The following is a 72,089-nucleotide window of genomic DNA, read 5'->3' as shown; positions in this document are numbered from 1 at the left end:
CACAATTGCACTCTGCAATTCACCAAACTTAAAGGAAAAAGAATGAAGACATTAATAAAGGAAGACAAGGCCTTGTCCCTATTGCACCTACTTGAGAAATAGGGAGGTTGGTAGAAGGTCATGAGGGAAAACATTTGAAATTTTGGGACACACATGCCAAAAAGAGTGTCCACTTTTCTCCTCTGTTACCAAGTAAAACAAAATCTTAGCAAAAAAAAAAAACATTCACTTTTTGAAAATTTCCACCTTGGGATACCTCTACAGCATTGGCAGGATTCGAACCCTGGCCTGTGAGGGCTGTCTGCACCAAAGGTACAAGACTTACCTTTGAGCTATAGCTCCTTAGTGGTCTAGAGGATTGCAGTAGTAACTATAAGCAACATACAGGCCTTGGTGTCCTTCCCGGCGGCTTCCATTGCACATGAAAAGGATGACCATGACATAAGGACAATTTGATAGGCTACATACATGGAAACCAGTGTGGTCCAGTGGGTAAGTGCCTGCCTTCCATGCAGGCAACCAGGGTTCAAATCCCGGGTTCGGCACCAGGTGACTGATGGTGGCAGAGCAGAGGTAAGTTGGTGGTGGGCCTAAATGGCCAATTGGTAAGTAAAATGTGTCTGTGTGTTGTGTACGAGTGGAATCATGCCTAGTGAATGAGGGATTGCAGATTGGTTGGTAAGTAAAATAGGTGTGGCCTAATAGAGAAAGGTAACAGGTGTTGTGTGCAGGAGGAGGAGCCTAGTCAGAGTGGGTGGGGTCAGAGAGGAGGAGCCAGGTCAGAGAGAAGGGGTATAGGTGGAGCCGAGTCAGAGTGGGTGGGGTTAGAGAGGAGGAGTATAGGAGGAGCTAGGTCAGAGAGGAGGGGTCAGAGAGGAGGGGTATAGGCGGAGCCTGGGCAGAATGGGAGGGTTCAGAGAGCAGAAGAAGGGGAGGAGGGTCCTGACTTATTGTGGGGTACTGCAAATACTTTTTTACTGCACCCCCCTATACTCTCTGATTTCTGTTGGGAGGGGGCAGTCAAAATTTGGGGGAGCAGTATTAAAAGGTGCTTAGGCGCAATGTGAAGGCGATGGGGTGCACACAATGGCTTGGCTTCCAGGTACTCTTTGGGGGGCTACCATTAGTTTTAATTGCTCTGATCCTCCCTCATGGGGTGTACCCCAAATGGTTAGGGGCCACGGGGGGCAAGAAGCTGTTTGACAGTTTCTATTAACAACAGGGTTCACCATACGATTCTGCTGCAGTTATGGTATTCAAAGGTAAAACAAGGAGCATTTGGCTGTATTTTTGCAGGTGGGGTGCCCCAAAATGTTACTGCCAGCAGCAGCAGCAGCCCCCTTCCTCGCCACCCTGCAGATTGGTATAGGTACCTTTAGGACATTTCTGTTGAAAACAGAGGCTATAGCGAATCGCGCTACAAAATCCGAGAGCACTAACACTTGCTAAATAAAGGTGGCATCGGAGCATACGAATGAGGCAGGGAGAGGCTACTGTTGCAATTGGTTTGGTGGGTCATAGTGAATAACCTCGGAATGCAAATAGGCAGAAGTGTGAGGATTGGCAGTGTCTGTAGAGAATTTTGGCATGCTCTTCAGTTGATGTTTTCCTCCTTGAACTACAGAGGAAAGGCCTGGCCTTACTGTTGGGCAAAACATGTATTTATGATTTTAAGAAGTGTAGTCTGGATGTACTGAGAGGGCCTGTACAGTACGGTAAATGCCTGTATACCCCTGCAATGTGCATCCAACTGTCACTTGAGATTGAACAGCAAACGAAGCAGCTGGGTTACTGACTGAATGTAAATGGAAGGCACATAGGAAGGGTGTTTGTGGTCACTCAAATGATTGAAACCTGGTTGATGCACTACCAAAGCTGGGGTACCAGGGGGGAACATTTGAGGGGTATTGAGATGGTGGTGTCCAGAGGTCAAAATATGTTTCAGAGACACAGAGGTACTGCGGTCCTGGTCCCACATTGGGGGTAGACAAAAGTCCCTGCTAAAGATTTCTGTCCAACTGTTACCACATTTTGTGCAGCCTGGCTCCCTCTGTAACGATTCCCCAGTGTCTTTCGATCCTACAGATGACTGTAGCAAACTTCCCAAATTTTTTCTTGGCCTCATACTCCCAAAGGAGTGCCTGACATTTGCCAGCCTAACGATACTCACATTCTGGGAAAAACCTCACTAACTATGCATATTTATCTACCACACATGGCAAATCCTTACAATTGCAGAACATCATATCGCACTTGTCATCTTTGAGGTACTGTAAGTATTTGGATTTGAGGGAAATATTCTTCCCTGCTTGCTCTCTCCCATCTGAAGTCTATGGTGCTTCTGTTCCTTTCTCACATGTCCCTTCAAAGAGACAAGTGACACACAGACTCAATCACTCAGCAAACATATATGCTTTGACGTTTTCATCTTGCTGTTTACCTTCCAAATATTCCCCCTGAACCACAAATAAAGGCCTGCCATTCCTCATCCCCTCAGTCAAAGCAGTCCTTCGCTCCCTAGGCCCTGCAAGACCACCATGAACAAGAATCATGTCAGCAAGCAGAAGAAAAGCCTCAGTGTGCTCTTTTGTTCATACTGCTGCCCTCTAGTAACACTTCATGGCAACTGCAGCATAAGAATGGGACTGAGAAGAGGGCTGTCCTATGCAAATAATATCCTCCCATGCATACTTTCTTCTGAGACGGTCGGCGGCTTGTGCCGTGATACCGCCTCCAACAAATGGTCTTCAACCAAATTTTAAAAAAGCCCACCTGCCTTAGACGAAGGATTTTGCCACTCGAAGGAAGCACATGGGGACATCACCCTCATTTAGTAGGGTCCTAAATTGCCTGCTGTCAGCCTGTATACAGAACAAGGGCGTTCGTGGGCGTTCGTGAGCGTTCCTCAAAGGAAGGAGGTGGGTGATTAATTCACAGTGCCAGTGCAGGCCCAGCCCAGCCCAGCCCAGCCCAGCGCAGCCCAGCCCGGCACAGCGCACTGCTGTGGAGGTCCATTCCTTCACATCCTGCAGCAGGCATGATGCAGACCTACTAGAGCAAAGGCTTGACTCTGCCCTTGTCTGTCTCTTAAAGAAAACAATCTTTCTAGCTTCTTATTGCACCTGATAAATGGACTCTAGCTTGCCTCAAACTTGACCCATCATTTCATTAGCCAGAGCTCATGCTTGACCTTTATTTCTATCCAAGCTCACTGGCACCAAACCCCTGATTTGAGCGAGTTACTCACACCAAAATGAAAAATCACCATCATCCAACCTATTTTACAATAAGTGTAGCACCTTCCTCGCATTCTTGTGCTCAGTTATAACCCCCAATACCACAATTGCACTCTGCAATTCACCAAACTTAAAGGAAAAAGAATGAAGACATTGATAAAGGAAGACAAGGCCTTGTCCCTATTGCACCTACTTGAGAAATAGGGAGGTTGGTAGAAGGTCATGAGGGAAAACATTTGAAATTTTGGGACACACATGCCAAAAAGAGTGTCCACTTTTCTCCTCTGTTACCAAGTAAAAAAAAATCTTAGCAAAAAAAAAAACATTCACTTTTTGAAAATTTCCCCCTTGGGATACCTCTACAGCATTGGCAGGATTCGAACCCTGGCCTGTGAGGGTTGTCTGCACCAAAGGTACAAGACTTACCTTTGAGCTATAGCTCCTTAGTGGTCTAGAGGATTGCAGTAGTAACTATAAGCAACATACAGGCCTTGGTGTCCTTCCCGGCGGCTTCCATTGCACATGAAAAGGATGACCATGACATAAGGACAATTTGATAGGCTACATACATGGAAACCAGTGTGGTCCAGTGGGTAAGTCCCTGCCTTCCATGCAGGCAACCAGGGTTCAAATCCCGGGTTCGGCACCAGGTGACTGATGGTGGCAGAGCAGAGGTAAGTTGGAGGTGGGCCTAAATGGCCAATTGGTAAGTAAAATGTGTCTGTGTGTTGTGTACGAGTGGAATCATGCCTAGTGAATGAGGGATTGCAGATTGGTTGGTAAATAAAATAGGTGTGGCCTGAACAGAGAAAGGTAACAGGTGTTGTGAGGAGGAGGAGCCTAATCAGAGTGGGTGGGGTCAGAGAGGAGGAGCCAGGTCAGAGAGGAGGGGTATAGGTGGATCCTAGTCAGAGTGGGTGGGGTTAGAGAGGAGGAGTATAGGAGGAGCCTAGTCAGAGTGGGTGGGGTTAGAGAGGAGGGGTATAGGCAGAGCCTGGGCAGAATGGGTGGGTTCAGAGGAAGGGGAGGAGTATCCTGACTTATTGTGGGGTACTGCAAATACTTTTTTACTGCACCCCCCTATACTCTCTGATTTCTGTTGGGGGGGCAGTCAAAATTTGGGGGAGCAGTATTAAAAGGTGCTTAGGCGCAACGTGAAGGCGATGGGGTGCACACAATGGCTTGGCTTCCAGGTACTTTTTGGGGGGCTACCATTAGTTTTAATTGCTCTGATCCTCCCTCATGGGGTGTACCCCAAATGGTTAGGGGCCACGGGGGGCAAGAAGCTGTTTGACAGTTTCTATTAACAACAGGGGTCACCATACGATTCTGCTGCAGTTATGGTATTCAAAGGTAAAACAAGGAGCATTTGGCTGTATTTTTGCAGGTGGGGTGCCCCAAAATGTTACTGCCAGCAGCAGCAGCCCCCTTCCTCGCCACCCTGCAGATTGGTATAGGTACCTTTAGGACATTTCTGTTGAAAACAGAGGCTATAGCGAATCGCGCTACAAAATCCGAGAGCACTAACACTTGCTAAATAAAGGTGGCATCGGAGCATACGAATGAGGCAGGGAGAGGCTACTGTTGCAATTGGTTTGGTGGGTCATAGTGAATAACCTGGGAATGCAAATAGGCAGAAGTGTGAGGATTGGCAGTGTCTGTAGAGAATTTTGGCATGCTCTTCAGTTGATGTTTTCCTCCTTGAACTACAGAGGAAAGGCCTGGCCTTACTGTTGGGCAAAACATGTATTTATGATTTTAAGAAGTGTAGTCTGGATGTACTGAGAGGGCCTGTACAGTACGGTAAATGCCTGTATACCCCTGCAATGTGCATCCAACTGTCACTTGAGATTGAACAGCAAACGAAGCAGCTGGGTTACTGACTGAATGTAAATGGAAGGCACATAGGAAGGGTGTTTGTGGTCACTCAAATGATTGAAACCTGGTTGATGCACTACCAAAGCTGGGGTACCAGGGGGGAACATTTGAGGGGTATTGAGATGGTGGTGTCCAGAGGTCAAAATATGTTTCAGAGACACAGAGGTACTGCGGTCCTGGTCCCACATTGGGGGTAGACAAAAGTCCCTGCTAAAGATTTCTGTCCAACTGTTACCACATTTTGTGCAGCCTGCCTCCCTCTGTAACGATTCCCCAGTGTCTTTTGATCCTACAGATGACTGTAGCAAACTTCCCAAATTTTTTCTTGGCCTCATACTCCCAAAGGAGTGCCTGACATTTGCCAGCCTAACGATACTCACATTCTGGGAAAAACCTCACTAACTATGCATATTTATCTACCACACATGGCAAATCCTTACAATTGCAGAACATCATATCGCACTTGTCATCTTTGAGGTACTGTAAGTATTTGGATTTGAGGGAAATATTCATCCTTGCTTGCTCTCTCCCATCTGAAGTCTATGGTGCTGCTGTTCCTTTCTCACATGTCCCTTCAAAGAGACAAGTGACACACAGACTCAATCACTCAGCAAACATATATGCTTTGACGTTTTCATCTTGCTGTTTACCTTCCAAATATTCCCCCTGAACCGCAAATAAAGGCCTGCCATTCCTCATCCCCTCAGTCAAAGCAGTCCTTCGCTCCTTAGGCCCTGCAAGACCACCATGAACAAGAATCATGTCAGCAAGCAGAAGAAAAGCCTCAGTGTGCTCTTTTGTTCATACTGCTGCCCTCTAGTAACACTTCATGGCAACTGCAGCATAAGAATGGGACTGAGAAGAGGGCTGTCCTATGCAAATAATATCCTCCCATGCATACTTTCTTCTGAGACGGTCGGCGGCTTATGCCGTGATACCGCCTCCAACAAATGGTCTTCAACCAAATTTTAAAAAAGCCCACCTGCCTTAGACGAAGGATTTTGCCACTCGAAGGAAGCACATGGGGACATCACCCTCATTTAGCAGGGTCCTAAATTGCCTGCTGTCAGCCTGTATACAGAACAAGGGCGTTCGTGGGCGTTCGTGAGCGTTCCTCAAAGGAAGGAGGTGGGTGATTAATTCACAGTGCCAGGGCAGGCCCAGCCCAGCCCAGCCCAGCCCAGCCCAGCCCGGCACAGCGCACTGCTGTGGAGGTCCATTCCTTCACATCCTGCAGCAGGCATGATGCAGACCTACTAGAGCAAAGGCTTGACTCTGCCCTTGTCTGTCTCTTAAAGAAAACAATCTTTCTAGCTTCTTATTGCACCTGATAAATGGACTCTAGCTTGCCTCAAACTTGACCCATCATTTCATTAGCCAGAGCTCATACTTGACCTTTATTTCTATCCAAGCTCACTGGCACCAAACCCCTGATTTGAGCGAGTTACTCACACCAAAATGAAAAATCACCATCATCCAACCTATTTTACAATAAGTGTAGCACCTTCCTCGCATTCTTGTGCTCAGTTATAACCCCCAATACCACAATTGCACTCTGCAATTCACCAAACTTAAAGGAAAAAGAATGAAGACATTAATAAAGGAAGACAAGGCCTTGTCCCTATTGCACCTACTTGAGAAATAGGGAGGTTGGTAGAAGGTCATGAGGGAAAACATTTGAAATTTTGGGACACACATGCCAAAAAGAGTGTCCACTTTTCTCCTCTGTTACCAAGTAAAACAAAATCTTAGCAAAAAAAAAAAACATTCACTTTTTGAAAATTTCCACCTTGGGATACCTCTACAGCATTGGCAGGATTCGAACCCTGGCCTGTGAGGGCTGTCTGCACCAAAGGTACAAGACTTAGCTATAGCTCCTTAGTGGTCTAGAGGATTGCAGTAGTAACTATAAGCAACATACAGGCCTTGGTGTCCTTCCCGGCGGCTTCCATTGCACATGAAAAGGATGACCATGACATAAGGACAATTATATAGGCTACATACATGGAAGCCAGTGTGGTCCAGTGGGTAAGTGCCTGCCTTCCATGCAGGCAACCAGGGTTCAGATCCCGGGTTCGGCACCAGGTGACTGATGGTGGCAGAGCAGAGGTAAGTTGGAGGTGGGCCTAAATGGCAAATTGGTAAGTAAAATGTGTCTGTGTGTTGTGTACGAGTGGAATCATGCCTAGTGAATGAGGGATTGCAGATTGGTTGGTAAGTAAAATAGGTGTGGCCTGAACAGAGAAAGGTAACAGGTGTTGTGTGCAGGAGGAGGAGGAGCCTATTCAGAGTGGGTGGGGTCAGAGAGGAGGAGCCAGGTCAGAGAGGAGGGGTATAGGTGGAGCCTAGTCAGAGTGGGTGGGGTTAGAGAGGAGGAGTATAGGAGGAGCTGGGTCAGAGAGGAGGGGTCAGAGAGGAGGGGTATAGGCGGAGCCTGGGCAGAATGGGAGGGTTCAGAGAGCAGAAGAAGGGGAGGAGGATCCTGACTTATTGTGGGGTACTGCAAATACTTTTTTACTGCACCCCCCTATACTCTCTGATTTCTGTTGGGAGGGGGCAGTCAAAATTTGGGGGAGCAGTATTAAAAGGTGCTTAAGCGCAACGTGAAGGCGATGGGGTGCACACAATGGCTTGGCTTCCAGGTACTTTTTGGGGGGCTACCATTAGTTTTAATTGCTCTGATCCTCCCTCATGGGGTGTACCCCAAATGGTTAGGGGCCACGGGGGGGGCAAGAAGCTGTTTGACAGTTTCTATTAACAACAGGGTTCACCATACGATTCTGCTGCAGTTATGGTATTCAAAGGTAAAACAAGGAGCATTTGGCTGTATTTTTGCAGGTGGGGTGCCCCAAAATGTTACTGCCAGCAGCAGCAGCAGCCCCCTTCCTCGCCACCCTGCAGATTGGTATAGGTACCTTTAGGACATTTCTGTTGAAAACAGAGGCTATAGCGAATCGCGCTACAAAATCCGAGAGCACTAACACTTGCTAAATAAAGGTGGCATCGGAGCATACGAATGAGGCAGGGAGAGGCTACTGTTGCAATTGGTTTGGTGGGTCATAGTGAATAACCTCGGAATGCAAATAGGCAGAAGTGTGAGGATTGGCAGTGTCTGTAGAGAATTTTGGCATGCTCTTCAGTTGATGTTTTCCTCCTTGAACTACAGAGGAAAGGCCTGGCCTTACTGTTGGGCAAAACATGTATTTATGATTTTAAGAAGTGTAGTCTGGATGTACTGAGAGGGCCTGTACAGTACGGTAAATGCCTGTATACCCCTGCAATGTGCATCCAACTGTCACTTGAGATTGAACAGCAAACGAAGCAGCTGGGTTACTGACTGAATGTAAATGGAAGGCACATAGGAAGGGTGTTTGTGGTCACTCAAATGATTGAAACCTGGTTGATGCACTACCAAAGCTGGGGTACCAGGGGGGAACATTTGAGGGATATTGAGATGGTGGTGTCCAGAGGTCAAAATATGTTTCAGAGACACAGAGGTACTGCGGTCCTGGTCCCACATTGGGGGTAGACAAAAGTCCCTGCTAAAGATTTCTGTCCAACTGTTACCACATTTTGTGCAGCCTGGCTCCCTCTGTAACGATTCCCCAGTGTCTTTCGATCCTACAGATGACTGTAGCAAACTTCCCAAATTTTTTCTTGGCCTCATACTCCCAAAGGAGTGCCTGACATTTGCCAGCCTAACGATACTCACATTCTGGGAAAAACCTCACTAACTATGCATATTTATCTACCACACATGGCAAATCCTTACAATTGCAGAACATCATATCGCACTTGTCATCTTTGAGGTACTGTAAGTATTTGGATTTGAGGGAAATATTCATCCTTGCTTGCTCTCTCCCATCTGAAGTCTATGGTGCTGCTGTTCCTTTCTCACATGTCCCTTCAAAGAGACAAGTGACACACAGACTCAATCACTCAGCAAACATATATGCTTTGACGTTTTCATCTTGCTGTTTACCTTCCAAATATTCCCCCTGAACCACAAATAAAGGCCTGCCATTCCTCATCCCCTCAGTCAAAGCAGTCCTTCGCTCCTTAGGCCCTGCAAGACCACCATGAACAAGAATCATGTCAGCAAGCAGAAGAAAAGCCTCAGTGTGCTCTTTTGTTCATACTGCTGCCCTCTAGTAACACTTCATGGCAACTGCAGCATAAGAATGGGACTGAGAAGAGGGCTGTCCTATGCAAATAATATCCTCCCATGCATACTTTCTTCTGAGACGGTCGGCGGCTTGTGCCGTGATACCGCCTCCAACAAATGGTCTTCAACCAAATTTTAAAAAAGCCCACCTGCCTTAGACGAAGGATTTTGCCACTCGAAGGAAGCACATGGGGACATCACCCTCATTTAGCAGGGTCCTAAATTGCCTGCTGTCAGCCTGTATACAGAACAAGGGCGTTCGTGGGCGTTCGTGAGCGTTCCTCAAAGGAAGGAGGTGGGTGATTAATTCACAGTGCCAGGGCAGGCCCAGCCCAGCCCAGCCCAGCCCAGCGCAGCCCAGCCCGGCACAGCGCACTGCTGTGGAGGTCCATTCCTTCACATCCTGCAGCAGGCATGATGCAGACCTACTAGAGCAAAGGCTTGACTCTGCCCTTGTCTGTCTCTTAAAGAAAACAATCTTTCTAGCTTCTTATTGCACCTGATAAATGGACTCTAGCTTGCCTCAAACTTGACCCATCATTTCATTAGCCAGAGCTCATACTTGACCTTTATTTCTATCCAAGCTCACTGGCACCAAACCCCTGATTTGAGCGAGTTACTCACACCAAAATGAAAAATCACCATCATCTAACCTATTTTACAATAAGTGTAGCACCTTCCTCGCATTCTTGTGCTCAGTTATAACCCCCAATACCACAATTGCACTCTGCAATTCACCAAACTTAAAGGAAAAAGAATGAAGACATTGATAAAGGAAGACAAGGCCTTGTCCCTATTGCACCTACTTGAGAAATAGGGAGGTTGGTAGAAGGTCATGAGGGAAAACATTTGAAATTTTGGGACACACATGCCAAAAAGAGTGTCCACTTTTCTCCTCTGTTACCAAGTAAAAAAAAATCTTAGCAAAAAAAAAAAACATTCACTTTTTGAAAATTTCCACCTTGGGATACCTCTACAGCATTGGCAGGATTTGAACCCTGGCCTGTGAGGGCTGTCTGCACCAAAGGTACAAGACTTACCTTTGAGCTATAGCTCCTTAGTGGTCTAGAGGATTGCAGTAGTAACTATAAGCAACATACAGGCCTTGGTGTCCTTCCCGGCGGCTTCCATTGCACATGAAAAGGATGACCATGACATAAGGACAATTTGATAGGCTACATACATGGAAACCAGTGTGGTCCAGTGGGTAAGTGCCCGCCTTCCATGCAGGCAACCAGGGTTCAAATCCCGGGTTCGGCACCAGGTGACTGATGGTGGCAGAGCAGAGGTAAGTTGGAGGTGGGCTTAAATGGCCAATTGGTAAGTAAAATGTGTCTGTGTGTTGTGTACGAGTGGAATCATGCCTAGTGAATGAGGGATTGCAGATTGGTTGGTAAGTAAAATAGGTGTGGCCTGAACAGAGAAAGGTAACAGGTGTTGTGTGCAGGAGGAGGAGGAGCCTAGTCAGAGTGGGTGGGGTCAGAGAGGAGGAGCCAGGTCAGAGATGAGTGGTATATGTGGAGCCTAGTCAGAGTGGGTGGGGTTAGAGAGGAGGAGTATAGGAGGAGCTGGGTCAGAGAGGAGGGGTATAGGCGGAGCCTGGGCAGAATGGGAGGGTTCAGAGAGCAGAAGAAGGGGAGGAGGATCCTGACTTATTGTGGGGTACTGCAAATACTTTTTTACTGCACCCCCCTATACTCTCTGATTTCTGTTGGGAGGGGGCAGTCAAAATTTGGGGGAGCAGTATTAAAAGGTGCTTAAGCGCAACGTGAAGGCGATGGGGTGCACACAATGGCTTGGCTTCCAGGTACTTTTTGGGGGGCTACCATTAGTTTTAATTGCTCTGATCCTCCCTCATGGGGTGTACCCCAAATGGTTAGGGGCCACGGGGGGGCAAGAAGCTGTTTGACAGTTTCTATTAACAACAGGGTTCACCATACGATTCTGCTGCAGTTATGGTATTCAAAGGTAAAACAAGGAGCATTTGGCTGTATTTTTGCAGGTGGGGTGCCCCAAAATGTTACTGCCAGCAGCAGCAGCAGCCCCCTTCCTCGCCACCCTGCAGATTGGTATAGGTACCTTTAGGACATTTCTGTTGAAAACAGAGGCTATAGCGAATCGCGCTACAAAATCCGAGAGCACTAACACTTGCTAAATAAAGGTGGCATCGGAGCATACGAATGAGGCAGGGAGAGGCTACTGTTGCAATTGGTTTGGTGGGTCATAGTGAATAACCTCGGAATGCAAATAGGCAGAAGTGTGAGGATTGGCAGTGTCTGTAGAGAATTTTGGCATGCTCTTCAGTTGATGTTTTCCTCCTTGAACTACAGAGGAAAGGCCTGGCCTTACTGTTGGGCAAAACATGTATTTATGATTTTAAGAAGTGTAGTCTGGATGTACTGAGAGGGCCTGTACAGTACGGTAAATGCCTGTATACCCCTGCAATGTGCATCCAACTGTCACTTGAGATTGAACAGCAAACGAAGCAGCTGGGTTACTGACTGAATGTAAATGGAAGGCACACAGGAAGGGTGTTTGTGGTCACTCAAATGATTGAAACCTGGTTGATGCACTACCAAAGCTGGGGTACCAGGGGGGAACATTTGAGGGGTATTGAGATGGTGGTGTCCAGAGGTCAAAATATGTTTCAGAGACACAGAGGTACTGCGGTCCTGGTCCCACATTGGGGGTAGACAAAAGTCCCTGCTAAAGATTTCTGTCCAACTGTTACCACATTTTGTGCAGCCTGGCTCCCTCTGTAACGATTCCCCAGTGTCTTTCAATCCTACAGATGACTGTAGCAAACTTCCCAAATTTTTTCTTGGCCTCATACTCCCAAAGGAGTGCCTGACATTTGCCAGCCTAACGATACTCACATTCTGGGAAAAACCTCACTAACTATGCATATTTATCTACCACACATGGCAAATCCTTACAATTGCAGAACATCATATCGCACTTGTCATCTTTGAGGTACTGTAAGTATTTGGATTTGAGGGAAATATTCATCCTTGCTTGCTCTCTCCCATCTGAAGTCTATGGTGCTGCTGTTCCTTTCTCACATGTCCCTTCAAAGAGACAAGTGACACACAGACTCAATCACTCAGCAAACATATATGCTTTGACGTTTTCATCTTGCTGTTTACCTTCCAAATATTCCCCCTGAACCACAAATAAAGGCCTGCCATTCCTCATCCCCTCAGTCAAAGCAGTCCTTCGCTCCTTAGGCCCTGCAAGACCACCATGAACAAGAATCATGTCAGCAAGCAGAAGAAAAGCCTCAGTGTGCTCTTTTGTTCATACTGCTGCCCTTTAGTAACACTTCATGGCAACTGCAGCATAAGAATGGGACTGAGAAGAGGGCTGTCCTATGCAAATAATATCCTCCCATGCATACTTTCTTCTGAGACGGTCGGCGGCTTGTGCCGTGATACCGCCTCCAACAAATGGTCTTCAACCAAATTTTAAAAAAGCCCACCTGCCTTAGACGAAGGATTTTGCCACTCGAAGGAAGCACATGGGGACATCACCCTCATTTAGCAGGGTCCTAAATTGCCTGCTGTCAACCTGTATACAGAACAAGGGCGTTCGTGGGCGTTCGTGAGCGTTCCTCAAAGGAAGGAGGTGGGTGATTAATTCACAGTGCCAGGGCAGGCCCAGTCCAGCCCAGCCCAGCCCAGCGCAGCCCAGCCCGGCACAGCGCACTGCTGTGGAGGTCCATTCCTTCACATCCTGCAGCAGGCATGATGCAGACCTACTAGAGCAAAGGCTTGACTCTGCCCTTGTCTGTCTCTTAAAGAAAACAATCTTTCTAGCTTCTTATTGCACCTGATAAATGGACTCTAGCTTGCCTCAAACTTGACCCATCATTTCATTAGCCAGAGCTCATGCTTGACCTTTATTTCTATCCAAGCTCACTGGCACCAAACCCCTGATTTGAGCGAGTTACTCACACCAAAATGAAAAATCACCATCATCCAACCTATTTTACAATAAGTGTAGCACCTTCCTCGCATTCTTGTGCTCAGTTATAACCCCCAATACCACAATTGCACTCTGCAATTCACCAAACTTAAAGGAAAAAGAATGAAGACATTGATAAAGGAAGACAAGGCCTTGTCCCTATTGCACCTACTTGAGAAATAGGGAGGTTGGTAGAAGGTCATGAGGGAAAACATTTGAAATTTTGGGACACACATGCCAAAAAGAGTGTCCACTTTTCTCCTCTGTTACCAAGTAAAAAAAAATCTTAGCAAAAAAAAAAACATTCACTTTTTGAAAATTTCCCCCTTGGGATACCTCTACAGCATTGGCAGGATTCGAACCCTGGCCTGTGAGGGCTGTCTGCACCAAAGGTACAAGACTTACCTTTGAGCTATAGCTCCTTAGTGGTCTAGAGGATTGCAGTAGTAACTATAAGCAACATACAGGCCTTGGTGTCCTTCCCGGCGGCTTCCATTGCACATGAAAAGGATGACCATGACATAAGGACAATTTGATAGGCTACATACATGGAAACCAGTGTGGTCCAGTGGGTAAGTGCCTGCCTTCCATGCAGGCAACCAGGGTTCAGATCCCGGGTTCGGCACCAGGTGACTGATGGTGGCAGAGCAGAGGTAAGTTGGAGGTTGGCCTAAATGGCCAATTGGTAAGTAAAATGTGTCTGTGTGTTGTGTACGAGGGGAATCATGCCTAGTGAATGAGGGATTGCAGATTGGTTGGTAAGTAAAATAGGTGTGGCCTGAACAGAGAAAGGTAACAGGTGTTGTGTGCAGGAGGAGGAGGAGCCTAGTCAGAGTGGGTGGGGTCAGAGAGGAGGAGCCAGGTCAGCAAGGGGGGGTATAGGTGGAGCCTAGTCAGAGTGGGTGGGGTTAGAGAGGAGGAGTATAGGAGGAGCTGGGTCAGAGAGGAGGGGTCAGAGAGGAGGGGTATAGGCGGAGCCTGGGCAGAATGGGAGGGTTCAGAGAGCAGAAGAAGGGGAGGAGGATCCTGACTTATTGTGGGGTACTGCAAATACTTTTTTACTGCACCCCCCTATACTCTCTGATTTCTGTTGGGAGGGGGCAGTCAAAATTTGGGGGAGCAGTATTAAAAGGTGCTTAGGCGCAACGTGAAGGCGATGGGGTGCACACAATGGCTTGGCTTCCAGGTACTTTTTGGGGGGCTACCATTAGTTTTAATTGCTCTGATCCTCCCTCATGGGGTGTACCCCAAATGGTTAGGGGCCAAGAAGCTGTTTGACAGTTTCTATTAACAACAGGGTTCACCATACGATTCTGCTGCAGTTATGGTATTCAAAGGTAAAACAAGGAGCATTTGGCTGTATTTTTGCAGGTGGGGTGCCCCAAAATGTTACTGCCAGCAGCAGCAGCAGCCCCCTTCCTCGCCACCCTGCAGATTGGTATAGGTACCTTTAGGACATTTCTGTTGAAAACAGAGGCTATAGCGAATCGCGCTACAAAATCCGAGAGCACTAACACTTGCTAAATAAAGGTGGCATCGGAGCATACAAATGAGGCAGGGAGAGGCTACTGTTGCAATTGGTTTGGTGGGTCATAGTGAATAACCTCGGAATGCAAATAGGCAGAAGTGTGAGGATTGGCAGTGTCTGTAGAGAATTTTGGCATGCTCTTCAGTTGATGTTTTCCTCCTTGAACTACAGAGGAAAGGCCTGGCCTTACTGTTGGGCAAAACATGTATTTATGATTTTAAGAAGTGTAGTCTGGATGTACTGAGAGGGCCTGTACAGTACGGTAAATGCCTGTATACCCCTGCAATGTGCATCCAACTGTCACTTGAGATTGAACAGCAAACGAAGCAGCTGGGTTACTGACTGAATGTAAATGGAAGGCACATAGGAAGGGTGTTTGTGGTCACTCAAATGATTGAAACCTGGTTGATGCACTACCAAAGCTGGGGTACCAGGGGGGAACATTTGAGGGATATTGAGATGGTGGTGTCCAGAGGTCAAAATATGTTTCAGAGACACAGAGGTACTGCGGTCCTGGTCCCACATTGGGGGTAGACAAAAGTCCCTGCTAAAGATTTCTGTCCAACTGTTACCACATTTTGTGCAGCCTGGCTCCCTCTGTAACGATTCCCCAGTGTCTTTCGATCCTACAGATGACTGTAGCAAACTTCCCAAATTTTTTCTTGGCCTCATACTCCCAAAGCAGTGCCTGACATTTGCCAGCCTAACGATACTCACATTCTGGGAAAAACCTCACTAACTATGCATATTTATCTACCACACATGGCAAATCCTTACAATTGCAGAACATCATATCGCACTTGTCATCTTTGAGGTACTGTAAGTATTTGGATTTGAGGGAAATATTCATCCTTGCTTGCTCTCTCCCATCTGAAGTCTATGGTGCTGCTGTTCCTTTCTCACATGTCCCTTCAAAGAGACAAGTGACACACAGACTCAATCACTCAGCAAACATATATGCTTTGACGTTTTCATCTTGCTGTTTACCTTCCAAATATTCCCCCTGAACCACAAATAAAGGCCTGCCATTCCTCATCCCCTCAGTCAAAGCAGTCCTTCGCTCCTTAGGCCCTGCAAGACCACCATGAACAAGAATCATGTCAGCAAGCAGAAGAAAAGCCTCAGTGTGCTCTTTTGTTCATACTGCTGCCCTCTAGTAACACTTCATGGCAACTGCAGCATAAGAATGGGACTGAGAAGAGGGCTGTCCTATGCAAATAATATCCTCCCATGCATACTTTCTTCTGAGACGGTCGGCGGCTTGTGCCGTGATACCGCCTCCAACAAATGGTCTTCAACCAAATTTTAAAAAAGCCCACCTGCCTTAGACGAAGGATTTTGCCACTCGAAGGAAGCACATGGGGACATCACCCTCATTTAGCAGGGTCCTAAATTGCCTGCTGTCAGCCTGTATACAGAACAAGGGCGTTCGTGGGCGTTCATGAGCGTTCCTCAAAGGAAGGAGGTGGGTGATTAATTCACAGTGCCAGGGCAGGCCCAGCCCAGCCCAGCCCAGCCCAGCGCAGCCCAGCCCGGCACAGCGCACTGCTGTGGAGGTCCATTCCTTCACATCCTGCAGCAGGCATGATGCAGACCTACTAGAGCAAAGGCTTGACTCTGCCCTTGTCTGTCTCTTAAAGAAAACAATCTTTCTAGCTTCTTATTGCACCTGATAAATGGACTCTAGCTTGCCTCAAACTTGACCCATCATTTCATTAGCCAGAGCTCATACTTGACCTTTATTTCTATCCAAGCTCACTGGCACCAAACCCCTGATTTGAGCGAGTTACTCACACCAAAATGAAAAATCACCATCATCTAACCTATTTTACAATAAGTGTAGCACCTTCCTCGCATTCTTGTGCTCAGTTATAACCCCCAATACCACAATTGCACTCTGCAATTCACCAAACTTAAAGGAAAAAGAATGAAGACATTGATAAAGGAAGACAAGGCCTTGTCCCTATTGCACCTACTTGAGAAATAGGGAGGTTGGTAGAAGGTCATGAGGGAAAACATTTGAAATTTTGGGACACACATGCCAAAAAGAGTGTCCACTTTTCTCCTCTGTTACCAAGTAAAAAAAAATCTTAGCAAAAAAAAAAAACATTCACTTTTTGAAAATTTCCACCTTGGGATACCTCTACAGCATTGGCAGGATTTGAACCCTGGCCTGTGAGGGCTGTCTGCACCAAAGGTACAAGACTTACCTTTGAGCTATAGCTCCTTAGTGGTCTAGAGGATTGCAGTAGTAACTATAAGCAACATACAGGCCTTGGTGTCCTTCCCGGCGGCTTCCATTGCACATGAAAAGGATGACCATGACATAAGGACAATTTGATAGGCTACATACATGGAAACCAGTGTGGTCCAGTGGGTAAGTGCCCGCCTTCCATGCAGGCAACCAGGGTTCAAATCCCGGGTTCGGCACCAGGTGACTGATGGTGGCAGAGCAGAGGTAAGTTGGAGGTGGGCCTAAATGGCCAATTGGTAAGTAAAATGTGTCTGTGTGTTGTGTACGAGTGGAATCATGCCTAATGAATGAGGGATTGCAGATTGGTTGGTAAGTAAAATAGGTGTGGCCTGAACAGAGAAAGGTAACAGGTGTTGTGTGCAGGAGGAGGAGGAGCCTAGTCAGAGTGGGTGGGGTCAGAGAGGAGGAGCCAGGTCAGAGATGAGTGGTATATGTGGAGCCTAGTCAGAGTGGGTGGGGTTAGAGAGGAGGAGTATAGGAGGAGCTGGGTCAGAGAGGAGGGGTATAGGCGGAGCCTGGGCAGAATGGGAGGGTTCAGAGAGCAGAAGAAGGGGAGGAGGATCCTGACTTATTGTGGGGTACTGCAAATACTTTTTTACTGCACCCCCCTATACTCTCTGATTTCTGTTGGGAGGGGGCAGTCAAAATTTGGGGGAGCAGTATTAAAAGGTGCTTAGGCGCCACGTGAAGGCGATGGGGTGCACACAATGGCTTGGCTTCCAGGTACTCTTTGGGGGGCTACCATTAGTTTTAATTGCTCTGATCCTCCCTCATGGGGTGTACCCCAAATGGTTAGGGGCCACGGGGGGCAAGAAGCTGTTTGACAGTTTCTATTAACAACAGGGTTCACCATACGATTCTGCTGCAGTTATGGTATTCAAAGGTAAAACAAGGAGCATTTGGCTGTATTTTTGCAGGTGGGGTGCCCCAAAATGTTACTGCCAGCAGCAGCAGCAGCCCCCTTCCTCGCCACCCTGCAGATTGGTATAGGTACCTTTAGGACATTTCTGTTGAAAACAGAGGCTATAGCGAATCGCGCTACAAAATCCGAGAGCACTAACACTTGCTAAATAAAGGTGGCATCGGAGCATACGAATGAGGCAGGGAGAGGCTACTGTTGCAATTGGTTTGGTGGGTCATAGTGAATAACCTCGGAATGCAAATAGGCAGAAGTGTGAGGATTGGCAGTGTCTGTAGAGAATTTTGGCATGCTCTTCAGTTGATGTTTTCCTCCTTGAACTACAGAGGAAAGGCCTGGCCTTACTGTTGGGCAAAACATGTATTTATGATTTTAAGAAGTGTAGTCTGGATGTACTGAGAGGGCCTGTACAGTACGGTAAATGCCTGTATACCCCTGCAATGTGCATCCAACTGTCACTTGAGATTGAACAGCAAACGAAGCAGCTGCGTTACTGACTGAATGTAAATGGAAGGCACATAGGAAGGGTGTTTGTGGTCACTCAAATGATTGAAACCTGGTTGATGCACTACCAAAGCTGGGGTACCAGGGGGGAACATTTGAGGGGTATTGAGATGGTGGTGTCCAGAGGTCAAAATATGTTTCTGAGACACAGAGGTACTGCGGTCCTGGTCCCACATTGGGGGTAGACAAAAGTCCCTGCTAAAGATTTCTGTCCAACTGTTACCACATTTTGTGCAGCCTGGCTCCCTCTGTAACGATTCCCCAGTGTCTTTCGATCCTACAGAATACTGTAGCAAACTTCCCAAATTTTTTCTTGGCCTCATACTCCCAAAGGAGTGCCTGACATTTGCCAGCCTAACGATACTCACATTCTGGGAAAAACCTCACTAACTATGCATATTTATCTACCACACATGGCAAATCCTTACAATTGCAGAACATCATATCGCACTTGTCATCTTTGAGGTACTGTAAGTATTTGGATTTGAGGGAAATATTCATCCTTGCTTGCTCTCTCCCATCTGAAGTCTATGGTGCTGCTGTTCCTTTCTCACATGTCCCTTCAAAGAGACAAGTGACACACAGACTCAATCACTCAGCAAACATATATGCTTTGACGTTTTCATCTTGCTGTTTACCTTCCAAATATTCCCCCTGAACCACAAATAAAGGCCTGCCATTCCTCATCCCCTCAGTCAAACCAGTCCTTCGCTCCTTAGGCCCTGCAAGACCACCATGAACAAGAATCATGTCAGCAAGCAGAAGAAAAGCCTCAGTGTGCTCTTTTGTTCATACTGCTGCCCTCTAGTAACACTTCATGGCAACTGCAGCATAAGAATGGGACTGAGAAGAGGGCTGTCCTATGCAAATAATATCCTCCCATGCATACTTTCTTCTGAGACGGTCGGCGGCTTGTGCCGTGATACCGCCTCCAACAAATGGTCTTCAACCAAATTTTAAAAAAGCCCACCTGCCTTAGACGAAGGATTTTGCCACTCGAAGGAAGCACATGGGGACATCACCCTCATTTAGCAGGGTCCTAAATTGCCTGCTGTCAGCCTGTATACAGAACAAGGGCGTTCGTGGGCGTTCGTGAGCGTTCCTCAAAGGAAGGAGGTGGGTGATTAATTCACAGTGCCAGGGCAGGCCCAGCCCAGCCCAGCCCAGCCCAGCCCAGCGCAGCCCAGCCCGGCACAGCGCACTGCTGTGGAGGTCCATTCCTTCACATCCTGCAGCAGGCATGATGCAGACCTACTAGAGCAAAGGCTTGACTCTGCCCTTGTCTGTCTCTTAAAGAAAACAATCTTTCTAGCTTCTTATTGCACCTGATAAATGGACTCTAGCTTGCCTCAAACTTGACCCATCATTTCATTAGCCAGAGCTCATGCTTGACCTTTATTTCTATCCAAGCTCACTGGCACCAAACCCCTGATTTGAGCGAGTTACTCACACCAAAATGAAAAATCACCATCATCCAACCTATTTTACAATAAGTGTAGCACCTTCCTCGCATTCTTGTGCTCAGTTATAACCCCCAATACCACAATTGCACTCTGCAATTCACCAAACTTAAAGGAAAAAGAATGAAGACATTGATAAAGGAAGACAAGGCCTTGTCCCTATTGCACCTACTTGAGAAATAGGGAGGTTGGTAGAAGGTCATGAGGGAAAACATTTGAAATTTTGGGACACACATGCCAAAAAGAGTGTCCACTTTTCTCCTCTGTTACCAAGTAAAAAAAAATCTTAGCAAAAAAAAAAACATTCACTTTTTGAAAATTTCCCCCTTGGGATACCTCTACAGCATTGGCAGGATTCGAACCCTGGCCTGTGAGGGCTGTCTGCACCAAAGGTACAAGACTTACCTTTGAGCTATAGCTCCTTAGTGGTCTAGAGGATTGCAGTAGTAACTATAAGCAACATACAGGCCTTGGTGTCCTTCCCGGCGGCTTCCATTGCACATGAAAAGGATGACCATGACATAAGGACAATTTGATAGGCTACATACATGGAAACCAGTGTGGTCCAGTGGGTAAGTGCCTGCCTTCCATGCAGGCAACCAGGGTTCAGATCCCGGGTTCGGCACCAGGTGACTGATGGTGGCAGAGCAGAGGTAAGTTGGAGGTGGGCCTAAATGGCCAATTGGTAAGTAAAATGTGTCTGTGTGTTGTGTACGAGTGGAATCATGCCTAGTGAATGAGGGGTTGCAGATTGGTTGGTAAGTAAAATAGGTGTGGCCTGAACAGAGGAAGGTAACAGGTGTTGTGTGCAGGAGGAGGAGGAGCCTAGTCAGAGTGGGTGGGGTCAGAGAGGAGGAGCCAGGTCAGAGAGGAGGGGTATAGGTGGAGCCTAGTCAGAGTGGGTGGGGTTAGAGAGGAGGAGTATAGGAGGAGCTGGGTCAGAGAGGAGGGGTCAGAGAGGAGGGGTATAGGCAGAGCCTGGGCAGAATGGGAGGGTTCAGAGAGCAGAAGAAGGGGAGGAGGATCCTGACTTATTGTGGGGTACTGCAAATACTTTTTTACTGCACCCCCCTATACTCTCTGATTTCTGTTGGGAGGGGGCAGTCAAAATTTGGGGGAGCAGTATTAAAAGGTGCTTAGGCGCAACGTGAAGGCGATGGGGTGCACACAATGGCTTGGCTTCCAGGTACTTTTTGGGGGGCTACCATTAGATTTAATTGCTCTGATCCTCCCTCATGGGGTGTACCCCAAATGGTTAGGGGCCACGGGGGGGCAAGAAGCTGTTTGACAGTTTCTATTAACAACAGGGTTCACCATACGATTCTGCTGCAGTTATGGTATTCAAAGGTAAAACAAGGAGCATTTGGCTGTATTTTTGCAGGTGGGGTGCCCCAAAATGTTACTGCCAGCAGCAGCAGCAGCCCCCTTCCTCGCCACCCTGCAGATTGGTATAGGTACCTTTAGGACATTTCTGTTGAAAACAGAGGCTATAGCGAATCGCGCTACAAAATCCGAGAGCACTAACACTTGCTAAATAAAGGTGGCATCGGAGCATACGAATGAGGCAGGGAGAGGCTACTGTTGCAATTGGTTTGGTGGGTCATAGTGAATAACCTCGGAATGCAAATAGGCAGAAGTGTGAGGATTGGCAGTGTCTGTAGAGAATTTTGGCATGCTCTTCAGTTGATGTTTTCCTCCTTGAACTACAGAGGAAAGGCCTGGCCTTACTGTTGGGCAAAACATGTATTTATGATTTTAAGAAGTGTAGTCTGGATGTACTGAGAGGGCCTGTACAGTACGGTAAATGCCTGTATACCCCTGCAATGTGCATCCAACTGTCACTTGAGATTGAACAGCAAACGAAGCAGCTGGGTTACTGACTGAATGTAAATGGAAGGCACATAGGAAGGGTGTTTGTGGTCACTCAAATGATTGAAACCTGGTTGATGCACTACCAAAGCTGGGGTACCAGGGGGGAACATTTGAGGGGTATTGAGATGGTGGTGTCCAGAGGTCAAAATATGTTTCAGAGACACAGAGGTACTGCGGTCCTGGTCCCACATTGGGGGTAGACAAAAGTCCCTGCTAAAGATTTCTGTCCAACTGTTACCACATTTTGTGCAGCCTGGCTCCCTCTGTAACGATTCCCCAGTGTCTTTCGATCCTACAGATGACTGTAGCAAACTTCCCAAATTTTTTCTTGGCCTCATACTCCCAAAGGAGTGCCTGACATTTGCCAGCCTAACGATACTCACATTCTGGGAAAAACCTCACTAACTATGCATATTTATCTACCACACATGGCAAATCCTTACAATTGCAGAACATCATATCGCACTTGTCATCTTTGAGGTACTGTAAGTATTTGGATTTGAGGGAAATATTCATCCTTGCTTGCTCTCTCCCATCTGAAGTCTATGGTGCTGCTGTTCCTTTCTCACATGTCCCTTCAAAGAGACAAGTGACACACAGACTCAATCACTCAGCAAACATATATGCTTTGACGTTTTCATCTTGCTGTTTACCTTCCAAATATTCCCCCTGAACCACAAATAAAGGCCTGCCATTCCTCATCCCCTCAGTCAAAGCAGTCCTTCGCTCCTTAGGCCCTGCAAGACCACCATGAACAAGAATCATGTCAGCAAGCAGAAGAAAAGCCTCAGTGTGCTCTTTTGTTCATACTGCTGCCCTCTAGTAACACTTCATGGCAACTGCAGCATAAGAATGGGACTGAGAAGAGGGCTGTCCTATGCAAATAATATCCTCCCATGCATACTTTCTTCTGAGACGGTCGGCGGCTTGTGCCGTGATACCGCCTCCAACAAATGGTCTTCAACCAAATTTTAAAAAAGCCCACCTGCCTTAGACGAAGGATTTTGCCACTCGAAGGAAGCACATGGGGACATCACCCTCATTTAGCAGGGTCCTAAATTGCCTGCTGTCAGCCTGTATACAGAACAAGGGCGTTCGTGGGCGTTCGTGAGCGTTCCTCAAAGGAAGGAGGTGGGTGATTAATTCACAGTGCCAGGGCAGGCCCAGCCCAGCGCAGCCCAGCCCGGCACAGCGCACTGCTGTGGAGGTCCATTCCTTCACATCCTGCAGCAGGCATGATGCAGACCTACTAGAGCAAAGGCTTGACTCTGCCCTTGTCTGTCTCTTAAAGAAAACAATCTTTCTAGCTTCTTATTGCACCTGATAAATGGACTCTAGCTTGCCTCAAACTTGACCCATCATTTCATTAGCCAGAGCTCATGCTTGACCTTTATTTCTATCCAAGCTCACTGGCACCAAACCCCTGATTTGAGCGAGTTACTCACACCAAAATGAAAAATCACCATCATCCAACCTATTTTACAATAAGTGTAGCACCTTCCTCGCATTCTTGTGCTCAGTTATAACCCCCAATACCACAATTGCACTCTGCAATTCACCAAACTTAAAGGAAAAAGAATGAAGACATTGATAAAGGAAGACAAGGCCTTGTCCCTATTGCACCTACTTGAGAAATAGGGAGGTTGGTAGAAGGTCATGAGGGAAAACATTTGAAATTTTGGGACACACATGCCAAAAAGAGTGTCCACTTTTCTCCTCTGTTACCAAGTAAAAAAAAATCTTAGCAAAAAAAAAAACATTCACTTTTTGAAAATTTCCCCCTTGGGATACCTCTACAGCATTGGCAGGATTCGAACCCTGGCCTGTGAGGGCTGTCTGCACCAAAGGTACAAGACTTACCTTTGAGCTATAGCTCCTTAGTGGTCTAGAGGATTGCAGTAGTAACTATAAGCAACATACAGGCCTTGGTGTCCTTCCCGGCGGCTTCCATTGCACATGAAAAGGATGACCATGACATAAGGACAATTTGATAGGCTACATACATGGAAACCAGTGTGGTCCAGTGGGTAAGTGCCTGCCTTCCATGCAGGCAACCAGGGTTCAGATCCCGGGTTCGGCACCAGGTGACTGATGGTGGCAGAGCAGAGGTAAGTTGGAGGTGGGCCTAAATGGCCAATTGGTAAGTAAAATGTGTCTGTGTGTTGTGTACGAGTGGAATCATGCCTAGTGAATGAGGGGTTGCAGATTGGTTGGTAAGTAAAATAGGTGTGGCCTGAACAGAGGAAGGTAACAGGTGTTGTGTGCAGGAGGAGGAGGAGCCTAGTCAGAGTGGGTGGGGTCAGAGAGGAGGAGCCAGGTCAGAGAGGAGGGGTATAGGTGGAGCCTAGTCAGAGTGGGTGGGGTTAGAGAGGAGGAGTATAGGAGGAGCTGGGTCAGAGAGGAGGGGTCAGAGAGGAGGGGTATAGGCAGAGCCTGGGCAGAATGGGAGGGTTCAGAGAGCAGAAGAAGGGGAGGAGGATCCTGACTTATTGTGGGGTACTGCAAATACTTTTTTACTGCACCCCCCTATACTCTCTGATTTCTGTTGGGAGGGGGCAGTCAAAATTTGGGGGAGCAGTATTAAAAGGTGCTTAGGCGCAACGTGAAGGCGATGGGGTGCACACAATGGCTTGGCTTCCAGGTACTTTTTGGGGGGCTACCATTAGATTTAATTGCTCTGATCCTCCCTCATGGGGTGTACCCCAAATGGTTAGGGGCCACGGGGGGGCAAGAAGCTGTTTGACAGTTTCTATTAACAACAGGGTTCACCATACGATTCTGCTGCAGTTATGGTATTCAAAGGTAAAACAAGGAGCATTTGGCTGTATTTTTGCAGGTGGGGTGCCCCAAAATGTTACTGCCAGCAGCAGCAGCAGCCCCCTTCCTCGCCACCCTGCAGATTGGTATAGGTACCTTTAGGACATTTCTGTTGAAAACAGAGGCTATAGCGAATCGCGCTACAAAATCCGAGAGCACTAACACTTGCTAAATAAAGGTGGCATCGGAGCATACGAATGAGGCAGGGAGAGGCTACTGTTGCAATTGGTTTGGTGGGTCATAGTGAATAACCTCGGAATGCAAATAGGCAGAAGTGTGAGGATTGGCAGTGTCTGTAGAGAATTTTGGCATGCTCTTCAGTTGATGTTTTCCTCCTTGAACTACAGAGGAAAGGCCTGGCCTTACTGTTGGGCAAAACATGTATTTATGATTTTAAGAAGTGTAGTCTGGATGTACTGAGAGGGCCTGTACAGTACGGTAAATGCCTGTATACCCCTGCAATGTGCATCCAACTGTCACTTGAGATTGAACAGCAAACGAAGCAGCTGGGTTACTGACTGAATGTAAATGGAAGGCACATAGGAAGGGTGTTTGTGGTCACTCAAATGATTGAAACCTGGTTGATGCACTACCAAAGCTGGGGTACCAGGGGGGAACATTTGAGGGGTATTGAGATGGTGGTGTCCAGAGGTCAAAATATGTTTCAGAGACACAGAGGTACTGCGGTCCTGGTCCCACATTGGGGGTAGACAAAAGTCCCTGCTAAAGATTTCTGTCCAACTGTTACCACATTTTGTGCAGCCTGGCTCCCTCTGTAACGATTCCCCAGTGTCTTTCGATCCTACAGATGACTGTAGCAAACTTCCCAAATTTTTTCTTGGCCTCATACTCCCAAAGGAGTGCCTGACATTTGCCAGCCTAACGATACTCACATTCTGGGAAAAACCTCACTAACTATGCATATTTATCTACCACACATGGCAAATCCTTACAATTGCAGAACATCATATCGCACTTGTCATCTTTGAGGTACTGTAAGTATTTGGATTTGAGGGAAATATTCATCCTTGCTTGCTCTCTCCCATCTGAAGTCTATGGTGCTGCTGTTCCTTTCTCACATGTCCCTTCAAAGAGACAAGTGACACACAGACTCAATCACTCAGCAAACATATATGCTTTGACGTTTTCATCTTGCTGTTTACCTTCCAAATATTCCCCCTGAACCACAAATAAAGGCCTGCCATTCCTCATCCCCTCAGTCAAAGCAGTCCTTCGCTCCTTAGGCCCTGCAAGACCACCATGAACAAGAATCATGTCAGCAAGCAGAAGAAAAGCCTCAGTGTGCTCTTTTGTTCATACTGCTGCCCTCTAGTAACACTTCATGGCAACTGCAGCATAAGAATGGGACTGAGAAGAGGGCTGTCCTATGCAAATAATATCCTCCCATGCATACTTTCTTCTGAGACGGTCGGCGGCTTGTGCCGTGATACCGCCTCCAACAAATGGTCTTCAACCAAATTTTAAAAAAGCCCACCTGCCTTAGACGAAGGATTTTGCCACTCGAAGGAAGCACATGGGGACATCACCCTCATTTAGCAGGGTCCTAAATTGCCTGCTGTCAGCCTGTATACAGAACAAGGGCGTTCGTGGGCGTTCGTGAGCGTTCCTCAAAGGAAGGAGGTGGGTGATTAATTCACAGTGCCAGGGCAGGCCCAGCCCAGCCCAGCCCAGCTCAGCCCAGCGCAGCCCAGCCCGGCACAGCGCACTGCTGTGGAGGTCCATTCCTTCACATCCTGCAGCAGGCATGATGCAGACCTACTAGAGCAAAGGCTTGACTCTGCCCTTGTCTGTCTCTTAAAGAAAACAATCTTTCTAGCTTCTTATTGCACCTGATAAATGGACTCTAGCTTGCCTCAAACTTGACCCATCATTTCATTAGCCAGAGCTCATACTTGACCTTTATTTCTATCCAAGCTCACTGGCACCAAACCCCTGATTTGAGCGAGTTACTCACACCAAAATGAAAAATCACCATCATCCAACCTATTTTACAATAAGTGTAGCACCTTCCTCGCATTCTTGTGCTCAGGTATAACCCCCAATACCACAATTGCACTCTGCAATTCACCAAACTTAAAGGAAAAAGAATGAAGACATTGATAAAGGAAGACAAGGCCTTGTCCCTATTGCACCTACTTGAGAAATAGGGAGGTTGGTAGAAGGTCATGAGGGAAAACATTTGAAATTTTGGGACACACATGCCAAAAAGAGTGTCCACTTTTCTCCTCTGTTACCAAGTAAAAAAAAATCTTAGCAAAAAAAAAAAACATTCACTTTTTGAAAATTTCCACCTTGGGATACCTCTACAGCATTGGCAGGATTCGAACCCTGGCCTGTGAGAGCTGTCTGCACCAAAGGTACAAGACTTACCTTTGAGCTATAGCTCCTTAGTGGTCTAGAGGATTGCAGTAGTAACTATAAGCAACATACAGGCCTTGGTGTCCTTCCCGGCGGCTTCCATTGCACATGAAAAGGATGACCATGACATAAGGACAATTTGATAGGCTACATACATGGAAACCAGTGTGGTCCAGTGGGTAAGTGCCCGCCTTCCATGCAGGCAACCAGGGTTCAAATCCCGGGTTCGGCACCAGGTGACTGATGGTGGCAGAGCAGAGGTAAGTTGGAGGTGGGCCTAAATGGCCAATTGGTAAGTAAAATGTGTCTGTGTGTTGTGTACGAGTGGAATCATGCCTAGTGAATGAGGGATTGCAGATTGGTTGGTAAGTAAAATAGGTGTGGTCTGAACAGAGAAAGGTAACAGGTGTTGTGTGCAGGAGGAGGAGGAGCCTAGTCAGAGTGGGTGGGGTCAGAGAGGAGGAGCCAGGTCAGAGAGGAGGGGTATATGTGGAGCCTAGTCAGAGTGGGTGGGGTTAGAGAGGAGGAGTATAGGAGGAGCTGGGTCAGAGAGGAGGGGTATAGGCGGAGCCTGGGCAGAATGGGAGGGTTCAGAGAGCAGAAGAAGGGGAGGAGGATCCTGACTTATTGTGGGGTACTGCAAATACTTTTTTACTGCACCCCCCTATACTCTCTGATTTCTGTTGGGAGGGGGCAGTCAAAATTTGGGGGAGCAGTATTAAAAGGTGCTTAGGCGCAACGTGAAGGCGATGGGGTGCACACAATGGCTTGACTTCCAGGTACTTTTTGGGGGGCTACCATTAGTTTTAATTGCTCTGATCCTCCCTCATGGGGTGTACCCCAAATGGTTAGGGGCCACGGGGGGGGCAAGAAGCTGTTTGACAGTTTCTATTAACAACAGGGTTCACCATACGATTCTGCTGCAGTTATGGTATTCAAAGGTAAAACAAGGAGCATTTGGCTGTATTTTTGCAGGTGGGGTGCCCCAAAATGTTACTGCCAGCAGCAGCAGCCCCCTTCCTCGCCACCCTGCAGATTGGTATAGGTACCTTTAGGACATTTCTGTTGAAAACAGAGGCTATAGCGAATCGCGCTACAAAATCCGAGAGCACTAACACTTGCTAAATAAAGGTGGCATCGGAGCATACGAATGAGGCAGGGAGAGGCTACTGTTGCAATTGGTTTGGTGGGTCATAGTGAATAACCTCGGAATGCAAATAGGCAGAAGTGTGAGGATTGGCAGTGTCTGTAGAGAATTTTGGCATGCTCATCAGTTGATTTTTTTCCTCCTTACGTTGGCTATGAACTACAGAGGAAAGGCCTGGCCTTACTGTTGGGCAAAACATGTATTTATGATTTTAAGAAGTGTAGTCTGGCTGTACTGAGAGGGGCTGTACAGTATGGTAAATGCCTGTATACCCCTGCAATGTGCATCCAACTGTCACTTGAGATTGAACAGCGAACGAAGCAGCTGGGTTACTGACTGAATGTAAATGGAAGGCACATAGGAAGGGTGTTTGTGGTCACTCAAATGATTGAAACCTTTTTGATGCACTACCAAAGCTGGGGTACCAGGATGGAACACTTGAGGGGTATTGAGATGGTGGTGTCCAGAGGTCAAAATATGTTTCAGAGACACAGAGGTACTGCGGTCCTGGTCCCACATTGGGGGTAGACAAAAGTCCCTGCTAAAGATTTCTGTCCAACTGTTACCACATTTTGTGCAGCCTGGCTCCCTCTGTAACGATTCCCCAGTGTCTTTCGATCCTACAGATGACTTTAGCAAACTTACTAAATTTTTTCTTGGCCTCATACTCCCAAAGGAGTGCCTGACATTTGCCAGCCTAACGATACTCACATTCTGGGAAAAACCTCATTAACCATGCATATTTATGTACCACACATGGCAAATCCTTACAATTGCAGAACATCATATCGCACTTGTCATCTTTGAGGTACTGTAAGTATTTGGATTTGAGGGAAATATTCATCCTTGCTTGCTCTCTCCCATCTGAAGTCTATGGTACTGCTGTTCCTTTCTCACATGTCCCTTCAAAGAGACAAGTGACACACAGACTCAATCACTCAGCAAACATATATGCTTTGACGTTTTCATCTTGCTGTTTACCTTCCAAATATTCCCCCTTCACCACAAATACAGGCCTGTCATTCCTCATCCCCTCAGTCAACACAGTCCTTCACTCCTTAGGCCCTGCAAGACCACCATGAACAAGAATCATGTCAGCAAGCAGAAGAAAAGCCTCAGTGTGCTCTTTTGTTCATACTGCTGCCCTCTAGTAACACTTCATGGCAACTGCAGCATAAGAATGGGACTGAGAAGAGGGCTGTCCTATGCAAATAATATCCTCCCATGCATACTTTCTTCTGAGACGGTCGGCGGCTTGTGCCGTGATACCGCCTCCAACATATGGTCTTCAACCAAATTTTAAAAAAAGCCCACCTGCCTTAGACAAAGGATTTTGCCACTCGAAGGAAGCACATGGGGACATCACTCTCATTTAGCAGGGTCCTGAATTGCCTGCTGTCAGCCTGTATACAGAACAAGGGCGTTCGTGGGCGTTCGTGAGCGTTCCTCAAAAGAAGGAGGTGGGTGATTAATACACAGTGCCAGGGCAGGCCCAGCCCAGCGCAGCTCGAACCGCCAGGTCTTCAGCTTCTTCCTGAAGGAGAGGTGGTCTTGGGTCAGGCACAGGTCGGTTGGGAGGGAGTTCCAGGTCTTGGCGGCCAGGTAGGAGAAGGACCTTCCTCCTGTAGTCGCTCTTCGGATGCGGGGGACGGCGGCGAGGGCGTGGTTGGCTGATCGGAGGTGGCGTTTGGGAGCGTAGAAGTTGACTCGGCTGTTGAGGTAGCTCGGGCCTTGGTCGTGTAGGGCTTTGTGTGCGTGGGTGAGGAGGCGGAAGGTGATTCTTTTGTTGACGGGGAGCCAGTGAAGGTCTCTCAGATGTCCGGAGATGTGGCTGGTTCGTGGGATGTCGAGGATGAGTCTGGCTGAGGCGTTCTGGATCCGCTGGAGTCTCTTCTGGAGCTTGGCGGTGGTACCGGCGTAGAGGGCGTTGCCGTAGTCCAGTCGGCTGGTGACGAGGGCCTGGGTGACGGTCTTCCTGGTCTCGGTGGGGATCCACCAGAAGATCTTCCGTAGCATGCGTAGGATGTTGAAGCACGCCGAGGAGACGTTGTTGACTTGCCTGGTCATGGAGAGGGAGGAGTCCAGGATGAAGCCCAGGTTGCGTGCATGGTCTGTCAGTTTGGGTGCGGTGCCCAGGGCGGGAGGCCACCAGGAGTCGTCCCAGGCGGAGGGTGAGGAGCCCAGGATGAGGACCTCCGTCTTGTCCGAGTTCAGTTTCAGGCGGCTGGTCGTCATCCACTCGGCTACCTCTTTCATCCCTTCGTGCAGGTTGGCTCTGGCGGCGGCGGGGTCGTTGGTCACAGAGAGGATCAGATGGGTGTCGTCGGCGTAGGAGATTATGCTGAGGTTGTGTTTGCGTACGATGGCCGCGAGGGGGCTCATGTAGACGTTGAAGAGGGTGGGGCTCAGAGATGATCCTTGAGGGACGCCGCAGATGACTTCGGAGGCCTCTGACTTGTACGGTGGTAGGCGGACTCTCTGTGTTCTTCCGTCGAGGAAGGAGATGATCCATTCCAGCGCCTTGTCCTGGATTCCGATGTTGCTGAGGCGCCGTACTAGGGTGCGGTGGCAGACCGTGTCGAATGCCGCGGAGAGGTCTAGGAGGATGAGGGCCGCTGTTTCTCCATTGTCCATCAGGGCTCGGATGTCATCGGTGGCGGCGATGAGGGCGGTCTCGGTGCTGTGATTGGCTCGGAAGCCGGACTGTGAGGGGTTGAGGGATCCGTTTGTCTCGAGGAAGGCGGCCATCTGCTTGTTGACGGTCTTCTCGATGACTTTGGCTGGAACCGGGAGGAGCGAGATGGGGCGGTAGTTCTTGAGGTCGGTGGGGTCCGCTGTTGGTTTCTTGAGTAGAGCGCTGAGTTCGGCGTGTTTCCAGCTCTCAGGGAAGATGGTGGCGTCGAAGGATGTGTTGATGATGTCTCGCAAGTGGGGTGCGATGACAGCGTCGGCCTTGTTGAAGACGTGGTGAGGGCAGGGGTCGGTCGGTGATCCGGAGTGGATGGAGTTCATCGTGCGGATGGTGTCTTCGGTGCTGATCGGGGTCCAGGCGTGGAGGGTGGTGGTGGGGGGTGGTTGTTCGGTCATGGTGTGCGTTGGTTGGTTGTTGAAGCTGTTGTGTATGTCCGCGATCTTGTTGTGGAAGTATGAAGCGAGGGAGTTGCAGAGGTCTTGCGATGGGGTGATGTCGTTGTTTCCTGCGCTGGGGTTGGAAAGCTCTTTCACGATGTTGAAGAGTTCCTTGCAGTTGTGTGCGTTGTTGTCCAACCGGTCCTTGAATGCTGTTTTCTTGGCGGCGCGGATCAGCTGGTGGTGTTTCCGGGTGGCAAGTTTGAAGGAGGTCCTGTTGTCCGGTGTCGGTTCCCTTCTCCAGACTTTCTCGAGGGCTCGGCAGTTCTTCTTGGAGCTCTTGAGTTCGTCGGTGAACCATGGGGCCTTCTTGCTGCCGGGTCTGCTAGGCGGGGTCCTCAGTGGGGCGAGTTCGTCCGCGCAGTTGCTGATCCACTTCGTGAGGTTGTCGGCGGCCTGGCTGGGGTTCGCTGAGCTGGCAGGAGGGTGCTGGCTCAGGGAGGTGGCGAGCTGGTCTGCTGTGATCTTGTTCCAGCTTCTGCGGGCGGCCTGTTGCTGGTGTTGGTGGGTCGTCGTTCTCTTGAAGGTGAAGTGGACGCAGCTGTGGTCCGTCCATTGAAGCTCTGTGGCGTGGCTGAAGTCGATGTCTGTGCTGGAAGAGAAGACTGCGTCGAGTGTGTGTCCGGCGAGGTGGGTGCTGGGTGGACACCAGTTGCTTGAGTCCAAGGTTGGCGAGGTTGGCGAGCAGGGTGCTGGTGTTGCGGTCGTTGTTGTTCTCCAGATGGAAGTTGAGGTCTCCCAGGAGGATGTAGTCAGCGGAGGGGAGGGCATGCGGGCTGACGAAGTCGGCGATGTCCTCGCTGAATTGTGTGCGTGGTCCAGGGGGTCGGTAGATCAGGGTGCCTCTGAGGGTGGTGTTCGGGTTGGTGTGGATCTGGAAATGCAGGTGTTCGGCGCTGGTCAGGGTGTTGTCGGTGCTGGTCGTGAGACGGATGGTGTTCCTGTGGATGATGGCGATGCCTCCTCCCATCTGGTTGGCGTTTCGGTCCCTCCGGACGATCTTGTAGCCCTCTGGGATAGCGATGGCGATGTCGGGAGCTGAAGAGGCGTTCATCCAGGTCTCCGTGAGGAAGGCAACGTCAGGGGCTGTGGCGTCTAGAAGGTTCCAGAGTTCGATGGCGTGTCTGTGGACGGAGCGGGTGTTGAGCAGGATGCACTTGAGGTGGGTGCTGCTGGTGTTCGACTTGGCGGGTGCTGGTGCGAGGCTGGTCCGGATGCAGGTGAATTTGCAGGCGTGGCAGCTGAAAGGTCCGTGGGTACGTCGTGGAGTGGCTTGATGGCATTCTGGGAGTCGGCCGGTGTTGAGTGCGGTGAGGGTGGCGGCGGAGTACGTCAGGCGGGTCGGTCAGGGTCCTCGTGGGCCAGGGGTCCTGGCACTGGGCGCGGTCCAGGCGCGGACGGGCCCAGGCGGGCTTACCTTTGGCGCGCCTTCAGCGCACAAACGGCGCACCCGCTGCACTTGACCGCTGCGCGTTCGCACGGCCGCCATTTAAGGCGAAGTGCGCGGGTGGGCGGAGCAGCTGGGAGGCGGGAGCGGGGAGGGTACAGAATAGAAAAAGGGGCGGGGAAAAGCGGCGGTGGCGGGAAGGGAGAGCGGAGGGCGGCGAGGTAGGCGGACAACAAGGAAGGAAAACCAAAACACAGGCACAACGAAAGAAATAAAAAACAGGCACAAATTAAAGAAAAAACAAGGCAAAAACAACAGCAGCGGAGGCAGCCGGCAGCCGGCAACGAGGCAGGCGGTGAGGCGGAGGGCAGGCAAGGGGCACACGCAGCAGCTGGTGGCCGTGCGGCGCGGGGGTGTCCCACAAGTGGGTCACACTCACCTGCGTCGCACTGTCGCCATTTAAGGCCAAGTGCGCGGGTGGGCGGAGCAGCTGGGAGGCGGGAGCGGGGAGGGTACAGAATAGAAAAAGGGGCGGGGAAAAGCGGCGGTGGCGGGAAGGGAGAGCGGAGGGCGGCGAGGTAGGCGGACAACAAGGAAGGAAAACCAAAACACAGGCACAACGAAAGAAATAAAAAACAGGCACAAATTAAAGAAAAAACAAGGCAAAAACAACAGCAGCGGAGGCAGCCGGCAGCCGGCAACGAGGCAGGCGGCGAGGCGGAGGGCAGGCAAGGGGCACACGCAGCAGCTGGTGGCCGTGCGGCGCGGGGGTGTCCAGAGCAGAGCAGAGGAATAGGTGGAGGAGGATCCTGACTTATTATGGGGAACTGCAAATACTTTTTTACTGCAACCTCCCCTATACTCTCTGATTGCTGTAGGGAGGGGGCAGTCAACATTTGTGGGAGCAGTATTAAAAGGTGCTTGGGCGCAACATGAAGGCGATGAGGTGCACAGAATGGCATGGCTTCCAGGTACTTTTTGGGGGGCTACCATTAGTTTTTATTGCGCTGATCCTCCCTCATGGGGTGTACCCCAAATGGTTAGGGGGAACGGGGGGCAAGAAGCTGTTTGACTGTTTCTATTACCAACAGGGGTCACCATACGATTCTGCTGCAGTTATGGTATTCAAAGGTAAAACAAGGAGCATTTGGCTGTATTTTTGCAGGTGGGGTGCCCCAAAATGTTACTGCCAGCAGCAGCAGCAGCCCCCTTCCTCGCCACCCTGCAGATTGGTATAGGTACCTTTAGGACATTTCTGTTGAAAACAGAGGCTATAGCAAATTGCGCTACAAAATCCGAGAGCACTAACACTTGCTAAATAAAGGTGGCATCGGAGCATACGAATGAGGCAGGGAGAGGCTACTGTTGCAATTGGTTTGGTGGGTCATAGTGAATAACCTGGGAATGCAAATAGGCAGAAGTGTGAGGATTGGCAGTGTCTGTAGAGAATTTTGGCATGCTCTTCGGTTGATGTTTTCCTCCTTGAACTACAGAGGAAAGGCCTGGCCTTACTGTTGGGCAAAACATGTATTTATGATTTTAAGAAGTGTAGTCTGGATGTACTGAGAGGGCCTGTACAGTACGGTAAATGCCTGTATACCCCTGCAATGTGCATCCAACTGTCACTTGAGATTGAACAGCAAACGAAGCAGCTGGGTTACTGACTGAATGTAAATGGAAGGCACATAGGAAGGGTGTTTGTGGTCACTCAAATGATTGAAACCTGGTTGATGCACTACCAAAGCTGGGGTACCAGGGGGGAACATTTGAGGGGTATTGAGATGGTGGTGTCCAGAGGTCAAAATATGTTTCAGAGACACAGAGGTACTGCGGTCCTGGTCCCACATTGGGGGTAGACAAAAGTCCCTGCTAAAGATTTCTGTCCAACTGTTACCACATTTTGTGCAGCCTGGCTCCCTCTGTAACGATTCCCCAGTGTCTTTCGATCCTACAGATGACTGTAGCAAACTTCCCAAATTTTTTCTTGGCCTCATACTCCCAAAGGAGTGCCTGACATTTGCCAGCCTAACAATACTCACATTCTGGGAAAAACCTCACTAACTATGCATATTTATCTACCACACATGGCAAATCCTTACAATTGCAGAACATCATATCGCACTTGTCATCTTTGAGGTACTGTAAGTATTTGGATTTGAGGGAAATATTCATCCTTGCTTGCTCTCTCCCATCTGAAGTCTATGGTGCTGCTGTTCCTTTCTCACATGTCCCTTCAAAGAGACAAGTGACACACAGACTCAATCACTCAGGAAACATATATGCTTTGACGTTTTCATCTTGCTGTTTACCTTCTAAATATTCCCCCTGAACCACAAATAAAGGCCTGCCATTCCTCATCCCCTCAGTCAAAGCAGTCCTTCGCTCCTTAGGCCCTGCAAGACCACCATGAACAAGAATCATGTCAGCAAGCAGAAGAAAAGCCTCAGTGTGCTCTTTTGTTCATACTGCTGCCCTCTAGTAACACTTCATGGCAACTGCAGCATAAGAATGGGACTGAGAAGAGGGCTGTCCTATGCAAATAATATCCTCCCATGCATACTTTCTTCTGAGACGGTCGGCGGCTTGTGCCGTGATACCGCCTGCAACAAATGGTCTTCAACCAAATTTTAAAAAAGCCCACCTGCCTTAGACGAAGGATTTTGCCACTCGAAGGAAGCACATGGGGACATCACCCTCATTTAGCAGGGTCCTAAATTGCCTGCTGTCAGCCTGTATACAGAACAAGGGCGTTCGTGGGCGTTCGTGAGGGTTCCTCAAAGGAAGGAGGTGGGTGATTAATACACAGTGCCAGGGCAGGCCCAGCCCAGCGCAGCCCAGCCCGGCACAGCGCACTGCTGTGGAGGTCCAGTCCTTCACATCCTGCAGCAGGCATGATGCAGACCTACTAGAGCAAAGGCTTGACTCTGCCCTTGTCTGTCTCCTAAAGGAAACAATATTTCTAGCTTCTTATTGCACCTAATAAATGGACTGTAGCTTCCCTCAAACTTGACCCATCATTTCATTAGCCAGAGCTCATACTTGACCTTTATTTCTTTCCAAGCTCACTGGCACCAAACCCCTGATTTGAGCGAGTGGCTCACACCAAAATGAAAAATCACCATCATCCAACCTATTTTACAATAAGTGTAGCACCTTGCTCGCATTCTTGTGCTCAGTTATAACCACCAATATCACAATTGCACTCTGCAATTCATCAAACGTAAAGGACAAAGAATGAAGACATTGATAAAGGAAGATAAGGCCTTGTCCCTATTGCACCTACTTGAGAAATAGGGTGGTTGGTAGAAGGTCATGAGGGAAAACATTTGACATTTTGGGAACACATGCCAAAAAGAGTGTCCACTTTTCTCCTCTGTTACCAAGTAAAACAAAACTTAGCAACAAAAAAATACCGTTCACTTTTTGAAAATTTCCACCTTGGGATACCTCTACAGCATTGGCAGGATTCGAACCCTGGCCTGTGAGGGCTGTCCCCACCAAAGGTACAAGACTTACCTTTGAGCTATAGCTCCTTGGTGGTCTAGAGGATTGCAGTAGTAACTATAAGCAATATGCAGGTCTTGGTGTCCTTCCCTGCGGCTTCCATTGCACATGAAAAGGATGACCATGACATAAGGACAATTTGTTAGGCTATTTACATGGAAACCAGTGTGGTCCAGTGGGTAAGTGCCTCCCTTCCATCCAGGCAACCAGGGTTCAAATCCTGGGTTTGGCACCAGGTGACTGATGGTGGCAGAGCAGAGGAAAGTTGGAGGTGGGCCTAAATGGCCAATTGGTAAGTAAAATGTGTCTGCGTGTTGTGTAAGAGTGGAATGAGGGATTGCAGATTGGTTGGCAAGTAAAATAGGTGTGGCCTGGACAGAGACAGGTGAAAGAAAGGAAACAGGTGTTGTGTGTAGGAGGAGGAGCCTAGTTAGATTGGGTGGGGTCAGAGAGGAGGGGTTCACGAGGAGCCCAGGAGGAGCCTAGTCACAGTGGGTGGGGTTAGAGAGGAACGGTTTGGGAGGAGCCGGGTCAGAGAGGAATAGGTGGAGGAGGATCCTGACTTATTATGGGGAACTGCAAATACTTTTTTACTGCACCCTCCCCTATACTCTCTGATTGCTGTTGGGAGGGGGCAGTCAAAATTTGTGGGAGCAGTATTAAAAGGTGCTTGGGCGCAACGTGAAGGCGATGAGGTGCACAGAATGGCATGGCTTCCAGGGACTTTTTGGGGGGCTACCATTAGTTTTTATTGCGCTGATCCTCCCTCATGGGGTGTACCCCAAATGGTTAGGGGGAACGGGAGGGGCAAGAAGCTGTTTGACTGTTTCTATTACCAACAGGGGTCACCATACGATTCTGCTGCAGTTATGGTATTGAAAGGTAAAACAAGGAGCATTTGGCTGTATTTTTGCAGGTGGGGTGCCCCAAAATGTTACTGCCAGCAGCAGCAGCCCCCTTCCTCCCCACCCTGCAGATTGGTATAGGTACCTTTAGGAAATTTCTGTTGAAAACAGAGGCTATAGCGAATTGCGCTACAAAATCTGAGAGCACTAACACTTGGTAAATAAAGGTGGCATCGGAGTATACGAATGGGGCAGGGAGGGGCTACCGTTGCAATTGGTTTGGTGAGTCATAGTGAATAACCTCAGCATGCAAATAGGCAGAAGTGTGAGGATTGGCAGTGTCTGTAGAGAATGTTGGCATGCTCATCAGTTGATTTTCTATCCTCCTTATGTTGGCTATGAACTACAGAGGAAAGGCCTGGCCTTACTGTTTGGCAAAACATGTATTTATGTTTTTAAGAAGTGTAGTCTGGCTGTACTGAGAGGGGCTGTACAGTTTGGTAAATTCCTGTATACCCCTGCAATGTGCATCCAACTGTCACTTGAGATTGAACAGCGAACGAAGCAGCTGGGTTACTGACTGAATGTAAATGGAAGGCACATAGGAAGGGTGTTTGTGGTCACTCAAATGATTGAAACCTGGTTAATGCACTACCAAAGCTGTGGTACCAGGATGGAACATTTGAGGGATATTGAGATGGTGGTGTCCAGAGGTCAAAATATGTTTCAGAGACACAGATGTACTGCAGTCCTGGTCCCACATTAGGGGTAGACAAAAGTCCCTGCTAAAGATTTCTGTCCAACTGTTACCACATTTTGTGCAGCCTGGCTCCCTCTGTAACGATTCCCCAGTGTCTTTCGATCCTACAGATGACTGTAGCAAACTTCCCAAATTTTTTCTTGGCCTCATACTCCCAAAGGAGTGCCTGATATTTGCCAGCCTAACGATACTCACATTCTGGGAAAAACCTCACTAACCATGCATATTTATGTACCACACATGGCAAATCCTTACAATTGCAGAACATCATATCGCACTTGTCATCTTTGAGATACTGTAAGTATTTGGATTTGAGGGAAATATTCATCCTTGCTTGCTCTCTCCCATCTGAAGTCTATGGCACTGCTGTTCCTTTCTCACATGTCCCTTCAAAGAGACAAGTGACACACAGACTCAATCACTCAGCAAACATATATGCTTTGACGTTTTCATCTTGCTGTTTACCTTCCAAATATTCCTCCTTCACCACAAATACAGGCCTGCCATTCCTCATCCCCTCAGTCAACGCAGTCCTTCACTCCTTAGGCCCTGCAAGACCACCATGAACAAGAATCATGTCAGCAAGCAGAAGAAAAGCCTCAGTGTGCTCTTTTGTTCATACTGCTGCCCTCTAGTAACACTTCATGGCAACTGCAGCATAAGAATGGGACTGAGAAGAGGGCTGTCCTATGCAAATAATATCCTCCCATGCATACTTTCTTCTGAGACGGTCGGCGGCTTGTGCCGTGATACCGCCTCCAACATATGGTCGTCAACCAAATTTTAAAAAAGCCCACCTGCCTTAAACAAAGGATTTTGCCACTCGAAGGAAGCACATGGGGACATCACCCTCATTTAGCAGGGTCCTAAATTGCCTGCTGTCAGCCTGTATACAGAACAAGGGCGTTCGTGGGCGTTCGTGAGCGTTCGTCAAAGGAAGGAGGTGGGTGATTAATTCACAGTGCCAGGGCAGGCCCAGCCCAGCCCAGCCCAGCGCAGCGCAGCTCAGCCCTGCACAGCGCACTGCTGTGGAGGTCCATTCCTTCACATCCTGCAGCAGGCATGATGCAGACCTACTAGAGCAAAGGCTTGACTCTGCCCTTGTCTGTCTCTTAAAGGAAACAATATTTCTAGCTTCTTATTGCACCTAATAAATGTACTCTAGCTTGCCTCAAACTTGACCCATCATTTCATTAGCCAGAGCTCATGCTTGACCTTTATTTCTATCCAAACTCACTGGCACCAAACCCCTGATTTGAGCAAGTGGCTCACACCAAAATGAAAAATCACCATCTTCCAACCTATTTTACAATAAGTGTAGCACCTTCCTCGCATTCTTGTGCTCAGTTATAACCCCCAATATCACAATTGCACTGTTGGACAGGCCACGTGAAGGGCTTGCTCCCTCCCCGCATGACAAAGCCCGAGCCCGGCCCTCCAGGTGTTACCCACAGAAACCACCCGCTCCCCGTCTCATACGGGACCTCGGCCCCCGGACATCCCTGCATCATGGGCCCGAATCATTACCGGCCCCCTCGCCCAGCCTGGGCGCCATCTTGGACATTGCACCACGAGGCCGCGTGGTCTCCGATCGACCCTAACCCTGGGCCTGGCCAGGCCCCAACATCCCGGCACCACCATCCACCCAGGAGGTGAACGGACCACTTGGCAGGTCAATGGGAGAAAGAAGTGTCGATGGCTCTCCCCCGCCAGGTGCCGATCGCCCCCAGCTCCCCCAGGCGCTGGCTTCACCCCCCTGCTGGGTGTCTGTGCGAGGGTCCGGACATCAAAGGGCACCAGACCTATAACTGGGGCAGCTCCAGAGCAGGAAGGCAGTTGTATCCTGGAGTCGAGAGACGCAGTGTAGAACTCATCCTTGATGGACTACTGGCGCTGCCGTAGCCCTGCCTTGCGAACTACTGTCTTGCCTGCTGGCGCTGCCGCAACCTTCTGAAACCTTCATCGTTGTCGGGACCTGCTGGCGTGGCCGCGGACCGTTTGTAACTACCACCTTCTCGGGACCTGCTGGCTCCGCCGCGGCCCGATCATCTAGAACGCCGAGCTCGAGGATTGTGAGCTATCCATCTGATCATCGTATCTACCAGATTGGTAACAAGACTGTCCCGCTACCCCTTCTCCCCAAACCAAGATACTAGAATCGAGGGGACCCCTGAGTCCAGACCTCCTTGTACCATTCCACCGTACTTAAAGATTGCTTATAAAGAACGTTAAACCTTATTTCTGTGTGGTGAACATCTGTGGGGGGGAAGTTACTCGTCTGTACGATCGCTGGAGACGGCTCTCCCCGGAGACCTCTCCCCTTGTCCTCGGCCGACCCTCCCGGTCCGTCTAACATTAGTGGCCAGCGGCGCGATCCGAATCAACGCGTAATCGTACAGAGAGTAGCTCACCCCACGACGAAACCACAATGACAACCAAAGAGAGCGGATCCACCAAGAAATTCCAGATGGAGAAATTGGAAGAGTACAGCCATCGTGAGTTGAAACAATTCTGCATTGAACTAGGTATCGCTACCACCGGTCTGAGTACTAAAGACGATTTCAAGCACGCCATTGAGTCATGGGCAGAAACCGGGGCCGTCAGACCCCCGGACCAAAATGTTGCAGCATCAGAGAGGAACACCACGGCTCCCGAGGAGCGAAGAACGGGTCTCTCGCAGGAAGAGATCCAAGAGAGAGAAAAAAACAGACTACATGAGTTAGAAATGGCCCGGCTCAAAATGGATGGCGAACTCAAACTAGCCGAACAAAAACTGAACCTAGAACATCTGCGGCTCCGAGAAGAACGGGAAGAAAAACAGAGACAAAGGGAACTCGAAGAAAAGAGACTAGCGTATGAACACGAGTGCAAGCTAGCAGAAATAGACTTACGTAAGCAGAACAAAGAATTAGGGGTGCCCGAGCAACCGCGCACCCCGGGAGCAACAGAAAAGAAAGTACACATCCCCAAGGATGTCGTTCGAGAATATTTCCGAGATGACGCCATACAAAAATGGTTCAAGGCCTACGAGATCGCTGTGACTTCCCACCGGATCGATCGAAGTGACTGGGGAGCCGGGCTATAGGGGAGGTTCGTCAATGAGGGCCGCGATGCCCTGTTACAGCTCCCAGACCACCTGATGACCTCCTATGACCACATGAAGGCTACCCTCCTCACCCGCTATGGGCTCACACCCGAAATGTACCTCCAGAGGTTCCGAGACTGCACCCGGATCCCGGGTACAACTTGGGTGGAGTATGTGAACTATTTCAGCAGAGCCTTCGAGGGTTGGATCAAGGGAAGCAATGTGACGACCTACGAGCAACTCTTCAATCTCATGGTGTGGGAGCACCTATCTAACAACTGCTTCGTCGAGCTCAGGCAGCATCTCCTCGACAGTAAACTGACTGATCCACGGCAGCTCGCCGCCGAGGCTGACCGGTGGGAAATTACCCGAGTGGGCCGGAATGGGCCACATGAACAGAACCGGAACAACCAAGGTCAGCACCGTCCCCGAGGAGGAGGAGGGGGCCAGGGACGAGGAAGAGACAACGCCCCGGCCGCTCCCGCTGCCAGCACCCCGCCCCCGGCCAACCGGGGCAACCCCCCGGCGCGCCTGGGGTACAGAGCCAATGTCACGTGTCACCGATGCCAGCGAGTCAGCCACTACGCAAATGACCCGAACTGTCCACAGAACCAGACTCTGAGACCCCGTCAGATGGCTGCCGCCGCCCTTGGGGAAGAACAAATCTCCGCAGAACAAGAGGAGTGCGAGCAAGAACACCAAGAGTGGGAACCAGCCGCCATGGTTCTAGCGTGCCTAGGGGGAAGAGACATGGTCCCGCGGGCCCCCCTACCCGCCAACACCAGGAAGTACAGTCAGTGGGTGAATATTAATGGACGCAGGGCCAAAGCCCTACGTGACACAGGGGCCAGTGTGACAGCCGTCCGCTGTCACCTGGTGACCCCGGAACAGATCCTGCCGAACATTCTCTGCCCTGTCCGTTCAGCCGACAATTCGGAGAGTCTATGCCGGATGGCCTGCGTCCCCTTCGAGTGGGGAGGAGTCTCCGGCATGTTGAAAGTAACGGTCCGAGATGATGCCCCCGTGGACTGTCTCCTGGGGAATGATCTTGAGAGTTCCCCGTGGGCCGCCGTAGAGAGAAGAGAGCACCTGGGGATGTTGGGCCTCCCGGACTGGGCGTGCGTAACCACCCGGACCATGGCCGCCCGTGCCATCCCCCGACCTGAAGAACCAGAATGGCCGGCACCTCCTCCCCCGGTCGCTCCAGCAGAAGACGCCGACCGGGCCGACCCTCAAGAACAAACCCCCGAAGAACTCGCTCGGCCCCAGGACCTTCCCGACCTGGCTCAGTGGCGGCAAGAAGGGGGGCCCACCCAGGAACAGTTTCGTCAAGAGCAGAAGACCTGTCCCTCCCTCGAGGGACTCCGCCAACAAGCCCTCGCCCAGAGCGCAGGGGATTCCTCCGGAGCCCATTGGGTCTATTGGGACAACGACCTGTTGTACAGTGAACAGAGAATCGCGGAGTTAGGGGCCAGTCGAGTGCTAGTGGTGCCCCTCCGCTTTAGAGACTTCTTGCTAAACCTGGCCCACGATGTCCCACTGGCTGGTCACCTGGGTCAGGACAAAACCTACAGTCGCCTGGTGACCCACTTTTTCTGGCCCAAGATGAGAAACGACGCACTCAATCACTGCCGGTCTTGCCCCACGTGCCAGGCCAGAGGGAAGAGCGGTCGCAAACTTAAAGCACCTCTGCAACCTTTCCCAGTTGTCACCACCCCGTTCGAGAGGGTGGGGATAGACATTGTGGGGCCCCTGGACCCCCATACAGCACAAGGACATCGGTTCATCCTGGTACTGGTGGACCACGCCACCCGCTACCCCGAGGCTGTTCCCCTGCGAACTGTGACAGCCCCGGTGGTCGGCCGGGCCTTGATGGGGATCTTCTCCCGGGTGGGCTTTCCCCGAGAAGTCGTCAGCGACCGAGGCACAAACTTTATTTCGAAATACATGAAGTCCCTCTGGCAACAGTGCGGGGTCACCTACCGGTTCACGACCCCCTATCACCCTCAAGGAAACGGACTAGTCGAGCGGTTCAACCGCACGCTCAAAGGGATGATTGGGGGTTGGAAGAGCCCCTCCGTCGCCAGTGGGATGTGCTCCTGCCGTGCTTCCTCTTTGCCTATCGGGAAGTCCCCCAGAAGTCCCTCGGCTTCAGCCCGTTCGAACTCTTATACGGACACCCTGTGCGAGGGCCGCTCAGCCTAGTCAAAGAAGGTTGGGAGATGCCCCCCCTGAAGAACCCTCCAGATGTTTTCAAGTACCTCCTGACCCTACGCAATCAGACCAGGCGATTCCGAGAAATGGCAAAAGCGAACCTGGAGGCCAGTCAGGAAGACATGAAAAGGTGGTACGATCAAAATGCCTCCTCCATCGAATTCGAACACGGCCAACAAGTGTGGGTGATGTCCCCCACCAAACCATGCGCCTTGCAGGACAAGTGGACAGGGCCCTTCAAAGTGGTCGAGCGCAAGAGCCCTGTCACCTATCTCATCGATATGGAATCTGCACGGAACCCCCTCCGGGTCCTCCACGCCAATAGATTAAAACCCCACTTTGTGCGTTCGGAGCTCAGCCTCCTGATGGCGACAGACAGCGGAGCCGAAGAGGATTCCGAACCACTCCCTGATCTCCTACGGACTCGAGAGAAGGACGGTTCCGTGGACGGGGTCCGACTCTCGGAGGCCCTCACCCCGGAACAGCGCCAAGGCTGCCGAGACCTCCTACTGCAGTTCGCAACCCTGTTCTCCCTCACCCCAGGGGTCACCCCCTGGTGCTTGCACGACGTGGACACTGGAGACAGTCCCCCTATCCGACATCGGGCCTACCGCGTACCAGATCGGGTACGGGCCTGCATCCAAGAGGAGGTGTCCAAAATGCTCACGCTCGGGGTCATCGAGCCCTCAGACAGCCCCTGGGCCAGCCCAGTGGTACTGGTCCCCAAAGCGGCCGCCCCCGGCACCACTCCTGAGCTCCGGTTCTGTGTCGACTACCGGGGCTTGAACGCTGTCACCAGAACCGACGCACTTCCCATCCCCCGAGCAGATGAACTAATCGACCGCATGGGAGCTGCCCGCTACCTCAGCATCTTCGACCTGACAGCGGGCTACTGGCAGATCGGTCTCACACCCCGGGCCCAAGAACGATCTGCCTTCTCCACCCCTGATGGCCACTACCACTTCAAGGTCATGCCATTCGGCATGAAGAATGCCCCAGCAACTTTTCAGCGGCTAGTGAACCAGGTCCTGGCGGGACTCGAGGAATTCAGCGCCGCCTACCTGGACGATATTGCTGTGTACAGCCGCCACTGGTCCGACCACCTCAACCACCTCCGAGAGGTTCTGCAGGCCCTCCAACGAGCCGGCCTCACGATCAAGGCGAGCAAATGCCAAATTGGCCAGGGGTCCGTGACCTATCTCGGACACCAGGTGGGAAGCGGTCTGGTGGCCCCTCTGCAACTCAAGATCGCTGCCATCCTGTCCTGGCAGCCCCCCATCACACAGACCGAGGTCCGAGCCTTCTTGGGCCTCACCGGCTACTACCGGCGGTTCGTGAGGGACTATGGCAGCATTGTGGGGCCCCTCACAGAACTCACATCCAAAAACCACCCAAAGAAGGTCAACTGGACTCCAGACTGTCAAGCGGCCTTCGAGAAGCTGAAGGCCGCCATGTGCTCCGCCCCTGTGCTCCAGGCTCCCGACTACAGTCGGGAATTCATCGTCCAAACGGATGCCTCCGACCATGGCATTGGGGCAGTCCTTTCCCAGTTGAATCCCGAAGGACTTGACCAACCAGTGGCTTTCATCAGCCGACGTCTCCTGGCCCGAGAGCAACGCTGGAGCACCATCGAGAGGGAGGCATTCGCAGTGGTGTGGGCCCTCAAAAAGCTCCGGCCTTATCTCTTCGGTACCCACTTCCGGGTGCAGACAGATCATCGGCCCCTGCAGTGGCTAATGCAGATGCGGGGGGAAAACCCAAAACTATTGCGTTGGTCCATCTCCCTGCAGGGTATGGACTTCACTGTGGAACATCGACCTGGGCAAGACCACGCCAACGCGGATGGCCTGTCACGCTTTTTTCGCCTCGACGAGGACAGTCCCCAAGAGGATGGGTGACTCTCCCCGCCTTCAGCTGGGGGGGACGCATGTTGGACAGGCCACGTGAAGGGCTTGCTCCCTCCCCACATGACAAGGCCCGAGCCCGGCCCTCCAGGTGTTACCCACAGAAACCACCCGCTCCCCGTCTCATACGGGACCTCGGCCCCCGGACATCCCTGCATCATAGGCCCGAATCATTACCGACCCCCTCGCCCGGCCTGGGCGCCATTTTGGACATTGCACCACGAGGCCGCGTGGCCTCCGATCGACCCTGACCCTGGGCCTGGCCAGGCCCCGACATCCCGGCACCACCATCCACCCAGGAGGTGAACGGACCACTTGGCAGGTCAATGGGAGAAAGAAGTGTCGATGGCTCTCCCCCGCCAGGTGCCGATCGCCCCCAGCTCCCCCAGGCGCTGGCTCCACCCCCCTGCTGGGTGTCTGGACTCCCTCATCCTGGACCTCCCGACCTCCAAGTGCGAGGGTCCGGACATCAAAGGGCGCCAGACCTATAACTGGGGCAGCTCCAGAGCAGGAAGGCAGTTGTATCCTGGAGTCGAGAGACGCAGTGAAGAACTCATCCTTGACGGACTACTGGCGCTGCCGTAGCCCTGCATTGCGAACTACTGTCTTGCCTGCTGGCGCTGCCGCAACCTTCTGAAACCTTCATCGTCGTCGGGACCTGCTGGCGTGGCCGCGGACCGTTTGTAACTACCACCTTCTCGGGACCTGCTGGCTCCGCCGCGGCCCGATCATCTAGAACGCCGAGCTCGAGGATTGTGAGCTATCCATCTGATCATCGTATCTACCAGATTGGTAACAAGACTGTCCCGCTACCCCTTCTCCCCAAACCAAGAGACTAGAATCGAGGGGACCCCTGAGTCCAGACCTCCTTGTACCATTCCACCGTACTTAAAGATTGCTTATAAAGAACGTTAAACCTTATTTCTGTGTGGTGTACATATGTGGGGGGAAGTTACTCGTCTGTACGATCGCTGGAGACGGCTCTCCCCGGAGACCTCTCCCCTTGTCCTCGGCCGACCCTCCCGGTCCGTCTAACATGCACTCAGCAATTCACCAAACGTAAAGGACAAAGAATGAAGACATTGATAAAGGAAGATAAGGCCTTGTCCCTATTGCACCTACTTGAGAAATAGGGTGGTTGGTAGAAGGTCATGAGGAAAAACATTTGAAATTTTGGGACACACATGCCAAAAAGAGTGTCCACTTTTCTCCTCTGTTATAAAATAAAAAAAAAATTAGCAAAAAAAAACCCATTCTCTTTTTGAAAATTTCACCTTGGGATACCTCTACACCATAGGCAGGATTCGAGCCCTGGCCTGTGAGGGCTGTCCCCACCAAAGGTACAAGACTTACCTTTGAGCTATAGCTCCTTGGTGGTCTAGAGGATTGCAGTAGTAACTATAAGCAACATGCAGGTCTTGGTGTCCTTCCCTGCGGCTTCCATTGCACATGAAAAGTATGACCATGACATAATGACAATTCAATAGGCTACTTACATGGAAACCAGTGTGGTCCAGTGGGTAAGTGCCTGCCTTCCATTCAGGCAACCAGGGTTCAAATCCCGGTTTCGGCACCAGGTGACTGATGGTGGCAGAGCAGAGGTAAGTTGGAGGTGGTCCTAAATGGCCAATTGGTAAGTAAAATGTGTCTGTGTGTTGTGTAAGAGTTGAATGAGGGATTGCAGATTGGTTGGTAAGTAAAGATAGGTGTGGCCTGGACAGAGACAGGTGAAAGAAAGGAAACAGGTGTTGTGTGTAGGAGGAGGAACCTATTCAGAATGGGTGGGGTCAGAGAGGAGGGGTTCACAAGGAGCCTAGGAGGAGCCTAGTCAGAGTGGGTGGGGTCAGAGAGGAGGAGTATAGGCGGAGCCTGGGCAGAGAGGAGGGGTATAGGAGGAGCCTAGTCAGAGCTGGTGGGGTTAGAGAGGAGGGTTTCAGGAGGAACCTAGTCAGTGTGGGTGGGGTCAGAGAGGAGGAGTATAGGCGGAGCCTAGTCAGAGTGGGTGTGGTTAGTGAGCAACGGTTTGGGAGGAGCCGGCTCAGAGAGGAGAGGTATAGGAGAAGCCTAGTCAGAGTGGGTAGGGTCAGAGAGCAGAGGAAAAGGTGGAGGAGGATCCTGACTTATTATGGGGAACTGCAAATACTTTTTTACTGCACCCCCCCTATACTCTCTGATTGCTGTTGGGAGGGGGCAGTCAAAATTTGGGGGAGCAGTATTAAAAGGTGCTTGGGCGCAACGTGAAGGCGAAGAGGTGCACAGAATGGCATGGCTTCCAGGTACTTTTTGGGGGGCTACCATTAGTTTTTATTGCTCTGATCCTCCCTCATGGGGTGTACCCCAAATGGTTAGGGGGAACGGGGGGCAAGAAGCTGTTTGACTGTTTCTATTACCAACAGGGGTCACCATACGATTCTGCTGCAGTTATGGTATTCAAAGGTAAAACAAGGAGCATTTGGCTGTATTTTTGCAGGTGGGGTGCCCCAAAAATGTTACTGCCAGCAGCAGCAGCTCCCTTCCTCCCCACCCTGCAGATTGGTATAGGTACCTTTAGGAAATTTCTGTTGAAAACAGAGGCTATAGCGAATCGCGCTACAAAATCTGAGAGCACTAACACTTGCTAAATAAAGGTGTCATCGGAGTATACGAATGGGGCAGGGAGGGGCTACTGTTGCAATTGCTTTGGTCGGTCATAGTGAATAACCTCCGCATGCAAATAGGCAGAAGTGTGAGGATTGGCAGTGTCTGTAGAGAATTTTGGCATGCTCATCAGTTGATTTTTTTCCTCCTTACATTGGCTATGAACTACAGAGGAAAGGCCTGGCCTTACTGTTGGGCAAAACATGTATTTATGATTTTAAGAAGTGTAGTCTGGCTGTACTGAGAGGGCCTGTACAGTACGTTAAATGCCTGTATACCCCTGCAATGTGCATCCAACTGTCACTTGAGATTGAACAGCGAACGAAGCAGCTGGGTTACTGACTGAATGTAAATCGAAGGCACATAGGAAGAAATGGTTGGGATCTTTTCTCTCCAACCGTTTCTACCAAGTCTGGGAAGGGGCAGAGCAGTCTTCCCTATTCCCTCTTCAATGTGGAGTCCCTCAGGGCTCATCGTTGAGCCCTACTTTGTTCAATGCATATATGACTCCACTTGAAAGAGTGGTAGCCCCCTCGGGGTTGAAGATCATCAGCTATGCTGATGATACTCAGCTGGTGGTGGGCCTCACTCAGCTGGCGGAACAACTCAACTTGTTGCATGACTGCCTGGCTAATGTCTACCAATGGATGTCCAACTCGGCTCTGAAGCTCAATGGAGGAAAAACTGAGTTGATGCTCTTGGGCAACTCCAGTCCCTCCATCATTGCCAGCTGTTGGCCCCGGTCTCTTGGCGACCCTCCATCTCCCAAGAAGGAGATCAAGTCCTTGGGAGTATGGTTGGAGGAAGATCTGTCCTTCAGGACCCACGCCAGAAAGACCGCGGGGGTTTGCTTCGGTCTACTGAAGTCAGCCCGAAAGGTACTCCCACTGCTTCCGGATCCAGCTAAGAAGCTTTTGATGCGTGGTTTAATCCTTTCAAGGCTTGACTTTGGTAATGCCCTGTTTCTTGGTGCCCCTGAAGCCACCTTTAAAACCCTCCAACAGGTGCAAAATGCAGCTGCCAGAGTTTTGATGGAGATCCCTAGAAGGCAGTCCGCTGCCCCGGCCCTGAAAGCACTTCACTGGCTCCCTGTTAAGGAGCGGGTGAAATTCAAGGCGTTGTGTACGGCCCATAAAATTCTACATGGCAAAGGCCCCCCCATCCTTTTTAATATGGCCCGTCCTTATAAACCTCCACGCCTTTTGCGCTCAGACCAGCAACATCTTCTGCAATCTGCGAGAGTCAGGAGAGCTCGGACTGGGGGCAGGCGCTTCTCGGTACAGGTGGCATCTCTGTGGAATTCTCTGCCCCTTAAGATTCGCTCAGAGCACAAGATCCTAGTATTTAGGAAACTTCTTAAAACCAACTTGTTTCCACAGTAGTGAGTTATCGAGTTCCTCCTTCTTTGGTCTGTTGCGCCGGGATGCCCCCGGGTAAGCTGAGCGCATTACAAATTTCATATAATAATAATAATAATAATAATAATAAGGGTGTTTGTGGTCACTCAAATGATTACAACCTGGTTGATGCACTACCAAAGCTGGGGTACCAGGATGGAACATTTGAGGGATATTGAGATGGTGGTGTCCAGAGGTCAAAATATGTTTCAGAGACACAGAGGTACTGCAGTCCTGGTCCCACATTGGGGGTAGGCAAAAGTCCCTGCTAAAGATTTCTGTCCAACTGTTACCACATTTTGTGCAGCCTGGCTCCCTCTGTAACGATTCCCCAGTGTCTTTCGATCCTACAGATGACTGTAGCAAACTTCCCAAATTTTTTCTTGGCCTCATACTCCCAAAGGAGTGCCTGATATTTGCCAGCCTAACGATACTCACATTCTGGGAAAAACCTCACTTACCATGCATATTTATGTACCACACAAGGCAAATCCTTACAATTGCAGAACATCATATCGCACTTGTCATCTTTGAGGTACTGTAAGTATTTGGATTTGAGGGAAATGTTCATCCTTGCTTGCTCGCTCCCATCTGAAGTCTATGGCACTGCTGTTCCTTTTTCACATGTCCCTTCAAAGAGACAAGTGACACACAGACTCAATCACTCAGCAAACATATATGCTTTGACGTTTTCATCTTGCTGTTTACCTTCCAAATATTCCCCCTTCACCATAAATACAGGCCTGCCATTCCTCATCCCCTCAGTCAACGCAGTCCTTCACTCCTTAGGCCCTGCAAGACCACCATGAACAAGATTCATGTCAGCAAGCAGAAGAAAAGCCTCAGTGTGGTCTGTTGTTCATACTGCTGCCCTCTAGTAACACTTCATGGCAACTGCAACATAATAATGGGACTGAGAAGAGGGCTGTCCTATGCAAATAATATCCTCCCATGCATGCTTTCTTCTGAGACGGTCGGCGGCTTGTGCTGTGATACCGCCTCCAACATATGGTCTTCAACCTAATTTTAAAAAAGCCCACCTGCCTTAGACAAAGCATTTTGCCACTCGAAGGAAGCACATGGGGACATCACCCTCATTTAGCAGGGTCCTAAATTGCCTGCTGTCAGCCTGTGTACAGAACAAGGGCGTTCGTGGGTGTTTGTGAGCGTTCGTCAAAGGAAGGAGGTGGGTGATTAATTCACAGTGCCAGGGCAGGCCCAGCCCAGCGCAGCCCAGCCCGGCACAGCTCACTGCTGTGGAGGTCCAGTCCTTCACATCCTGCAGAAGGCATGATGCAGACCTACTAGAGCAAAGGCTTGACTCTGCCCTTGTCTGTCTCTTAAAGGAAACAATATTTCTAGCTTCTTATTGCACCTAATAAATGGACTCTAGCTTGCCTCAAACTTGACCCATCATTTCATTAGCCAGAGCTCATACTTGACCTTTATTTCTATCCAAGCTCACTGGCACCATACCCCTGATTTGAGCGAGTGGCTCACACCAAAATGAAAAATCACCATCATCCAACCTATTTTACAATAAGTGTAGCACCTTCCTGCCATTCTTGTGCTCAGTTATAACCCCCAATATCACAATTGCACTCTGCAATTCACCAAACGTAAAGGACAAAGAATGAAGACATTGATAAAGGAAGATAAGGACTTGTCCCTATTGCACCTACTTGAGAAATAGGGTGGTTGGTAGAAGGTCATGAGGGAAAACATTTGAAATTTTGGGACACACATGCCAAAAAGAGTGTCCACTTTTCTCCTCTGTTATAAAGTAAAAAAAAGATTCGCAAAAAAAAACACATTCTCTTTTTGAAAATTTCCACCTTGGGATACCTCTACAGCATTGGCAGGATTCGAACCCTGGCCTGTGAGGGCTGTCCCCACCAAAGGTACAAGACTTACCTTTGAGCTATAGCTCCTTGGTGGTCTAGAGGATTGCAGTAGTAACTATAAGCAACATGCAGGTCTTGGTGTCCTTCCCTGCGGCTTCCATTGCACATGAAAAGGATGACCATGACATAAGGACAATTCGATAGGCTACTTACATGGGAACCAGTGTGGACCAGTGGGTAAGTGCCTGCCTTCCATCCAACCAGGGTTCAAATCCCGGGTTCGGCACCAGGTGACTGATGGTGGCAGAGGAAAGTTGGAGGTGGTCCTAAATGGCCAATTGGTAAGTAAAATGCATCTGTGTGTTGTGTAAGAGTGGAATGAGGGATTGCAGATTGGTTGGCAAGTAAAATAGGTGTGGCCTGGACAGAGACAGGTGAAAGAAAGTAAACAGGTGTTGTGTGTAGGAGGAGGAGCCTAGTCAGATTGGGTGGGGTCAGAGAGGAGGGGTTCACGAGGAGCCTAGGAGGAGCCTAGTCAGAGTGGGTGGGGTCAGAGAGGAAGAGTATAGGTGGAGCCTAATCAGAGTGGGTGGGGTTAGAGAGGAACGGTTTGGGAGGAGCTGGGTCAGAGAGGAGAGGTATAGGAGGAGCCTAGTCAGAGAGGAGGGGTATAGGAGGAGCCTAGTCAGAGTGGGTAGGGTCAGAGAGCAGAGGAATAGGTGGAGGAGGATCCTGACTTATTATGGGGAACTGCACCCCCCCTATACTCTCTGATTGCTGTTGGGAGGGGGCAGTCAAAATTTGGGGGAGCAGTATTAAAAGGTGCTTGGGCGCAACGTGAAGGCGATGAGGTGCACAGAATGGCATGGCTTCCAGGTACTTTTTGGGGGGCTACCATTAGTTTTTATTGCTCTGATCCTCCCTCATGGGGTGTACCCCAAATGGTTAGGGGGAACGGGGGGGCAAGAAGCTGTTTGACTGTTTCTATTACCAACAGGGGTCACCATACGATTCTGCTGCAGTTATGGTATTGAAAGATAAAACAAGGAGCATTTGGCTGTATTTTTGCAGGTGGGGTGCCCCAAAATGTTACTGCCAGCAGCAGCAGCCCCCTTCCTCCCCACCCTGCAGATTGGTATAGGTACCTGTAGGAAATTTCTGTTGAAAACAGAGGCTATAGCGAATCGCGTTACAAAATCTGAGAGCACTAACACTTGCTAAATAAAGGTGGCATCGGAGTATACGAATGGGGCAGGGAGGGGCTACTGTTGCAATTGGTTTGGTGGGTCATAGTGAATAACCTAAGCATGCAAACAGGCAGAAGTGTGAGGATTGGCAGTGTCTGTAGAGAATGTTGGCATGCTCATCAGTTGATTTTTTTCCTCCTTACGTTGGCTATGAACTACAGAGGAAAGGCCTGGCCTTACTGTTGGGCAAAACATGTATTTATGATTTTAAGAAGTGTAGTCTGGATGTACTGAGAGGGCCTGTACAGTACGGTAAATGCCTGTATACCCCTGCAATGTGCATCCAACTGTCACTTGAGATTGAACAGCAAACGAAGCAGCTGGGTTACTGACTGAATGTAAATGGAAGGCACATAGGAAGGGTGTTTGTGGTCACTCAAATGATTGAAACCTGGTTGATGCACTACCAAAGCTGGGGTACCAGGGGGGAACATTTGAGGGATATTGAGATGGTGGTGTCCAGAGGTCAAAATATGTTTCAGAGACACAGAGGTACTGCGGTCCTGGTCCCACATTGGGGGTAGACAAAAGTCCCTGCTAAAGATTTCTGTCCAACTGTTACCACATTTTGTGCAGCCTGGCTCCCTCTGTAACGATTCCCCAGTGTCTTTCGATCCTACAGATGACTGTAGCAAACTTCCCAAATTTTTTCTTGGCCTCATACTCCCAAAGGAGTGCCTGACATTTGCCAGCCTAACGATACTCACATTCTGGGAAAAACCACACTAACCATGCATATTTATGTACCACACATGGCAAATCATTACAATTTCAGAACATCATATCACACTTGTCATCTTTGAGGTACTGTAAGTATTTGGATTTGAGGGAAATATTTATCCTTGCTTGCTCTCTCCCATCTGAAGTCTATGGCACTGCTGTTCCTTTCTCACATGTCCCTTCTGTGAGAAGTTGGCCTGGTATATAATGCTCACTAATTCTTAGTGATCACTTTGTACCATGCCAAGCAACCCTTATGATGATGGTTGTAATTCAACCTTGTAGACCAGTTATCCTAGTGGTAACGTGGACAAAGCAGTCTTAGGCTAAACTCTGAAAGGCATGTGAAGCCAGCTGTTATACCATACACAACCCCCTTGAATACCAAATAAAAGGGACACCACACAGATATATATTGAAAATATATATTGATTTATTAACTATAAAATCCCCTGGACTCTTTATGAGCACAGAAGCACAAGCATTAAATCACAAGACAGTTTAAAATACACAAAAGTTGCACAATATGGATGAGCCCTAGGGGCCACCTAAACCATATACTAAGAAAGTGGTATAAGAGATACCAATAGGAAAGGGAACAGGCCTAGGGCCTTGGGAATCGCTGGAGCTATTCGAGACTAGCAATGATTAAGTCGGGAAAGGCCCACGGGACTCGGGTGCAGTGTTCAAAGTGCACGCACTTTCCAATGCAAAGTCTATGGTGCGTAAAAAGTACAAAGTTAGAAAGTTAGGAACCTTCCGAGTGACCTACCGAGCTGAAACTTAAGACACAGGCCCTTGAGATGTGTACCAGTGCAGGAGCACCGGCGGAGCTGAGTTACCTCACCCACAGGAAGCGGGTGCACAGGGTCGAAGTAGTGTCGGGTTTCGTCACGCTGGTCGATGGTGCTTGGAGCTGAAGATGCTGCAGGCGGCTCGAGGTGAAGAGTTCCGGTGGATCCAAGGGTGGATCTGAAGATGTGAAGACCTGAAAGCAGAGGGGACAGTGTTCAAAGTCACTAGCCAGTGACTACCGTGGAACCAGATTGGAACCAGGCGATGTCGGGTGCAAACAGGCGTTGTCGGGTAGCTTCTTTCTGCAGCCACGTGGATACCCGGGGTCGTGGACGTCCAGGAGTCGGTCACTAGCTGTCCTACATAGGCTTCTAGCTGTTGGCGGTGTCGGCAACCTGATCGGAGCAAACAGGCCTTGGCAAATGCAAGCCACGCAGACGTTGAAAGATGCTTATCACTCAGAGCAGCAAGGTCATAGCGGGTGCTCCTTTTTACAGGAGCTGGGTTAGGTCTGGAGCAACCAGACCTGCTGTGTAAATCGTCGGTTTCGTTGCCAAGATGGCCGCTGACCACGTGGCTAGTGGCCGGGATGGCGTGTCGAGTGGCACAATGCAAAAGGGCCCCACGCAGATCGTGGAGATGCTGGAGGGCTGATCTTCGGTGCAAGGGCTGCTCGGTGGTGGGGGTTCTCAGTCCCCAAAGCACAACGTCGAGGATGCCTCAGAAGCTGCGCAGTCAGCTTTTCAAGTGTCTTCCAAGAGGTCCGGTCCCACATCACTCGGTGCCTCCACGGGTCCCTTCTTTGCAGGGACTGTGGATCGGGCTCTGAGAGGTCTGGGAGTCTGGTTCTTGTCGGGCTCTGGGCTCGGGCTCCGGCGGGAGGCGGCGGCAAAGCAGACGTCGAGTTGCTGGTTGGTACCTGTGTTCACAGGGTGGCCACTCCTACGCCACAAGGGAGATTCTCTTCAGTCTTCTGTGCAGCAGAATGTCGAAGTCCAGTCTTCTTCTTCGTGTAAAGTTGATTCAGGATGATCTGCTGTGCAATGGCACTGCCCCCACTCTTATTCCCAATCTGAGGGGTGGATCACCTACTAGGTCCCTCCTCTGGGAGGAACCAGGAAGGGGGGCGGTTACACCCCCTTTCCTTTGTCCAGTTCCGCGCCAAGCCTGGGTCTGGAAAGTCCCAGGACCGGTTTGGACTGGCCTATGCACGGGAACACCTTGTGTGCCCCGGGCATGTCTGATTCTATTCAGCCCTGTCCTACCCAATACACAAAACCCTGTCTGGGGTGGTGCTCGCACCTCCCAAGGCAGGAAACCCTTTGTCCAGGCCACCATCTGCCGAGTTTCGGTCAGCAGCAGGAGGCCAGACTCGTGTCTGTGGTGGCAGCATCCATTTTGTGATGCTGAGGCTCTGTTTAACTTTAACCGGGGTTAAGGCTACACACATGTCGTGTCCCTCTAGAAGGGTGGAATGCTATCCCCGTCGCCAGAATTGGCAAGGGGATAGTATTCCAATTCGTATGACACCTTACTCGACATGTTTTGATAAAGCCAAACCAAAGATAGCAAATAACCGCGAGGATTATAATGCACTTAAGAGTATATGGTATGGCAATATCCCGGAACAGCTTAGGGAGTGGTTCCCGACAGCTGCAGACAGGCTCAGCTCATGCTAGAGCACCATCTCACAGATTTCCAAGCACTCTGCCTCCAGGATTGATGAGGCCTTCCATAGGAGTGGCTGATAGGAACATATGTGTCCAGTTTAGGGTTAGGCACAGACATACTGTACCTAAGTAAGAGGTGATTACACCAACTTACCCCAGCTGAGTGATCAGCCAGTTGTGTCAAATATGGAGGCCAGGCCAGGGGTGGCATAATACATGCTGCAGCCCCTGGTAGGCCTTGGATACACCTATGCCCTGGGTACCTAGGGTACACTACTACAGGGGCTCATAAGGTGAACCTAGTTCCAATTCGTAATGCACCTAAAGTGCATTGGCAGTAATTTAGAGAGAGAACAGCAGGCTGTGGGTCTGATTAGCAGGCCCACAGCCATATTAAGTCAGAAACCAGTGAAGCAAAAAGCAAAAATTTGGGGTGACCATAGGATAGCAGACCCTACTCTCCTACATAACCCCCCCCAAACGCAGGGACATTAGGCTAACCTTGACCAGTTGTGTCTTCATGTTCTAAGTGGAAGTACCTGGAGAGACCATCTGCGTTGCCATGGTCAGTCCCTGGGCGGTGCTCCACTGTAAAGTCCATCCCCTGTAGGGAAATGGACCACCTGAGTAGTTTGGGGTTTTCACCCTTCATCTGATTAAGCCATAAGAGGGGCTTATGGTCGGTCTGAATCTTGAAGTGAGTACCAAACAAGTATGGCCTCAACTTCTTCCGGGCCCACACCACAGCAAAGGCCTCCCTCTCTATAGCTGACCAACGTTTCTCTCTGGGGGTCAGCCTTCTGCTAATGAAAGCAATGGGCTGGTCCTGGCCATCTACATTAAGCTGTGAAAGCACTGCTCCCACTCCCAACTCAGAAGCATCTGTTTGGACAATGAACTCTCTTGAGTAGTCAGGACTCTTCAGGATAGGTGCAGAGCACATGGCCTTCTTCAGGTCATCAAATGCCTTTTTGACAGATTTCTGTCCACTGAACCTTTTTGGGCATCTTCTTGGATGTCAGATCATTAAGAGGAGTCACAATGGACCCATAGTTCTTAACAAACTTCCTGTAGTACCCAGTCAGGCTCAAGAAAGCTCTGACCTGAGTCTGGGTGGTTGGAGGGGACCATTCCTTGATGGTCTCGATCTTACTCTCCAGTGGTTGAACTTGGCCTCCACCTACAAGGTGGCCCAGGTATACAACCTTACTCTGCCCTATCTGGCACTTTGTTGCCTTGATAGTGAGGCCTGCCTTCTGCAGAGCCTCAAGTGCTTCCTTCAGGTGGACAAGGTGATCCTCCCAGGTGGAGCTAAAGACAGCAATATCATCCAGATAAGCTGCACAAAAGTCATCCAACCCAGTAAGGACTTGATTCACCAACATTTGGAAGGTGGCAGGTGCATTTTTCAAACCAAAGGGCATTACCACAAACTGATAATGCCCACTAGGGGTAGAAAATGCTGTTTTGGCTTTAGACTCCTCAGCTAACCTGATTTGCCAGTAGCCAGCTGTCAAGTCAAATGTGCTCAAATATTTGGCAGAAGCCAACTTGTCAATGAGCTCATCTGCCCTTGGAATAGGGTGTGCATCTGTCCTGGTGACAGCATTGAGTCCTCTGTAATCCACACAGAACCTCATCTCTCTCTTGCCATCTTTGGTGTGAGGTTTGGGGACCAGAACCACTGGGCTAGCCCAGGGGCTCTCTGAAGGCTCAATGATACCTAATTCCAGCATCTTTTGCACCTCAGTCTTTATACAGTCCCTGACGTGGTCAGGTTGCCTGTAAATCTTGCTCTTTACAGGAAGACTGTCACCAGTGTCCACCACATGTGTACACCAGTTAGTCTGACTGGGTGTCAATGAGAACATATGCCTGTATGCCTGTAGAACTTGTCTGCAGTCATGTTGCTGATGTTCAGTGAGGCTGCCACCTAAGGCCACACCATCAACTGAGCCATCCTCAGGGTTCTGAGTGAGCAGGTCTGGGAGAGGGTTACTCTCTTCCTCCTGTCCCTCATCTGTAGCCATGAGCAAGCCCAATTCTGCCCTGCTGACATATGCCTTCAATCTGTTTACATGGAGCACCCTGTGGGGGCTCCTGGGAGTTCCTAGGTCCACCAAGTAGGTAACCTCTCCCTTCTTCTCCAGAATTGTATGGGGTCCAGACCATTTGTCTTGGAGTGCTGCTGGAGCCACTGGCTCCAACACCCATACCTTCTGTCCAGGCTGAAATTCAACAAGGACAGCCTTTTGGTCATGCCAAGCTTTCTGTAATTCTTGGCTAGCCTCAAGGTTTTTGGATGCCTTTTCCATGTACTCTGCCATCCTGGAGCGGAGACCAAGTACATAGTCCACTATGTCTTGCTTAGGCTTTTTGAGAGGTAACTCCCATCCTTCCTTCACCAGACACAGGGGTCCTCTTACAGGGTGCCCAAACAACAATTCAAAGGGGCTGAAGCCAACCCCCTTTTGAGGGACCTCTCTGTAAGCAAACAAAAGGCAGGGCAGTAGGATGTCCCATCTTCACCTGAGCTTTTCAGGTAATCCTTTAATCATGCCCTTTAGGGTCTTGTTCAATCTCTCAACAAGCCCATTGCATTGTGGGTGATAAGGAGTGGTGAACTTGTAGTTGACACCACATTCCTTCCACATAGCTGTCAAATATCCTGACATGAAGTTGGCATCTCTATCAGATATTACCTCCTTAGGAAACCCCACTCTGGAGAAAACTCCAAGTAAGGCCCTGGCCACAACAGGAGCTGTTGTGGTCCTAAGTGGAATTGCCTCTGGGTACCTGGTGGCATGATCCACTACCACCAGTATGAATCTGTGCCCAGATGCTGTAGGGGGATCCATTGGACCAACAATATCAATCCCCACTCTTTCAAAGGGAACCCCCACCACAGGTAGTGGTATCAGGGGGGCCTTTGTTGTTCCACCTGCTTTACCACTGGCTTGGCAGGTTTCACAGGAGCGACAAAACTCCTTGGTGTCTTCAGACATGTGAGGCCAGTGAAAGTGAGGGACAAGCCTGTCCCAGGTCTTGTTCTGGCCTAAGTGTCCTGCTAGAGGAATATCATGGGCTAAGGTGAGAAGGAAACCCCTAAATTGCAGAGGTATAACCAACCTCCTGGTTGCACCAGGCTTGGGGTCTCTACCCTCTGTGTAAAGGAGTCCTTCATCCCAATAAACTTTATGGGCACCTTCAGCATTCCCAGCAGCCTCAGCAGCAGCCTGCTGTCTGAGGGGTTCAAGAGAAGGACAGGTTAACTGAGCCTGCCCCAAGTCTGCCCTAGAAGGTCCCCCTGTCCCTAGAAACTCAACCTGATCAGGTTCAAGCTCTTCAGAGACAGTTCCTTCAGGGGTCTCAAGATCAGTTTCCTGTGAAGCCTGATCCTCACTTGCAGGCAGTTGGGAAGGCACAGCCTTAACCCTCCGGTTCTTTCTCTTGGAAGGTGCTTGGTCCATTGTTCCAGGATCCAAGACCTGAGGTTCAGAGAGGCACCTTTTGGCCTGTGACCTGGTCACAGCAAGGACATGTGATGATATCCCTAATATCTCTGCATGAGTCCTGTACTCAACTTCTGACCATAGAGAGTTCTCCAGGTCATTGCCCAACAAACATTCTACTGGGAGATCAGCACTAACCACAACTCTTTTTAGGCCAGTTACCCCTCCCCAGGAAAAGTTAACAAGTGCCACACTATGTGTAGTAGTGACATTGCTGGCATTGGTCACCAGGTAATCATCGCCTGGCATGTATTGTCCAGGGTCCACAAAGTTAGGTGTCACCATAGTGACACTGGCACATGTGTCCCTGTAAGCTTGAGCCACTTTATTGTTGATCAAAGGCGTCTGTCTGTATTTGCCCAGATTACTGGGGCTTATGTCAGGGGCCAAATCTATGTCCCCTTCACAAATCAGAACAGCCTGTGTAAGGGTTCTGACTAGGTCAGAATCTCCTTCAGTTCCCAAAGTGATACCCACTAATCCCTTGGTTTGAGGACCAGCACTGCTAACTGTATTAGTGGGTGCAGGTGCCTTAGGGGCTGCAGTGCTGGGGGCTCCACCCTTTTTACACTCACTTGTCCAGTGAGAGGTGTTCTTACAAGTTTTACACCAGGGTTTCTTCTGACCTTCTTTCTTCTTCTTCTTGGAAGTTTGGGACCCACCCTCTGTCTCAGTTTGGGGCCCTGTTGAAGACTTCTGGTCTTTAGCTTTCTGCTCCCCACCCTTCTGGTCTGTTTTCTTCTGGTCACCACCCTGGTTCTGGTTCTGGTTCATTTGCTTAACTCTGGTTCTTACCCATTTATCTGCCCTCTTTCCCAATTCTTGGGGAGAGGTCAAATCTGAGTCAACCAAATGTTGATGCAACTGCTGGTTCTGACAATTATTTAAAATTTGTTCTCTCATCAGCAAATTATACAATCCTTCATAGTCTGTAACCTTGCTTCCCAGCAACCATCCCTCCAGAGCCTTAGTGGCACACTCAACAAATTCAGACCAGTCCTGAGTCTGTGTCTTCTGGGTATCTCTGAACATTAACCTGTACTGTTCAGTGGTTAAGCCTAACCCATCAATCAGAGCACTCTTCAGGACCAGGTAGTTTCTAGAATCCCCATCACTAACTGTGAGGAGTCTGTCTCGGCCTCTACCTTCAAAGGAGAGCCACAAGATTGCTGCCCACTGCTCCTGAGGGATCTGCTGTACTCTGCAGGCTCTCTCCATTGCAGTAATCCATTTATGGATATCATCCCCAGCTTTGTAGGGGGGCACAATCTTACTCAGGTTTCTGTTATCAAAAGACCTGTCTTTATCCTTGTGAATATTGCTGCCACCAGTGGGTTCTATTACCCCACTCTCTCTAGGCTGTCTTGCTCTAGCAAGTTTCTCTTGGGCCAGGGCAATCTCTAACTCTTGTCTCTGGACTCTCAATTCAGCCTCTCTAATTTGAGATTCTCTCAATTTGGTCTCATGTTCCCTTCTCTGAGGGCTAGTCATCACCCTTCTGGAGTGACCATGAGAACCTCTAGAAGCATGGGAGTTGTCAGAGTCACCTGAGTGAGTCCTTCTCCTCCTAGGCTTCTGGTTAAGTCCACCTGGGGGTCTGAATGGGTTGTTACCAGATTCATTCCCAAGTTGGCTTAAGTTAGCCTGGTTCAGTCTGCTGACCAGCACCTGACAATTTCTGTCATCATCTGACTCACTGCTTTCCACCTCTTCCTCTTCTTCCTCTTCCTCTTCCTCCTCATCTACTTGAGGAGCTCCAGTGGTGGAGGCTTCCTCATCTACCAGGATGATAGGACCAGGGGTGTCTACAGTGTCATCCTCTGAAGGATGGCCTCCTTCAGCATTCCCTGTGGGGTTTGCCTTAGAGGGCTTTAGAGTCTCAGACTGGTCTAAGAGCTCTCTTAGGTGGTCTGTAGTAGGGGAAGGCCCTGTCTTCAGACCCCTTAAGACACAAAGCTGTCTTAATTTCTTAAAGGAGAAAATAGCAAATTTGGATGGTGCCCTTGGAGGGTCACTCTCAACAGGGATGTTCCCAGTGGAACCCTCTGCTCCAGACATTGCTCTAGTGTGGGTGGATGTGTTGCAATCTACCTACACTGGTGTTTACCTACTAAACCTATCTAGTAGTTGTAGCTAGGGTGTGCTACTCCCTTTGCTCTACAACAACTAAGTTCAGTAGCACTTACGTATACTAGTCTTGTTTTATATGTACCTAGCAGGTACCTGTATGATCTTTCAAATGATAATCTCAAAGATTGTAATGGTAAAACAACAGCAAGCTCAGATCCCAATCCGCTGCTCACCAATGTGAGAAGTTGGCCTGGTATATAATGCTCACTAATTCTTAGTGATCACTTTGTACCATGCCAAGCAACCCTTATGATGATGGTTGTAATTCAACCTTGTAGACCAGTTATCCTAGTGGTAACGTGGACAAAGCAGTCTTAGGCTAAACTCTGAAAGGCATGTGAAGCCAGCTGTTATACCATACACAACCCCCTTGAATACCAAATGAAAGGGACACCACACAGATATATATTGAAAATATATATTGATTTATTAACTATAAAATCCCCTGGACTCTTTATGAGCACAGAAGCACAAGCGTTAAATCACAAGACAGTTTAAAATACACAAAAGTTGCACAATATGGATGAGCCCTAGGGGCCACCTAAACCATATACTAAGAAAGTGGTATAAGAGATACCAATAGGAAAGGGAACAGGCCTAGGGCCTTGGGAATTGCTGGAGCTATTCGAGACTAGCAATGATTAAGTCGGGAAAGGCCCACGGGACTCGGGTGCAGTGTTCAAAGTGCACGCACTTTCCAATGCAAAGTCTATGGTGCGTAAAAAGTACAAAGTTAGAAAGTTAGGAACCTTCCGAGTGACCTACGGAGCTGAAACTTAAGACACAGGCCCTTGAGATGTGTACCAGTGCAGGAGCACCGGCGGAGCTGAGTTACCTCACCCACAGGAAGCGGGTGCACAGGGTCGAAGTAGTGTCGGGTTTCGTCACGCTGGTCGATGGTGCTTGGAGCTGAAGATGCTGCAGGCGGCTCGAGGTGAAGAGTTCTGGTGGATCCAAGGGTGGATCTGAAGATGTGAAGACCTGAAAGCAGAGGGGACAGTGTTCAAAGTCACTAGCCAGTGACTACCGTGGAACCAGATTGGAACCAGGCGATGTCGGGTGCAAACAGGCGTTGTCGGGTAGCTTCTTTCTGCAGCCACGTGGATACCCGGGGTCGAGGACGTCCAGGAGTCGGTCACTAGCTGTCCTACATAGGCTTCTAGCTGTTGGCGGTGTCGGCAACCTGATCGGAGCAAACAGGCCTTGGCAAATGCAAGCCACGCAGACGTTGAAAGATGCTTATCACTCCCTGTGTAAATCGTCGGTTTCGTTGCCAAGATGGCCGCTGACCACGTGGCTAGTGGCCGGGATGGCGCGTCGAGTGGCACAATGCAAAAGGGCCCCACGCAGATCGTGGAGATGCTGGAGGGCTGATCTTCGGTGCAAGGGCTGCTCGGTGGTGGGGGTTCTCAGTCCCCAAAGCACAACGTCGAGGATGCCTCAGAAGCTGCGCAGTCAGCTTTTCGAGTGTCTTCCAAGAGGTCCGGTCCCACGTCACTCGGTGCCTCCACGGGTCCCTTCTTTGCAGGGACTGTGGATCGGGCTCTGAGAGGTCTGGGAGTCTGGTCCTTGTCGGGCTCTGGGCTCGGGCTCCGGTGGGAGGCGGCGGCAAAGCAGACGTCAAGTTGCTGGTTGGTACCTGTGTTCACAGGGTGGCCACTCCTAGGCCACAAGGGAGATTCTCTTCAGTCTTCTGTGCAGCAGAATGTCGAAGTCCAGTCTTCTTCTTCGTGTAAAGTTGATTCAGGATGATCTGCTGTGCAATGGCACTGCTCCCACTCTTATTCCGAATCTGAGGGGTGGATCACCTACTAGGTCCCTCCTCTGGGAGGAACCAGGAAGGGGGGCGGTTACACCCCTTTCCTTTGTCCAGTTCCGCACCAAGCCTGGGTCTGGAAAGTCCCAGGACCGGTTTGGACTGGCCTATGCACGGGGACACCTTGTGTGCCCCGGGCATGTCTGATTCTATTCAGCCCTGTCCTACCCAATACACAAAACCCTGTCTGGGGTGGTGCTCGCACCTCCCAAGGCAGGAAACCCTTTGTCCAGGCCACCATCTGCCGAGTTTCGGTCAGCAGCAAGAGGCCAGACTTGTGTCTGTGGTGGCAGCATCCATTTTGTGATGCTGAGGCTCTGTTTAACTTTAACCGGGGTTAAGGCTACACACATGTCGTGTCCCTCTAGAAGGGTGGAATGCTATCCCCGTCGCCAGAATTGGCGAGGGGATAGTATTCCAATTCGTATGACACCTTACTCGACATGTTTTGATAAAGCCAAACCAAAGATAGCAAATAACCGCGAGGATTATAATGCACTTAAGAGTATATGGTATGGGAATATCCCGGAACAGCTTAGGGAGTGGTTCCCGACAGCTGCAGACAGGCTCAGCTCATGCTAGAGCACCATCTCACAGATTTCCAAGCACTCTGCCTCCAGGATTGATGAGGCCTTCCATAGGAGTGGCTGATAGGAACATATGTGTCCAGTTTAGGGTTAGGCACAGACATACTGTACCTAAGTAAGAGGTGATTACACCAACTTACCCCAGCTGAGTGATCAGCCAGTTGTGTCAAATATGGAGGCCAGGCCAGGGGTGGCATAATACATGCTGCAGCCCCTGGTAGGCCTTGGATACACCTATGCCCTGGGTACCTAGGGTACACTACTACAGGGGCTCATAAGGTGAACCTAGTTCCAATTCGTAATGCACCTAAAGTGCATTGGCAGTAATTTAGAGAGAGAACAGCAGGCTGTGGGTCTGATTAGCAGGCCCACAGCCACATTAAGTCAGAAACCAGTGAAGCAAAAAGCTAAAATTTGGGGTGACCATAGGATAGCAGACCCTACTCTCCTACACCTTCAAAGAGACAAGTGACACAGACTCAATCACTCAGCAAACATATATGCTTTGACATTTTCATCTTGCTGTTTACCTTCCAAATATTCCCCCTTCACCACAAATACAGGCCTGCCATTCCTCATCCCCTCAGTCAACGCAGTCCTTCACTCCTTAGGCCCTGCAAGACCACCATGAACAAGAATCATGTCAGCAAGCAGAAGAAAAGCCTCAGTGTGCTCTTTTGTTCATACTGCTGCCCTCTAGTAACACTTCATGGCAACTGCAGCATAAGAATGGGACTGAGAAGAGGGCTGTCCTATGCAAACAATATCCTCCCATGCATACTTTCTTCTGAGACGGTCGGCGGCTTGTGCCGTGATACCGCCTCCAACATATGGTCTTCAACCAAATTTTAAAAAAGCCCACCTGCCTTAGACGAAGGATGTTGCCACTCGAAGAAAGCACATGGGGACATCACCCTCATTTAGCAGGGTCCTAAATTGCCTGCTGTCAGCCTGTATACAGAACAAGGGCGTTCGTGGGCGTTCGTGAGCGTTCCTCAAAGGAAGGAGGTGGGTGATTAATTCACAGTGCCAGGGCAGGCCCAGCCCAGCGCAGCCCAGCCCGGCACAGCGCACTGCTGTGGAGGTCCATGCCTTCACATCCTGCAGCAGGCATGATGCAGACCTACTAGAGCAAAGGCTTGACTCTGCCCTTGTCTGTCTCTTAAAGGAAACAATCTTTCTAGCTTCTTATTGCACCTAATAAATGTACTCTAGCTTGACTCAAACTTGACTAATCATTTCATTAGCCAGAGCTCATACTTGACCTTTATTTCTATCCAAGCTCACTGGCACCAACCCCCTGATTTGAGCGAGTGGCTCACACCAAAATGAAAAATCACCATCATCCAACCTATTTTACAATAAGTGTAGCACCTTCCTCACATTATTGTGCTCAGTTATAACCCCCAATATCACAATTGCACTCTGCCATTCACCAAACGTAAAGGACAAAGAATGAAGACATTGATAAAGGAAGATAAGGCCTTGTCCCTATTGCACCTACTTGAGAAATAGGGCGGTTGGTAGAAGGTCATGAGGGAAAACATTTGAAATTTTGGGACACACATGCCAAAAAGAGTGTCCACTTTTCTCCTCTGTTACCAAGAAAAAAAAACTTAGCAAAAAAAATAAAACATTCACTTTTTGAAAATGTCCACCTTGGGATACCTCTACAGCATTGGCAGGATTCAAACCCTGGCCTGTGAGGCTGTCCCCACCAAAGGTACAAGACTTACCTTTGAGCTATAGCTCCTTGGTGGTCTAGAGGATTGCAGTAGTAACTATAAGCAACATACAGGTCTTTGTGTCCTTCCCTGCGGCTTCCATTGCACATGAAAAGGATGACCATGACATAAGGACAATTTGATAGGCTACTTACATGGAAACCAGTGTGGTCCAGTGGGTAAGTGCCTGCCTTCCATCCAGGCAACCAAGGTTCAAATCCCAGGTTCGGCACCAGGTGACTGATGGTGGCAGAGCAGAGGTAAGTTGGAGGTGGGCCTAAATGGCCAATTGGTAAGTAAAATGTGGCTGTGTGTTGTGTAAGAGTGGAATGAGGGATTGCAGATTAGTTGGTAAGTAAAATAGGTGTGGCCTGAACAGAGACAGGTGAAAGAAAGGGAACAGGTGTTGTGTGTAGGAGGAGGAGCCTAGTCAGATTGGGTGGGGTCAGAGAGGAGGGGTACAGGAGGAGCCTAGTCAGAGTGGGTGAGGTCAGAGAGGAGGAGTAAAGGCAGAGCCTGGGCAGAGAGGAGGGGTATAGGAGGAGCCTAGTCAGAGTGGGTGGAGTCAGAGAGAAGGAGTATAGGCGGAGCCTGGGCAGAGAGGAGGGGTTCAGGAGGAGCTGGGTCAGAGAGGAGGGGTATAGGAGGAGCCTAGTCTGCCCTGCCCAGCCCAGCACAGCGCACTGCTGTGGAGGTCCATTCCTTCACATCCTGCAGCAGGCATGATGCAGACCTACTAGAGCAAAGGCTTGACTCTGCCCTTGTCTGTCTCTTAAAGGAAACAATCTTTCTAGCTTCTTATTGCACCTAATAAATGGACTCTAACTTGCCTCAAACTTGACTAATCATTTCATTAACCAGAGCTCATATTTGACCTTTATTTCTATCCAAACCCCTGATTTGAGCGAGTGGCTCACACCAAAATGAAAAATCACCAGCATCTAACCTATTTTACAATAAGTGTAGCACCTTCCTCACATTCTTGTGCTCAGTTATAACCCCCAATATCACAATTGCACTCTGCCATTCACCAAACGTAAAGGACAAAGAATGAAGACATTGATAAAGGAAGATAAGGCCTTGTCCCTATTGCACCTACTTGAGAAATAGGGTGGTTGGTAGAAGGTCATGAGGGAAAACATTTGAAATTGGGAGGCAAGTGGCCATTTTGAATGCAGGCAGTGTTGTTAGGCCTGCAACCATTTTGCCTAGTTTTCAACCTTTATGCCCAGGGGTAGTGAGTCTTGCATGGGCCTAGTCTTTCTGTGGGGTATCTTGAATTTAAACATCATGGAGGGCATGGATGGAATGGGATTGTGCTGATTTTTCAGTGATTTTCGTTTTTTTGGGCTGTACTTGTGGCCTTTTCACCAGGGGTAGTGAGTCTTGCATGGGCCTATTCTTTCTGTGGGGTGTCTTGAACTTAAACATCATGGAGGGCATGGATGGAATGGGATTGTGCTGATTTTTCTGTGTTTTTTGATTTTTGGGGGTGTTCATAGGGAGGGACAGGCCATGTGGCTGGGGGACATTTTGAGTGCTGCTACATGCCCTGGCCATGTGCTGGGAGGCAAGTGGCCATTTTGAATGCAGGCAGTGTTGTTAGGCCTGCAACCATTTTGCCTAGTTTTCAACCTTTATGCCCAGGGGTAGTGAGTCTTGCATGGGCCTAGTCTTTCTGTGGGGTGTCTTGAACTTAAACATCATGGAGGGCATGGATGGAATGGGATTGTGCTGTTTTTTCTGTGTTTTTCGATTTTTGGGGGTGTTCATGGGGAGGGACAGGCCATGTGGCTGGGGGCCATTTTGAGTGCTGCTACATGCCCTGGCCATGTGCGGGGAGGCAAGTGGCCATTTTGAATGCAGGCAGTGTTGTTAGGCCTGCAACCATTTTGCCTAGTTTTCAACCTTTATGCCCAGGGGTAGTGAGTCTTGCATGGGCCTAGTCTTTCTGTGGGGTGTCTTGAATTTAAACATCATGGAGGGGCTGGATGGCTTGGGATTGTGCTGATTTTTCTGTGATTTTCTTTTTTTTGGCCTGTTGTTGTGGCCTTTTCACCAGGGGTAGTGACTAGTGAGTGTTGCATGGGCCTAGCCATTCTGTGGGGTGTCTTGAATGTAAGCATCATGGAGGGCATGGGATTGTGCTCATTTTTCTGTTTTTTTTCGATTTTTTTTGGGGGTGTATAACTGAACTGATGTTCCTCTGTCTTCCATTGCTTTTAGGTGCACAAGACTCAAGAGAACCACCAGTGCCAGGAAGAAGTCCTGCAGCGGTGTGTGTGCAGCATAACGTCACGCGACGTCACGTCTGGCCTCAGACAACTCTGCAACTCGTGCAACTGCGGCCTGCTGTTCTGACCTGCTCTGAAGAAGATGGCCCCAAAAAACGGTCTCCGTAGCTCCTCTAGCCAGAAAGTTGCTAGTAAGGAGCAGAAGAAGCAAGTTACCAAGGAGGCTGGTGTGCCGGCCGCCGCGTTTTTTGGGAGTAAAAAAAAAAGTACGCCTGCAGCAGCAGCGGGATCAGCTGGGGACCAAGCTGTGAGCAGCACCCCCGCTCCATTGGGCTCACTGCCTCCACCACCACACCAACTTAAGTCAAAGCCCTTGAGTGCTTCAGAGGCAGTCAGTGTACTTCTTCAATCACCATCGACCAGTGATGTTGGCTCATCGCAAGAAAGTAGCAGCAATGTCCCTGAATCAACACAGGTTGTTGTAACTCATCTGACAAGTGTTGAACAACCACAGCCGCAGCAACAACAACATGTGCAAGTACAAGCCCAAGTACATGTGGAAGGAGAGGCAGCGCAAGGAGATGCGCAAGCAGAGGTGCATGGAGGGTCACAAGTGCCCACAATAGTTGTTCCTCCCGAAGTAGGGGCACATCAGGAAATTGACAATCAAAAACCGAGGTATCATTTGAGGAAGCCACTCCTCCTGATGATCATTCATTGTCTTCCACATCCCTAGCAAGGAAAAGATCAAGGGGGGTGTCTACATCTTCTTCAAGCCCACCTCCTTCTGATGATCCCATTCTGGATGAAGATTGGGAACCATCATCACGGCAGTCTGAGAGTGAGGCACACCATGATCTGACAAAGATACCTAAGCGTAAAAGGAAGGTCGTCGAAAAACTCATAGCTATGGAGTGTGATGAGGCTCAACAAGAAGTGACGGATACTGCTGCTGATGAAGCTTCTCACGACGACGAGCCAGTCATCATAAAGGTCACTGCAGCCCCAGCGGGCATGCAGCAAAGAGACATTTTGACCCTATCCCGAGAAGCTGCTGAGCATGATGATGATGTTGACGAGGAGGCAATGGAAACACAACATTTATTGGATTTGGAGTTAACTAGTACACCAACACCTACCGCTTCCATATTTCTTCCTCGCAAGAAGGGACCTCCATCCACCTCGACCTCAATTAGTGGTGGTGAAAGTGCAAAACGTACTGAAGTTCGGCAATCCACATCCTCCACTTCATCTGGCATTAGCAGCAGGACCACCACCACCAGTATCGCCGCCTCCTCCGGCCCCCAAAGACATTTCAAGTCTGCAGTTTGGGACTTCTTTAGTGTTTGCCCAAAAAAGGAAAACGTAGCCATTTGTAGCATTTTTAAGCTTCGAGTTAGTCGTGGTAAGTTTGGTACCAACTATGGTACCGGAGGCCAGAGAGGTCATCTTAGGAGAACGCACGCTGTCCAATGGTTTGCGCACCTAGAGGCGATCAAGGAAGCCCGAATTGCACGTAATGAAAACGTTGATGTTTCATCTGATGATGACGAGGAGGAAGAAGACATGTCAAACACTTCACTTACACCCAGTACACCTGTCAGCAGCACACCCCATGTGAGCCACACTAAGAGTGTGGGAGAGAGTGAGACACCAATGCGAAAAAGTTCATCAGCGAGCGTAACTGGGTCGAAGATATCATCATCATTATCCCGTAAATCCTTGGTCCAGGGCAACATTAAAAAGATGTTGTTTACAGAAGCGCAATATGAACGCAACCACCCACTGACGCGTCTGTATAACACTAAGCTGGCTAAAATGCTAGCTCTGGACCTTCTCCCTTTTTCTTTTGTAGAAGGGGTTGGTTTTCTAGAATTAGTGGCAGCACTCTGCCCTAAATGGAAGGTTCCTAGCCGGTTCTATTTTGCCCGAGTTGCGGTTCCAGCACTACATGAAGATGTTCTGGAGGTGATTGGGGCAGCTTTGCAGAAGAGTGCTGTTCACACTATACATCTGACAACAGACATGTGGACCAGTGGCGCAGGCGCTGATTACATGTGCATCACTGCACACTGGGTCTCTTTTTCAGGGGTTAAAGCAAAGCTAAACGCAGGTGTTGACCCGGACAAAGTTTTTAAAGGTGCTCGGAAACATGCAACACTAGCCATGTTTGGTTTGGAGAAACATCACACAGCACAAAAGATTTTGGATGTGTTTAACACAAAGGTCCTTGACTGGCTGTCCCCAAAAAAATGGCAGGTTGGTTATGTTTCCACGGATAATGGCGCCAATGTAGTTAAGGCCATGCAGCTGGGTGACTATTTCAGATTGCCGTGTTTGGCGCACTGTATAAACTGGGTTGTCAAAAAATTCTTGAGTGATAAAGGCAGTGCAGCGTACAGGGTAGTGGACACCTGCCGAAAAATGTGCAAACATTTCAGCCATTCTTTTAAGGCCCGGAAGCATCTGAGGAGCCTGCTATATGAACGTCAAATGCCAGGGAAAGCACTCATCCAGGAGGTGGCAACACGTTGGAACTCAACCTCCTACATGCTTGAGCGTCTGTATGAGCAGTATACGGTACTCAATCACTATTTCTTAACACAGGGTACAGCTCAGAAGGAGGACCTGAGGATGGGTGCGGCGCAATGGGACATAGTTAAAAGCCTGACACGCATGCTTCATCCTTTTGAGTTCTTCACGCGTGCAGTCAGCAAGGAGGACTGTAATTTGGGAAAAGCTATCCCATTGTTGTACATGATGGAGCACCAACTGAAGGAGGTGTGTTCTGTGTTTCAAAAAGATGAAGAAAACCAAGACCCTTTTGTTCTGGCGGAGAAATTATTAGAGCACCTACAAGGTGATGAACGTCTTAAAATGATCCACTCAAACCAGCATTACATTTGTGCTACTATTCTGGATCCACGCTACAAAAAGGCGCTGGCAGGCCAAGCATTCTTTCCTTTTGCTGATGAAGATGTTACAAAGTACAAACAGTGGCTAGCCTCCTCAGCCAAGAGGTTTGAAAGAGAGCGGCAGTAAATTGAAGGAAAAGGCAGTACATCAGCATCAGCAGGCCATCCCCAGTCACAACAATCCACTTCTGCACCTGTGGCTGCGGCACAAGTGACCTCTCAGCCGTTAAAGAGACCGGCAACCGGATCATCTGCACCACCAGACACAACAGTAACATTGGAGGCTGAAGAGGATTGGCTAGCTCGGCTTGGGTTTGGTTCTCAAAAGGTCACAGCAACAGCTAAGCAAAGTGGAGGAACCTTGGAGGAGAACCTTGAGTCGATGGTGAAGGATTATCTGAATGACTCAACAGAGGTCTATGTTAATGCTGACCCATTGGCGTATTGGCATGGGAAAAAAGAATTGTGGCCACAGCTCTCCAACCTGGCTTTAAACTACTTGTCTTGCCCACTCGCAAGCGTGTCTTCTGAACGTGTTTTCAGTGCTGCTGGTGGCATTGTAACTTCCAAACGGAGCCGCCTCTCGCCCAAAAATGTGGAGAGGTTAACAATGATCAAGATGAATCAGCACCTCATACCACCAGATTACAGAGTACGAGAAAGCACGCCGGATGAAGACGAGGTGGACAGCAACATAGATGAGGGAATTTCTTCTCTGTCAGGTGACACTGAGCTCACCCTGCCTGAATTCGCAGAGTATGATGACGAGGCCTTATTCCTATTCGTGGACCGTGACACCGAGCCCTGAAAATGAGACAATAAATCAATAACTTTCTTTTTCGTCCTTATTCACTTTTATTCCTGTGTGTCTGTCTTTCTTTGTTGTGCACAGTTAATATAATTCAAACTTTAATCACCTAATCTCAAAAACAAGCCCATCAGCAGAACTGTCTTCACTTGTTTGCTTATTGATTTGAAGGTGCCGCAGTCTGCATTCCTCAAGTTCACAAGTTCAGAAGAACATGCTCCTCTATCCTCCTCCTCCAGACTCCTATTTCCATCAAAGCAGAGGGCTGGTTTATGCCCAATGAAGAAAGACTCAGCACTTGTGGGGGTGTTGTTCTACCTCTTTGCGGGTGAGTTGACGGCTCTGGGGCCATTACTGGGAAGCTCTAATACCGGATAAAAGTTGTTTGGACCAAATCCGAGGCGGAATTTTTTTTGTGTTTTTGCTGACTTGCTTGCCTTTGAGGTGCTCTTAGGGGGGGTTCCGTCTGTTTGTGGGTGAGTTTTGGGGTCTGCGAGCACTGCTGGGACACTCTAATCTTGATTGCATTTGCTTTTCAGGAAATCCGTGGTGGTAAACCGGACTTATGGCCTAGCTACACAGCGCGTTTGGACTGAAGGCCGAGAAATATTGTAAGTATGATAGTTTGCTTTTTGCCTGTTTGGGGGTGTTATGCTTTTTGGCGGGTGGGTTGGCGGGTCTTGGGGCATTCCTGGGAAGGTCTAATACTGGATAGAAGTGGTTGGGACAAAATCCACGCTGATTTTCTTTTTGCTATTTCTGACATTTTGCTCAATGTAGCGTTTTCGGGGGCCTGTTTGGGGGGCTTCCTGGTGTTTGTAGGTGGGTTTCGAGGTCTGGGAGCACTGCTGGCTATGGATACTTTACTTTGCAAGAGGTTTGAAGCAAATCCATGGTGGCAGAGAGGAGTTAAGGCCTAGCTGCAGAGCGCGCGCGGAGTGATTTTGGAAATTTGCAAAAAAATGACTAAGTCCCCATTTTTGTACTTTTGCTCTTAGGCTGTTTGGGGGTCTTCTGCTCGTTTTCTCCTGGGTTGACGGCTCTGGGGCCATTTCTGGGAAGCTCTAATACCGGATAAAAGTGGTTTGGACAAAATCCACGCT

Source organism: Lissotriton vulgaris, chromosome 2_1, assembly GCF_964263255.1.
Source record: "Lissotriton vulgaris chromosome 2_1, aLisVul1.2, whole genome shotgun sequence".
In the NCBI taxonomy this organism is placed as follows: Eukaryota; Metazoa; Chordata; class Amphibia; order Caudata; family Salamandridae; genus Lissotriton; species Lissotriton vulgaris.
Note: the sequence above shows the minus strand (reverse complement) of the source record.